General features: G+C 41.8%; 1 protein-coding gene across 3 annotated transcripts; it reads right to left on the reverse strand.

Annotated features, from left to right (window-relative positions):
- Positions 1-7,468: 7,468 nt before the first annotated feature.
- On the reverse strand, positions 7,469-59,097 carry TDRD5 (tudor domain containing 5). 3 transcript variants are annotated; one of them, XM_036273209.1, is made up of 17 exons: positions 58,866-59,097; positions 57,595-58,002; positions 55,676-55,872; positions 44,737-44,820; positions 41,906-41,962; positions 36,627-36,780; positions 33,115-33,287; positions 31,571-31,791; positions 30,071-30,283; positions 29,207-29,273; positions 22,738-22,938; positions 22,090-22,248; positions 18,635-18,793; positions 16,620-16,778; positions 15,504-15,644; positions 13,683-13,893; positions 7,469-7,716 (listed from the first exon to the last, which is right to left on the reverse strand). In XM_036273209.1, exons 1-17 carry the CDS (start codon positions 59,095-59,097, stop codon positions 7,469-7,471), a joined length of 3,084 nt encoding a protein of 1,027 aa, XP_036129102.1. The 3 variants fall into 3 exon arrangements, with proteins under 3 accessions (XP_036129102.1, XP_036129104.1, XP_036129103.1); XM_036273211.1 differs by lacking the exon at positions 18,635-18,793; XM_036273210.1 differs by lacking the exon at positions 18,635-18,793 and having other exon boundaries at positions 57,577-58,002.
- Between the last annotated feature and the right edge of the window lie 1,851 nt (positions 59,098-60,948).

The following is a 60,948-nucleotide window of genomic DNA, read 5'->3' on the forward strand; positions in this document are numbered from 1 at the left end:
GGGTCATTTTTACAAGAAGAAAGAACAAGTTCTTGTTTAGTTGATCCCAAGGGATACTTTGTATCCCCTCTATGCCTGGTCAGTTGCAATAGCCGCTGTCTTCTGTTAGTAAAGGATGAGCTCTTTTAGTAAATTTACTGCCATGGAAACAGGAAGTTACACAGCCTGCGTCAAACAGGTCCATAGAAAATGTTCATTGAATTAGAAGATGACAGCCCTCTCACTTAGCGACTCGTACATGCTCAAGGACCACGTAGAGGGAAGGGGGAAAGGGAGAAGAGAAAGCCATCTGCCGCCAGACACTTCTCTCCGCCTTCGTTTCTGCAGTTTAGCCATGTTACTGCACTTCTGCAAACTACCCTAGATTCTTCCACTTAGCAATTGCTTATGGAGATGGGGATTTCTTCCATCAGTAATTCAGGAACACAGTAGTGCAGAAATAAGGTGGGTCGAAAATGTATACAAAGCTATTCAGTAAACGTTATCCCAGGAATAAGGACTTTTTTCCTCCTAAGTCGTGGGGGGAAATGATCTCCAGCAGCAAATCTGCTTCTCGGTGCCCATGTGTGCGCGCGCCCTCCCTCTCCCGCTCCACCTTCCTGTTGTCGTCATTGGAGACTGACGCCAACAGGCCTCCTGCGCTCGCTTTAATTGATCTCTGCTGAGCACTGCACTGGGGTCACGGGGAGGTTAGAGCAGATGTTCCTCTCACTGCTGCTCGATAGCCACTTCTTCTTTCTCCTGGGGGTCACCGGAACAGGAGAACCTAGGGGAGATGACAAGATACAAAGGGGACTTGGACTCTGTGGTGCTTTCTTTGGAAAGGGCAAATGTGACTAATGAGGTCCAATTCCCTCTCATTTTATCAGAGAGGCAGGAACCTCCACCTCATTGTAAAGTCTTTCCAGGTGGGAATGATCTTATTCTTGCAGCTCTGGAGTTTCGCAAAGGCCTGGCATACAGAAAATACACTAGTTTTTGTGAGAGGGCGATGCTGAGAGTGTGGGGACAGGAGGCGAAGACAGTCCTGTGCCTTGACCCGAATGTCCCAGCAGAAGGACCATAACAGCTGGATATAAATGCACTCCCACCGCAGCCGATAACCGCCTCTCCTGGCTGTCCACGCTAAGGTCCTTCAGTATCTGTCATACGACAAGTCGAAACGGAGGGGACATAATGCAGTGGGAAGAAGCACAGGCTTTTGAAATCATTCATTCACTCAAATACTCATCAGGTACCTATGTGCTGTTGTTTTAGCCTGTCAGGATACAATAATGAATAAAACGGACAAAAATACTGGCCTTGTGGAATTTGTATTCTGTTGCGGAGACAGACAATAAGCAGTAAAAAGTTTTATCTGTAATAAAAGTAGGTGCCGTGGAAAAAAGGGTAAGAAGTTAATTTTCAAAATGGTGTCTTTGAGAAGATGCAGACAGTGGAGGGAGAGTGGCCAAGGCCAAGCCCCAAGTGGGAGCTGCCTGCATGGACCCCAGGAAAGCAAGTTCAGTCGGGGGGGGGGGATTGAGCAAGGGGCAGATTGCAGGTGAGGTCAGAAAGAGAATGAGGGGCACTCATCCTATAGGGCCTTGGGTAGGGTTGGCAGATTTAGCAAATAAAAAGAGGTATTCCCAGTTAAATGTGAATTTCAAATAATGAATATTTTAAAAGTATAACTATGCCTCATATATTGCGTGAGACATACTCAAAAACTATTTCCTGTCTACCTGAAATTCGTATTTAACTGACCATCTTGCATTCTATCTGGCAACACCACCTGAGGGCCACTGTATGGACTCTGAGTATAACCAGGGGCCCCTTTGGAGGGTCTCGAGCAGAGGAGGGATTACATTCGACATGTGATTGAAAGATTCTGGGTGCATTGTGGAAGAGTGGAAAAGCAATGTAGGAGGCAGGGACCCCAGGGAAGGGGGTTGAAGTAACTCAGGCTAAACAGTGTGATTCGGACCAGCTGGCAGGTGTGGGGTGCTGAGCAGGGATCAGATTCCAGATACATTTTGAAGGTCCAGCCATCAGGGTGACTGGATGTGGGGTGGGAGAGACAGAGGAGTCGGTGATAGCTCTGCGGATTCTGGCTGTGTAGTTAGATGCAGTGGCTGTCTCAGTAAGTGGTGTGGTCTGGGATGCAGATGGGACAAGGGTAATGAGTTAGGTTTTGGATCTGCTTAGTGTGAAATGTTAATTGGACATGTGAGTGAAGAGGTCGAATAAGCATTAGAGTTCAAGAGAGAGGTCCGTGCAGGAAACATAAATGTGGGAATCAGCAGACAGATGGCAATAAACCACCAGACTGGAGACACTCGGTAAGGAGACCCGCTGTCCTCCAGCACTGCGAGGTCAGGGAAGGGGGAGGAGCCGGAAGAGGAGATGCGGAGGGTGGACCAGCAAGTAGGAGGACCCTGGAGAAGGTGATGTCCCTGAGGGGGAGAAAAGGCATCAAAGGCTGATAGGCCAGGTGTGAGCTGAGGGCTGACTACTAGATTAGCAACAGGGAGGTTACGGGAGACTCAACGGGAGCGCTTTTGGCAGAGCAGAGCTGGAGTTGGAGTGGTTTCAAAGAGAGAACAGAAGAAGCATAACGGGAGACAACGTAGACAACCCTTTGGAGGAATCAGACACATGAGCTCCTGCCACTTACTAGATGTGACTGGGTAAATAATCACTTAATTTTCTCAACCTCATGTTTCTCCTCTTGTGAAAAAAGGATAGTAATAGGGATGTGGTGAGGATTAAATAAAACATGTAAATAAAACATATACTGTTAACGACATTATGACATAATATGAATTTGTCACGTGTGGGCAAGATACTTAACCTCTCTGTACAATTTCCTTACCTGTAAAATGGGAGTAATAATAGTACCTACCCCATGACGTTGTTGTAATGATGAAATGAGATCATCTACATAAAGCACTTGGAACAAGCCACTTGCGGCACATGATATGAAGTCAATGAAGCTCTTAACATCCAGGCAATTCTCCTGTAAATGGCGGTCCCCCCCTTTTGTAAATGCATTGCTGCCCCACAGTGAAGGGTGTGCTGAACTTAGAAAATGACCTCCTGTCTTTGATACTATCCTCGAGTTACTGCGATCTACACTCATTAAGTTTTGATGGCGGTGTCTCTGCTGCTTTGTGATGTGTAAAGCCCTGCACAAGTGATGGTTATGACAACTGACTCCACATCTGGTTGTGAGCTCCGCCGCTCTCTGAGCCACAGAAGTTGCTTGTCTTCACTTGAAAGTGAGTCACACAGGTTAGCAGTTGTTTTCCATCTCTCCGGAGAACCTGGGGAGCACGTAGTTTTATTGACCCAGGATGCAGGATTTCTGAAGGCAGTCCTCATCATTTTTGAGAATCTGAGGGGGCTAAGGACCTTCCTCCAGAAAACATACAACCATACAAAATGTAACACCCTGGAATTAGAAAGTCCTCCTAAGGATTCAAGATGAGTGGAAATTGTAAGAATTTTGCTTGTTTTTTTCTACAACAGAAATTTATAAAGGAGGTAAAAACAACTACCTGTGAAGTCTAAAAGAAAGATGGAAAGGTGATTTCCCCCCCTTTGAATGTCTTTAGTGGAGCAAGATAGAATTAGTCCTTGAAGCTTCTGACTATGATTAGGGGCCGGTGGGTGTTTCCGCCACCTTAGGTACACACAGCGTTCAAGTCTACAGTTCTGTAAAAACAGAGAGCTCTGGGCAGCTGCCTGCAGGGTCAGGTTAGGGGAAACTTTAAATTCTCATCTTATGATAATTATTCCAAGGCCCTTACTTCCCAAAGGATTCAATAATGTCACTTAACTTGTTTTATCAAGTCAAGAGAGTTTAGATGAAGTGAGTTCCAGGCTGCATTTCCAACTCTCAGACTACAGGGCCACGAAACCACGTATTTCAGGGAAAGGAATTTAGCGCAGGGCTGGACACCAGAACTCCTGGCCTAGAGCGCCACCTAGCAGTGAGGAGAGAACAAAACCGAGTCTCCAAAGAAAAACGATTTCACTTGACTTTTAGAACAAAACAATTGTTTAAAAATCCGGCTCTGGTGAACTAGTCCCTTCACCAAATCGATTCTAAGGAGTAATTCAGGTAGAGAAATCCTGGGTTTATAATCCCCAAGTTAAAATCAGATTTTCACACACCACTTTCGCTCATGCTGTCCTGTTGGTGGCTTCTGAAGGCTCAGCTGTCTGGTGTTGCAGAAAAACCTGGGCAGGGTTACCAACAGACCCTCGGCCCATGACCTCTGTGACACCGGACCACATTCCTACAGACGCCCTCCAAAGACTACAGAGGTTCAATTTTCTCCAAGCTTCCTATCCAGGTTCCAAATGTATATCGTGCCAAGTCAGATAAATGGGTTACCGTTTGGGTTCGAACAGTGAAGAGTGGCGAGCTGGCTAGCACCGGCTCCTCTGCGGGCATGTTCCGACACTCTCATGGTGTAGTGGTGTGTGGTCACTGCTGTTGAGAGGCGGAAACGCCACCATTCAAGCACACAGTATCACCCACATCAAATCTGTACGGTATTTAGTGGGAAAATGCCACCACGGGAGGAGATACAAGAACATGGAATTTAGGTATTAGAAAACCACGTTAAAATCATTGGGGGGGGGGGGTGCTAACCAACCAGTGAGGTTAAAGCTGGAATAAGTAAGTTCTAGAGATCTGCTGTACAAATTACCTCTGTAGTTAGCAACACTGTATCGTGTACTTGGGAATCTGTTTAGAGGGTAGATCTCACATTAAATTTTAGTACTACAATTAAACAAAAATTAAAAAAATCTGTTGTAGTAGTCTATCATTACCCTGTTTTTTATATAAAATAAAAATGACTTGCCCTGACTGGTTTGGCTCAGCGGTTAAGAGTGTCAGCCTGCAAACCGAAAGGTCTCAGGTTCGATTCCAGATCAAGAGCATGTACCTGGGTTGCAGGTTTGATCCCCACCCCGGTTGGGGTCATGCAGGAGGCAATCAATCAATATCACCCCACCCCATCCATTCTATCTAAAAAACAATGGAAAAATATCCTTGGGTGAGGATTAACAACAACAAAAAGAATTTCTAACACAATAGTTTTAACTTCTTATTCCATGCCAGTGTCTCTGCGGGATGAAAAGCCCCCATTTGCCGCAGGGGCCCAGGGTGTCAGAGCTGCGTGGTAGGGTGGGAGGTGGGCTCTATCAGAATGGGCAGGCAGGAGGGGTCAGCATGAGCACGTTGAAAAGGTTCTCCCCTCACCTGGGCAATGTGTGGTCCCCTAAGCCAGCGGTTCTCAACCTGTGTGGGGTCGAACGACCCTTTCACAGGGGTTGCCCCAGACCATCGGAAACTACATATTTCCAGTGGTCTTAGGAACCGAGACACCGCTCCTCTATGCGTCTCCAGGCGGGTCCACCCACATACAACATGAGGAACTGTCTTAAAGGGTCACGGCACCAGGAAGGTTGAGAACCACTGCCTAAGCCCTCCCTTGAGAATCCCCACTCTGAAGTTTGAAGTTTATAGTGAGAAAGGTCTACACGTGAGTGGGGTGTGGGGTTCTTGTGTTGGGACGACTCCCCTTCGCTGTAGTCCTCAGCCCTTGCTGCTCATTGAAACACACGGACTGATCACACCAGAGCCTTTGGGGGAGAATGTGGCCCAGCTGCAGAGCTTGCGCAGCTCCCAGCTGATGCGAAGGCCAGGCCAGGCCTGCAAACGGCGCCTGCAGCCTCCAGGGCGCTGGGCGCCAGTCGGCCACCGGCACTTCCTCTTTCAGCTGCGCCCATCCCTCACCCTTTGCCATCTAGCGAATTTAAAGCTGGGGTAATTTCCCTGCTCATTTCTTCAGTTACACTAGTAATTTTTAAAAAAATAAAAAACTACATTCTCTCACACCTCACTGAATTCAAAACAGAACAAAAATGTCACAATATGAATTTTCAACGTAAATGTATTGTTTACAGGTATAAAGGGCAGAGAAGTCACCAAAAATAGAAAGGAGTTGCTTGGTAAGGAAAGCAGATTCCTTGGTTTCTGTTATCTGACCTTTGCCCTGGAGTCAGGTTTAGGCACAAGCCTGTCCCTCAGTTAAGCCCCAGACTGAGAGGCCACCAAAACAGTACACATCCAAAACCACTACATTAACCCTAAAGAGCACTTTTTGAAACAGAAATAAAGAAAATACAACAGAATAGAGAATCCAAAATAAAGCCCCGTCTACATGACCAATGAGTCTATGACAAAGGAGGCGAGAACATGCAATAGGGCAGAGACAGTCTCTTTAATAAACGGTGTTGGGAAAACTGGACAGACATGCGCAAAAGAATGAAACTGGCCTCCTATCTGACACCATCCACAAGAATAAACTCAAAATGGATTAAGCCCTTAGATGTAAGACCTGAAACCGTGAAACTCCTAGAAGAAAGCGTAGGCAGTGAACTCTTTGCCATCGCTCTTAGCGATCTTTTTATGGGTATGTCTCCTCGAGCAAGGGAAACAGAAACAAACACATGGGACCACACCAAACTAGAGCTGTGCACAGTGAAGGAACCACCAATACGACGAAAAGACAACCTACCGAACGAGAGAAGGTCTTCTCCTGAAAGGATTTTTTCTGGAAAACAAACTAGAACGTCAGAGGTGTGCCTCCCAGAATAAAGAATGATAAACTGAAAGGAGCCAATCTGGTAACTCATACTTTTCAAAATATTTCACACAGTTAGACTTTAGAGAACATCACGTATGTAAATGCTCAAACACCTGTTGGACCATGGCCACCTGAAGGCTCCCGGGGACTGTGATGAGAGACGGCTCGGCTAAGCCTCGACCTCAGCCTCACGTTGCCGTCTGTCTCCATGGAATGCCTGCACGCAGACGCAGCTTCCTTTTCTTTTTAATGTAAAAGTATTTATGTGACCAAAGCTTCAGGTGTGGATTTTCTTACGGATCCTATGCTTCAAAGAAATAAGGATGGTAAGAATTCACACCCTGAATTATTCTCTGATACAGAAGATTTCAAATGAAATAGAAAAAGCAGCTTTCAGATTCACACATCCATTTTCTGGAGATAGGAACGTGAGATAGTTTTTGTCTTACTAAATATGGAGCACAAAACATTCAGTTTTCAGTTTTCATTTATCAGTCATGATATGTACAAGAAAAACATTTATACATAGCAACATAAAAAAATAAAATAAAAACTCCATTAAACTACTACATTAAACAAAGGTGAACAAAACTATATAGAAAAAAAGTCATCAATAAAAATTATCAAGTTAACAATAAATACCAATACTTACACAACGTGGACTGTTAGCACAATAAAGGCGACACACAGTCACACAGAGAGACAAAGGCCCCAACTACCAACATAGGATTTTGTCCTAATGCGCCCTCCTCAGTTTGGCCTGGGAAGTCACCAAGCCTAAGCGGTGGGTCTGTCCTCCCTCGCTCCCCCCTCCCTCCCCCTCAGGCCTCCATCCTCTTCACACTGGGGTACCAGTGCAGGAAGCTCCTGGACGTGGCTAACCGGGCAGCAGCTCCCAAGGCAGCAGTGGCAGTACTCCGAGGAATGTAGAATTTCTGAGAAACCTGGTGCTCGGGAGACAAAATCAGAGAGAGCTGCTCCATGGCTCCATGGCTCCTGTCTTTGAACACGGTAAGAGCATGGCTACTAGAAAAATCTTCCTGCTTTAGGCTCTCTGGAGAGCTTTCCACTGCAAAAGAAAGAAAGCACACGTCTTTTTAAGGGGTTCTCACACTCGCTGCCTTCTCTCTCCTGTTCCAGATCTCTGCAACTGTTACAGTCACCTTCCGTGAGGTGTGACGATCACCAATGGCAATCGGGAGGCTGAGATTTAGAAACCAATCAACAAATGGAAAGGAAATGAGGGTGGGGAATCATGCCCTGAGATGAAATAAACTCCTGTCTGGACGAAGGCAAAGAGAGAGAGAGAAATGCTCTCCGAACGAGGAAGGGAAACGTTCTTTCTAGGACATCATCAAACGGGCTGGACACGGTTCCAAGTCCAGCGCAGAGCTCCTAAACTCCCCTGTGCCTCCCTGGGCGCTCTCTACTTCCGGGTGGCCCCAGTCCCAAGTCTGTGCCAGTGTAAACACACAACTGGCCAAGACTGTGGTTGCTATGAAGTTCTAAAAACCAGTTATCAGCCATACGTGATTCTTTAGGGATTAGTTTCGGCTAAGATGAGAGAACCTTTTAGGAATTAAGCAGTACAAACTGGTAGTTGCGGACTAGCCCAGGGATCTGGACTGCACGCGGAGAACAGTCTGATGCTGAGATGTTGGGGTAGGCCAGGTGGTGCTTGGGGCAGGGGCCACTCTGCAGAGTGCATGGCTTGCCGGCCACTTGCCTGCACACCCGACACTGGTGTGGAACAGTACTGAGTGTAAACTGTGGCTGAAAAGCAATGAAAATAAAGAAATAAAAAAGAAGTTAAAAAAACAAGAAAACCTTTGACAACAAAATGAATTGCTGGGAACACAGGTCTCCGAGTTCCGAACGTCCCAGGGGATGCCGGGCGGGCCCACGTGTGCACTCTGGACCGTTCTGCCGAAAGCAGCTGGTCTGCGAGGTGTCTCTTACTGGCCTACAATCAGAGGAGCTGTTGCCAGCATACGGCTTCCTTTAAAAAGCCCTGCCGTAGACAAAGAGAACCCAGGCACACTAAACAACACGCATCGTGTAGTCCACCATAAACGCTCCACAGACGCGTCAGTGTGCTGACTGCATTTTGAAGGCACTGCTCTATACCTTAAAAACACAGATTTTTTAAAAATTCAGAAACAAAGCAGGCATAATCCAACATTTTACTCCCCTCTGCATCTTTAGCAGTAGCTACTACAGTAGCATGTGGTGTAAGTTTCAGACGTTTGTGATGAATTATGTTCAAGGAGGATTTGACAGGTTAGTTTAAAAAGTAAAACTCCAATCATAAAACTAACTGATGCCCGCTGAGGAAAAGAGACAGTGAGTTCTAATGCAATAATGTGGTTTAGCAGGAAGTCTTCCGTGAGCTTAGATATTTAAAGGTATAAAAATATGAAAGCAGGGTCACATGATCAGAAAATTTAAAAGAGCAACAAAACTTCTGCCTCTAGATATGATGTTAATTTAACAAGGACTGAAAACAACAATCACTCCTGCTTTAAGCAGCTGGAGAGCTGGACAAATATAGGAGACAACAGCTTTCAGACCTGAACACCAGGTTTGCAGGACAGAGACCCGGCAGGGAGGGGAACCAAGAGAGCCCTGCCAGTGCCCAGCTCACTGGAAACAGTTTCCAGGCGCAGCACAGGAGGGAGAATCCAAACTGTGTGTGGTCTTCCGGGGCTCAGAAGACAAGAGTCTGAATCGTAGGGAAGGTACCAGTGAGGCAGCTGCAGAAGGAGAAGCAGCTGGAGGTCTACAAGGAGGTCCCTGCAGTCTCGGGCCGAGCAGTGTAAACTTCATAGTGTCTGCCATCCAGTAAAAAATGACCAGTTACGCAAAGACATGGCCTATTATCAGGAGAAAAATCAATCAATCACTAGAGGCTGATTCCAAAAATGATACAGATGACAGAATGCAGAAATGATACATATGCTAGAATCACAAGAAGGGTGTGATAATTGCTGTTATAAGAAGACGCCCGGTTTCCAAGAAGGCAGAGAAAAAAGATGACCATGATGAGGAGAGAAGTGGAAGATATAAAAAAGATCCACACCAAACCTCTAGAAATGAAGAATACAGTTTCTGAGATGAAAAATATATACTAGAAGGGAAAAGAATATATTACACACCGAACAAGGAAAGATTAGTAAGTACCCTTGGAGACACAGTAATAGAAACTATCCAAAATGAAACACGGACAGCAAAGAATGGGAAAAGGAGTGTATTAGTGAGCTGTGGGACAGCATCAAGCGGTCTATCACATGTGTAACATGGAACGGGAGTAAAAGAAGGGGGGAGAGGAGCTGAAAAAACATTTAAAGAAATAATGATTGAAATTCTTCCAGATGAAAACTATAAACTCACAGACCCAAGAAGCTCAACAAACCCCAGGCAGAAGAAATGGGAAGAGAACCACACCAAGGCAACTTATAATCAGACTACTGCAAACTAGTCATATGTCAGAAAATCTCAAAGCATCCAGAAAAAAATACCACATTACAGCAGTTCCCCTCCCCCCTTATCCACAAAGATATATCCCAAGAGCCCCAGTGGATGCCTGAAACCACAAATATTACCGAACATTATATATGCTATTGTTTCCTATACATACATAAGCACCCCTGATAAAGTTTGATTTATAAATTGGGCACAGTAAGAGATTAACAACAATAAGTAATAATAAAATAGAACAATCATAACAACATACTATAATAAAGGTTATGTGAACATGGTGCATATGTGTCTCCTTCTCTCTCATAACTGAGCTAATAACCTGGTGGCTACTAAGTGACTAATGGATGGTTAATGTATACAGTGTGGATATGCTGGGCAGAGATCATTCATTTCTTGGCATGGCAAAGCAGGATGGCATGAGATTTCATTATGCTACTCAGAACAGCATGCAATTTTTTTTTTATCCTCACCTGAGGACATTTTTTCATTTTTTGTTCAGATAGAGTGGGAGGGAGGGAGAAGAAGAGAGAGAGAGAGAGAAACATCGACGTGAAAGGGACATATTGAGTGGTTGCCACCTGCACGACCCAACCAGGGCCAGAGACAAACTGCAACCGAGGTACGCGCCCTTAGTGGGAACCGAACCCGGGTCTCTCTGGACCACAGGCCGACGCTCTAACCGTTGAGCCAAACCAGCCAGGGAACAGCATGCAATTTAAAACTTATTAATTATCTCTGGAACTTTCCATTTAATATTTTCAGGCACAGCTGACCACCGGTAACCGAAATCATGGAAAGAAAACCATGAAAAAGGGAGGACTACTGTAGAGAGGAACAAAAATAAGAATGACAAGACTGTGTTAAAAACAGTGACAAGCAGAGTGACACCTTTTAATGCAATGAAAAATCTGTCCACCTATAACTTAATATCCAAAAATAATAATCTTAAAGAAATGAAGGGAAAAATAAAGACTTTTTGTGATGTACGAAAGCTGAGAGAATACACCAGTAACTGATCAGCACTACAAGAAAATTTAAAGTTCTTCAAGCAAAAAGAAAATAATACCAGATGGAAAGTTGGATTTACAACAGGTATTGGCAAACTACAGCTTGTGGAGCAACTCCAGCCTATCATGTGTTTTTTACATAAAAAACAAGTGTTTACTGGAACATAGCTATGCTCATTCATTTGTGTATTGTCTGTGGCTACTTTGGGGCTATATGACAGGTGAGTATTTGCAACATAGACCATATGGACTGCAAAGCTGAAAATATTTTCTTTCTGGCTCTATACAGAATAGTTTTGTTGTAAAAATCAGGTTTCCTAATTTACACAATAAAATAGAGAACACTGGACATGACAAACAAATGAATAGACAAACAAAAAATTTTCTCATTTTTATTTTTTTAAAGAAAATTGACCATGTAGTAAAAATAGTAAGAATGAATTTTGAGATTTACAACATATGAAGAAGTAAAATATATAACAATAGCTCAAGGTTGGGATGGGAAAAATGGAAGTATGCTATTATAAGGTTTTCATACTACACACCTGATAATTTGAAGGTAATTTAAATATGTAGACTAAATCCTAAAGCAACCATTCAAAAAACAAAACCTACAACAAAGCAAAGAGATGTAACTATTAAGTCAATAAAGAAAAAAATGGAATTATAAAAATATTAAAAAGCAAAGAAAAATAATAAAAGGCATAAGAATAGGAAATATTAGAAATAAAGAAATGGTAGATTTAAATCCAAACATTTTGATTACCACACTAAATTATCTAGCCATTCCAATGAAAAAGATTACTGAATTGGATAAAAAGAAAGACCACATTATACTGCCTATAAGAATTCCACTTTAAATATAAAGAAACAGATAAGTTAAAAGTAAAAAGATAAAAAATAATATACCATGCTAATATGAATCAAAAGAAAGCTAGAGTGACTATATTAATATCACAGGATAGGTTTCAAAGCAAAAAATATTATCATGCATAAAGAGTGAAATTTAATAGCAATAAGTGGATTGATTCATTAATAGGGCATAATAATCCTAATATGTGAGTGTCAAAGTGCCTGAAGCAAAACTTGATAGAACTTAAATGTAAAAAGACAAATCAACAATTATAAATGTAGAGTTCAACAATTCTTACTTAATTGATTAAGCAAAGACAGAAAATATACAAGGCTATAAAAGACTTAAACACTATCCATCAATTTGATGTAATAGGTATCTATAAAATACTTAAGCCAATATCAGACTATACATTGTTCTCAAGTATACATGAAACATTTAAAAAGATAGACCAGCCCTGGTCAGTTTAGCTCTGTGGTTAGAGCTTTGGCCTGAGGACCAAGAGTTTCGGGTTTGGTTCTGATCAAGGGCACAGATCTTGGTTGTGGTTTGGTCCCTGGCCCTGGTCAGGGTCATGCAGGAGGCAACCAATTGGTGTGTCCCTCTCACGTTGATGTTTCTCTCTCTCTCCCTTGCTCTCCCTCTCTCCCCTCCCTCCCACTCTATCTGAAGATAAATGGAAAAATGTCCTCAGGTGAAGATTTAAAAAATAAAAAATATTTTATAAATCAATAAAAAGGAGACAATCCAGTAAAAACTAGCCAATACCCGAACAGGTAATTACTAAAGGAGATATACAGATGGCACATAAGCGCATGAAAAAATGGTCAACATCATTGGAAAATAGGGAAATGTAAATTAAAGCCACAATAAGATACCACAGCACACCCACTAGAATGGCGAAATTAGAAAGGACTGACGATATCATGTATTGGCAAGGATGTGGAGCAATCACAACTTTCATGTGTTGCTAGTATACATACATAATGGTACAGCCACTTTGGAAAACACTTCAGCAGTTCTTAAAAAGTTAAACATGCAGCCACCATGACCCAGCAATTCCACTCCTAAATATGTACTGGAAAGAAATAAAAAACATATGTCTACACAAAGAGCTGTATGTGAACGCTGACAGCATTTTTATTCATAACACCTGGGGAACAGCTCAACAAAGCGTGGTACATTCATACAACGCTACCACTTGCGATAAATAGGAGTACGTTTTTGACACTGGCAACAACTTGAATGAATGTCTGAAACATTTTGCTAAGTGAAAGAAGTCACTTTCTTCTTCACACATAAAATCTACATACTTTATGACTCCCTTAACATGCAATTCTAGAAAAGGGAAAGTAACATGCCAGAAGCCAGCAAGCAGGGGGAGGGAATGACCGCACAGGGACAGGACAAACTTGCAGATGGATGAAAACGTCCCGTATCACGATTGTGGGAGTAGTTATCAAACTGTATACATTTGTCAAAACTCACAGAACTGTATACTGAAAACTGGCAAATTTAACTGTCCGTACACCTGACATCTCCCAAACTGCAGAAGTGTGGCAAAGTGAAAGGGAACCACTGAGCCCAAGACTTGAGACAAATGCTAAAATCAGCAACTTTTCAAATTATGTTCTGAAAAAAATAAGGTTTTTAGCAGTGTGGCGAGCCACTGTTGTCAATTTTATGCACACCTACCTGAACCAGAGTGCCCTTCTGGGGAATCGAGCGCTGCCGGGGTGGACCTGAGAGCTGCTGCCGAGGGCGCCGCCTGCTGTGGCGGAGTCTGGCCGTCCTGAGGCTGCCGCTGGCCCCCTTCGGCCGACTGCTGAGACTGGACGAGAGAGATGTAGAACTCTTCCAGTCTGGGCAAGGTGGGAGAGTCGGAAGGACCGTCTAAGTTTAGTTGCTGCAAAATAAAAAAATGAGACAAAAGCATGAAAAGTAAGTGTTAGTATAATGGAAGAATTAATTAAACCTGTTTTATTTCCTTATTTATAAACAGAAGACAACGATTTTTTAGGTCATAAATAAGTAAAACTAATTTTTAAGAACCTAGATACTCTCTAGAAAAACAAGTCCACTAAGTTAGTGACCATCAATTCAATGCATAAAACACTCACTGGACACACTACGAGCAAACGCAGCACTTACCAAGGGCTGCCGCGCACAGCTGAGGAAGAGGGGCAGGACCTGAGAGCACTCACCAAGTGGTCAGCCAGGCACAGTGCTCAATTATTTGCATATTTCCTCATTTCAACATCAGAATGACCGCTTTGTGGTTAGGTGTTACGTGTTTGTATTACAGACAGCTGGAGTAAGTGATCCAGTGTCAATCAATAAATGACAAGGCAGAGATTTGAACTCGGTCCAGTCTATGTTCTCTGTGCTCAACCACACCAGCTCCCAGGAAGATGTGATCCCTGTCCCCAATGAGCTCATGGTGCTCAGTCAGGGCACAGTGTATGTGCTGCAGCTAGCCATGAAGACAGCTATACCTGCAGCACAGAGCAGTTGAAGAGGCCTCCTAGCAAGAGGTGACACATAATATTAAGGAACCACGGTTTGAGAAAAAAAGATGAACTCCCAAACAGACTGAATTTGGGCTAAGTGAATGGAGTGTCGAATTTTAACACATGAAAGTACAAATTTCGTGATTCACACAAATTGTCCTGCTGTTTTCGGGATGCTTGTAACATAGTTGAGAAACAAGAAACAAATTTGTTGCAGGGTTAGTGTGTCTGCCGAAGCAACATGAAAGAAGGAAACAGGCCTACATGATAGGCCAAATATAGAGCTTATAATCTGTAGCTAAATTATACAAAGATACCTATTCTCTACCTCTAACATAGACATTTAATCAATCTTTCAATTTTAGGCTCAGGATCTTCTTCTGAAGAGATAACTATATTAAGTTCACTGAAATTTTAAAATCAACATACAGTGTATGTACAGTGATACCTCGGTTCTCGAACATAATTCGTTCCAGGAGGACGGTCGAGAACCAAATTGTTCGAGAACCGAAGCAATGAAACCCAATAGGAAATAATGGAAACTGGATTAATTCGTTCCAAGCCCCAGAAAATGCCTATTTACTGGCCTAATTTGTATATAATATGTAGAAAAACATAAGTCTCAACAAGAAATAAAAGTGTACAGTATGTCTAAGGGTTAAATTCAGTGTAAAGCGTGACTCTCTCCACAAAGCATGACTCTCTCTCTGCACTCACACTGATGACGCAAGCAAGGCGCGCTGGGCCGAATGAATGCCATTCGGCTCAACTCGGCTCATCTCGGAAGTTCGAGTTCCAAATATTTGTTCGGATTCCAAGACAAAAGTTTCTCGAATCTCCTGGTCGAATACCGATTTGGTCGAAATCCGAGGCGTTCGAGAACCGAGGTATCACTGTATATGTATTTTACAAAATGTTGAGGGAGGGATCATTAACCAGAATTTTCCTTTCTAAAAATGAAAGCACTTCCTCATGCCTGTGAAAACAACATTCATTTGACATTCACCTTTTGAATGCTGGTTGTTCCAGTATTTTTTTCCTGAGCACCCAGTCCTTCTGGTGTTTGAACTTCTCCTTGCATTCCATTCACAAGGCCTAGAGGCTGACACGAATCGTCCTGTGTATCTCGTGTAGAAAAACACCAATCCTACAGAGAAGAAATTGCAACAGTAAACTGAGCTATAGTGCCTGCCACATGATCCAAACTGGGGATAACTTGGGCAAGGTAAAGGAAAGGAGGCAATGTACATTAAACAAGAAAGGGTACTTAATAGCTTTCCTCCCTGTGTTTTTGATCTATACCCAGTATCCTGAATTCCTCTGCACACACAAATCTCATAAAAACAAATATGACTTATTTGTAGTATTTTCTTCAAAACTGGTTTAATGGCTAGCTATTTTCATGATCATATGGTATTTAAATGCCATAAATTATAAGAAGCACCCTAATTGCAGATATTTCTTTTTTTTCATAACTAGTGGGAAATAAATTAAAATTTAAATATATAGCTTTGGCCGGTTTGGCTCAACGGTTAGAGAGTTGGCCTGTGGTCCAGAGAGACCCGGGTTCGGCTCCCGCTAAGGGCATGTACCTCAGTTGCAGTTTGTCCCCGGCCCTGGATGGGTCGTGTGGGTGGCAGCCACTCGATGTGTCCCATTCATGTCGATGTTTCTCTCTTCCTCTCTCTCCTTCCTACTCTATCTGAACAAAAAATGGAAAAATGTCCTCAGGTGAGGATAAAAAAAAAAAATTAAATATATAGTTTGGACCTCTCAATGCAGACATCCACAAGTATCTTACAAGACTAATGCAACAAAAATAAAATTAGGGAAAGCAGTGTATTTATAAACTCTAAGGTCCTGACCAGATGCTAGTGATGAAACAAAAATCATAATGATTGAAAGGGTAGACGGACACAATAACTTCATGGTTCATTCGTCCCTGCTTCATCCACTCCCCCTCCCTACCACTACTATCCCTGGAAGAGTGCATTTTTCTGAATTATCTTCTGATAAATCATTTTGAATCACAGAATGTACAGCTTTCTTGAGGTGAGGACAACTGCATTTACATTTCCTGTCTTCAGTAGTGATTCACTTTCTGTTTTCTCAAGGATCTAACCTTCTCTGGCATTTCTTTATATGACAGGTAAGGCTTTCCGTGGGAGGCAGCATCGCCTCCTTTTCCCATTTTAGCTCGCAAAGGTAACCAGTTCTCATCCCAAATATCATCACCTATGGTCACTGACTCCAGGCATGGCATTCCAGTGGGGATCTCATCCTAGAACATATCAGAAGACAAAGAAAAGCTTTAATTTAGGTTTCGGTATGAGCACATTTTAAAATTTAGGTTTATAATATTTTCCTGACTCCAGGTAAAGATGGCAGTTTGAATACACAGTTTATTATTCCCTCCCTCCTGGAACATCACCAAATAAAATAAAAATATTTAAGGCATAAATTGATGGTCAAAGAGAACAGAAGAGCAGAAAACACCATCCACATTCTGGATGCGGGCAGGCACACACATGACAGCTGATTAAGCAGTCCTGAGAAAAGCTACCTTAGAGTGGGAAAAACTGAGAAGAAACCCAAATTTACACCGCTGATACCACAGGAGTGCAGGACCTGGCACACAAGATGGTTGGAAGTGAGGGGGAAAGTGGAAATGAAAACAAAAGCACTGCTGGAAGTCTGAGTGAGAAGCAGTTAGAGCCTGGCGGGTGTGGCTCAGTGGACTGAGCATCGCCCCAAGGCCTGAGAGGTCCTGGTTTGATTCCTGGTCAGGGCACATGCCCGGGTTGTGGCTTGATCTCCAGTAGGGGGCGTGCAGGAGGCAGCCGATCGATGTTTCTCTCTCTCAATCAATGTTTCTATCTCTCTCTAAAAAAATCAATAAAAACATTTACACACAAAAAAAGAGGTCGTTACAAAATTGATACAGAGAGAAGACTAATGGTTGCCAGAAGGGAGAGGGTTGGGGGACTGGGTAAAAAAGATGAAGGGATTAAGATGTACAAATTGGTAGTTACAAACAGTCATGGGGATGTAAAGTATGGGAATATGGTCAATATTATTGTAATAACTGTGTATGGTGCCAGGTGGGTACTGGAACTATCAGGGGGAACACTTTGCAAAATGTATGATTGTCTAACCACTAGGCTGTACACCTGAAACCAATACAAAACAATACTGATAGTAAAATGAAATTGAAAAAATAAAAAACAAACAAAAAAATAGCAGCAGCAGTCAGATCACGAAATTCTGCCCACCCCAGCTCAAGGAGCCAGGAAACAAGTCTTCCTCCTTCCAGAACACCAGAGGGTCTTCTGAGAGTAAACTGAGGGTGGAGCACAAAACTCCATGTGTTAAAATCGACAGGACGTACATCAAAAGAAAGTCAATTTTACTGTATGCTGAAAGAAACATTAACACGAAAGAAAAGAGAAGTGATGCAGGGAAGGAAAAATCACCGTAACATACTACTTCGCTGTGAATAGCATTTACAGAGTCGTAACAGTATAAACACTGAATGGTGAGCTCGCAGTTTGATGACCATATTAGTGGGATGGTAGGCAAAAAAGTATGTTTGTGTGTGGTGGGGGGAGTCCATACATACATCCTTAAAACTGAAAAGTCAAGAAATAACAACATAAGCACATTATTTAAAGAAAGAAATAGAGGTAAATTCCAAAAGCAGCAGCTAAAAGAGATGGAAATGATTACTCTGTGAAACAGGAAATGTAGGGGGAAGAGTTATGTGTACATAAACATTTGACTAAACTAAAAATATGTCCCCCAAAAGAGTTGTCAGCATTTTTCCTGATGGGTTTTCCTAATACTGTTTCTCAAGACTAGTTTCTAATCACTGCACAATCCTTGAAGGCTGCTCAGAGCTGCGGGACAGTGGGACAGGAGCTGATACACCAACCCAGATAAGGCCCTCTCCTGTGACCAAGGCCACGCGGCTTCCACTTGGGTCCTGGTGACTGCTGAGGGGAGCCTGTAACTGGTCTGTGGGAGACGTTCTGACCGCACAGAAAGCAGCAGTTCGGCTTCAAGAGATGTGTCATTCCAGCCCCCTTCACTCGCGGATTATCTGTGTTACTACATTTTCAAAAACTATCCTCCTCCTACCTCATTTTCCTCCTTCAGGTCCTTTAGCTCTGGGACGGAGCACTTTGCCTCTTCTTCACAGCTCTTGTCTTGGGTTTTCGAAGAGCTGAATTCAGAATCCTTCAATGGCTTCGACTCATATTTGAGGTCAATGACAGCCTTTTCATCATTAATATCTTGCTAGTAGATATGAAAGATAAATTATTTTATTTTTTATACTAATGCTGTTTCCAAAATCTACATGTCTATATTTGGGGGCAAGGGAAGGGGTTTGCTACAATTCACACAAATACTACATTATTTTCTGACTTTGTTCATGATCCCCCAACTTGCCATCCTGCCAGGCTGGTTCAGGCCAAAGGACATTTATTTAGCACATATTATGAAATGTGAACAGCATGGCTCTGTGGGTTTAAAGATGAACGCAACTGGTCCCAGCTCCGAAAGAACTCAAATATAGCAGGAAGACACGCAGTCAGATAATCACAGTACAACCATGGGTGCAGAGCCCTCACAGAGACAGGACCAAAATATTATCAGGGAAGGAGGATCTTCTGAGAAGATGTAATGAAGGATTTATCACAAACTGTCAGATGCTTGAAAGAAGAGAAGGAATTATAGGGTACTAGGTGTATAGAGGTTGGTGTATGTGTATGTGTCTGTGTGTAGTATATGGAAGTATTGATAAAATATAGGCCGGATGGAATAGGGGACTTTTAAAACTTCTCTCTTCTGCAGAAAAGTTGGCTTTATTTCATTTTTAGGACTGAACTATGATTATTTGAAGACATCAATAGAGTGATGATAGGATATTCTAGAAATTTTAAAGGTTAAATTCAATTCACTATTTAAGAATCAGGAAATAAAATTGTTCTAATCAAGTAATAATGACTAAGAAAAATTCAGGCTTCAGAAAGACGAACAAGCCCAGTTAATTTTAATGTGAACTAGAAATAGAAAATCCTGATACTGCTTTAAACATGGGGCAGTAGACGTTCACACATATTCTCGAAGCCAGGCTCCCAGCCGCCAGATGGCCTTTCCTTCCTCTCTTCTAATAACTAGTGTCTACTAGAAAATACAATCATATCAATAATTTAAAGTCACCTATTTAAAACATACACAAAATAGTATTTTCATATTTTATTCAAAGAAAATAAGCCTTGTTGTGTAAAAACAACACACCCCTTTTTGGCACTCCAGCTGAACAAACCCTCTGTTCTTAGCCCAGTACTTGCTGGCGTAAGGACTGTAAGACTCAAAGGACATGTTTACCTGTTCACCGGTGGAAAATCTTTTAAATTCTTACTGTGTGTGTCACTTATATGTAAGGTGGGGGGTATGAAAGTACTAACCTGGTGAAGTGGTTGTGAAGATAAATTAACTAGTATGTGAGCACTTTCCACAGCGCCTGCCACACAGAGTGCGTTCAATACATGTTGCCAGTACTATTTTATTTTTATTACTGCTACTGGAATAGTAACATGTTTACTGCTGTGGGGGGAGCTGCTGGAAGCTGCTGAAAGGTTCACAGAGGGAGTTAAGATGAGAACACGGGAGAAGCATCTGAGCAGTGCCAGCACCGGCGGGTGCAGGTGGAGGCAGGTGGAGGCCAATCCCCCCAGGGCAGACTGGAAGTGAGTGTGTGAGAATTCGGGGGCAGGTGGAGGCTAATCCCCCAGGACAGACTGGAAGTGAGTGTGTGAGAATTCGGGGGCAGGTGGAGGCTAATCCCCCAGGACAGACTGGAAGTGAGTGTGTGAGAATTCGGGGGCAGGTGGAGGCCAATCCCCCCAGGGCAGACTGGAAGTGAGTGTGTGAGAATTCGGGGGCAGGTGGAGGCTAATCCCCCAGGACAGACTGGAAGTGAGTGTGTGAGAATTCGGGGGCAGGTGGAGGCCAATCCCCCCAGGGCAGACTGGAAGTGAGTGTGTGAGAATTCGGGGGCAGGTGGAGGCTAATCCCCCAGGACAGACTGGAAGTGAGTGTGTGAGAATTCGGGGGCAGGTGGAGCCCAATCCCCCCAGGGCAGACTGGAAGTGAGTGTGTGAGAATTCGGGGGCAGGTGGAGGCTAATCCCCCAGGACAGACTGGAAGTGAGTGTGTGAGAATTCGGGGGCAGGTGGAGGCCAATCCCCCCAGGGCAGACTGGAAGTGAGTGTGTGAGAATTCGGGGGCAGGTGGAGGCTAATCCCCCAGGACAGACTGGAAGTGAGTGTGTGAGAATTCGGGGGCAGGTGGAGGCCAATCCCCCCAGGGCAGACTGGAAGTGAGTGTGTGAGAATTCGGGGGCAGGTGGAGCCCAATCCCCCCAGGGCAGACTGGAAGTGAGTGTGTGAGAATTCGGGGGCAGGTGGAGGCCAATCCCCCAGGGCAGACTGGAAGTGAGTGTGTGAGAATTCGGGGGGGCAGGTGGAGCCCAATCCCCCCAGGGCAGACTGGAAGTGAGTGTGTGAGAATTCGGGGGGGCAGGTGGAGCCCAATCCCCCCAGGGCAGACTGGAAGTGAGTGTGTGAGAATTCGGGGGCAGGTGGAGGCCAATCCCCCCAGGGCAGACTGGAAGTGAGTGTGTGAGAATTCGGGGGCAGGTGGAGGCCAATCCCCCCAGGGCAGACTGGAAGTGAGTGTGTGAGAATTCGGGGGCAGGTGGAGGCCAATCCCCCAGGGCAGACTGGAAGTGAGTGTGTGAGAATTCGGGGGCAGGTGGAGGCCAATCCCCCCAGGACAGACTGGAAGTGAGTGTGTGAGAATTCGGGGGCAGGTGGAGGCCAATCCCCCCAGGGCAGACTGGAAGTGAGTGTGTGAGAATTCGGGGGCAGGTGGAGCCCAATCCCCCCAGGGCAGACTGGAAGTGAGTGTGTGAGAATTCGGGGGGGCAGGTGGAGCCCAATCCCCCCAGGGCAGACTGGAAGTGAGTGTGTGAGAATTTGGGGGCAGGTGGAGGCCAATCCCCCCAGGGCAGACTGGAAGTGAGTGTGTGAGAATTCGGGGGCAGGTGGAGGCTAATCCCCCAGGACAGACTGGAAGTGAGTGTGTGAGAATTCGGGGGCAGGTGGAGCCCAATCCCCCAGGGCAGACTGGAAGTGAGTGTGTGAGAATTCGGGGGCAGGTGGAGGCTAATCCCCCAGGACAGACTGGAAGTGAGTGTGTGAGAATTCGGGGGCAGGTGGAGCCCAATCCCCCAGGGCAGACTGGAAGTGAGTGTGTGAGAATTCCTACAGGAGGAAACACGACTGAGGCGCAGGGTTAAACCAGCAATTAGTGAGAGACATAGGTGACTGTGAAGACCGTTTCCTAGGTTTGGAAAGCCTCATCTATAAAATAAAGATTGTTACAGTAATTATGTCACAGGGATTTTATGAAGATTAAATAATATATCGTCCTTCAAGTTCTATTTATGATATTTAGCATATAGTAAGTTCTAATTAATGTTGACAATAAAAAGAATTATAATCATATTTGCAAAAACCTATTACCGGGGTATATAAATCACTTTCTTTTGACTGTGGACTTATCTCTTGGTCTTCATTAAAATAGTGGCGCTGGGAAGGACAACCCAGTTCTGTCAAGACAGCGTCCTCTGGTCCCGTGCTGGATTTAGTGTATAAAGCTAAGGGGTTGAGTTCACTAAAACCCTAGGATTAAATAAAGAAGAAAAGGTTTAGTTACTCAGAGAAAAGAGGAAAAGTTTGCACTTCATAATTTTCAAATGTTGTGGAAATGTATTCTCTTCTAAAATTTAATGGTTAAAACAATTTCTATGTTGAAAGTTTTTCCTAGTCATAAAAATTATCAACATCAATATAAATGGTGATGCAGACATTGTTATCAATAACTGCAAAAGAAGAGAGTGCTGTTCTTCTCCAAGAACACCTGAGAGAATTATACTTCAGGGTACATTCCTAACCAATTACTTAAAATATAAGTATTTGCAGTCTAAAAGGCAGTAAGCAAATGCAGTTTTGTGGTCATCTGAAAACAGAGAGACTGTTCCGCATTAAGAAGGCAGGAACCTGCCACGTATCTCTAAGACTAAAGAATATATCAAATAACCTTCTGTGTTCAATTCTCTTTATCCTGAAGTGTTGAGATTAAATAAAACATATTATAAAATACTGCTCCACCTTAGAAGGGACATTTTCTCGGCATACAATAGCATGGCCCTCTGTTCTCAAGACATGATGGAAATAGACGTCTTCATTTGAGGATGTGTCACACAGAAAAAGGTTAAGGATTCCATCTATGTATTCATCCACTACCCCCACTAATGGCTTCAAACCACACAACTTCTGGAACTGCAAAATAGCTCTGGATGTCCAGTATTCCTGAAAGATAATCAAGATAGGAGATTCACATGATAAATTCAAACATGAATTACAGTAACCATAGGCAAAAATGAATTCCTGATGAACTAAAGATTTTAGTGGAAAAATAAAACTACAAAAGTACTTGAACAACACATTGGAGGATATTTATGATTTGTGGATGAGAAATGTCAGAATAAAGGAAAAATAATAAAAAACGTGATTGTAGAAAAAAAATTTTATTTGGTGAAAAACTTTCATTTTCAGACATAATTCAAAAGGGGGAGGGGGTGGGAAGAGATAAATCAAAGAACTTATATGCATAACCAATGGACACAGACAATAGTGTGGGTAAGGCAGGAGGGGGGCGGGAGCAGGGAGGAAGGGGTCAATGAGGAGAAAAAAGAGGAGACATCTGTAATACATTCAACAGTAAAGATAAGTTTAAAAAGATAAAAAAAAGCCCTGGCCAGTTTGGCTCAGCGGTTAGAGCATCGGCTCGAGCATCGGCTCGTGGACCAAAGAGTTGCAGGTTCAATTCTGGTCAAGGGCATGTACCCCGGTTGTGGTTTGCTCCCTGGTCCGTAGTGCGGAGTCAGCCAGTCTATGTGTTTCCTTCACAGTGATGTTTCACCCCCCCCCCCCCTTATCTGAAGATAAATGGAAAAATATCCTTGGGTAAGGATTTAAAAAAATAAAAAAGGAAAAGAAATGCTGTAGGACAATGAAATGCTAGGAAAATTCTGGGACATGTGGAATAGGGAAACTGAAGCAGGAAGGTTAAAGCCAAAAAGCTTTGCAGGGCCTATCTATCTTGAGAACAAAGGATTAAAACCTCTCCTCACAGAAGAATGCAGGAGAGGAGGGGAAAAGGGAGGGGGAGAAGGGGGGGGGGGGAGGAGGAGGAGGAGGAGGAGGAAGAGGAGGAGGAGGAGGAGGAGGAGGAGGAGGAGGAGGAATCAGAGACCACTTAGCACAAATCATCCTGAAGTTGTGAGAACAGCAGGGAGGAGGAGAAAAGAGGAGTATAAACAACAAAAGCCAGGTACTTCCCATAAATTGTGGCAAAGCCGTGGCAAAGCCATAACAAAGCGAAGGGGAGACCTATAGAGTTCATCTGTGCCAGGATATTTAGCAGAGGAATTTTTAAAAAACTTATAGACAGAAGATATATAAGGCAGAAACCCCTCACCTCACTGGCTCTTCAGATTAGCTGAGAGCCTGGCTATGCTTCACAAAGCAGATGTATAGGTTTTTTGCTTTGCTTAACAAATGTGCATGCTTTCATTTTTTAATAAATTCACTTGCTTTAGTGTTTTAATAAATATACTTCGTAATGCAATCAAGGTCTCTCCTATAAATTCATTTATATGAGAAGATGAGGATTGAGGTTGGGGACAGTCCACTCCCTCTGACTCAGGGGGCTGTCCAATAAACACCTCTCTGGTGTCTGTGAGAGGTGCCTGTCACAGTAAGATTACTGGATCTGTCCTCTTACAGAAATAACTAAAAATTCTAGATAAAATATTTTTTAAATGTGTCCAAAAAGTTCAAAAAATGATAACAGAGGAACAAATTATTAAACCAAAATTAAAGAGAAAGTGGGAACTAGTTTTGCCTTAAGGGTATCTGCTAATCCAGGCAAATCTCAATTTTGGTTCTGATGCTCTCACAGGTCAAAGGGAACAGAAACCAAAAACCCATGGTGGGGAGTGGAGAGAACTCTCCTTCATTCAGCTGAGCCCCTGTAGGGGTACACATTCAGGATAAGAGGAAAAAGAAACTAATCGTCTTCACATGGATCTACAGCTCGATTTTCACATCACCTGGGGGGTACACAAATCCTCAATTAACAAGGTTCCCTACTGGTACTATTCCTAGGTGCCTGGCAGAGTGAATAAATCTCTCCGGAGGTAGGCAATATCAGCCTGTATTATTCAACCATTCTGAATTAATTTTTCAAAGACAATGAGCAGTACATAGGCAAAGATAAAAAACATACAAAGAGCCCTGGCTGGTCTGGCTCAGCAGTTGGAGCGTCGGCCTGCGGTCCAGGGAGACCTGGGTTTGGTTCCCGCTAGGGGCATGTGCCTCAGTTGTGGTTAGTCCCCGGCCCTGGTTGGTCGTGCGGGTGGCAGCCACTCGATGTGTCCCTTTCACGTCAATGTTTCTCTCTCTCTCTCTCTCTGTTCCTCTCTCTCCCTCCCACTCAACCTGAAAAAAAAAAAAGGAAAAATGTCCTCGGGTGAGGATAAAAAAACAAACAAACATACAAAGAAACAACAAATCACAAGAACAAGAAGAAACAACAGCCCTGGCCGGTTTGGCTCAGCGGTTAGAGCATCGGCCTGCGGTCCAGAGAGACCCAGGTTCGGTTCCCGCTAAGGGCATGTACCTCAGTTGCAGTTTGTCCCCGGCCCTGGTTGGTCGTGCGGGTGGCAGCCACTCAATGTGTCCCTTTCATGTCGATGTTTCTCTCTCTCTCTTCCTCTCTCTCCCTCCCACTCTATCTGTGCAAAAAATGGAAAAAAAATGTCCTCGGGTGAGGATAAAAAAAAAAAAAAGAAGAAACAACAATCCTCAAAAACTTTAGATATTTGAATTTTTTTTTTTTTTTATCCTCATCCGAGGACATTTTTGCATTTTTTGTACAGACAGAGTGGGAGGGAGAGAGAGGAAGAGAGAGAGAGGGAAACATCGATGTGAAAGGGACACATCGAGTGGCCGCCACCCGCACGACCAACCAGGGCCGGGGACAAACTGCAACCGAGGCACATGCCCTTAGCGGGAACCAAACCCGGGTCTCTCCGGACCGCAGGCGGACGCTCTAACCGCTGAGCCAAACCGGCCAGGGCAGATATTTGAATTTTTAGATGAATTATAAAACAACTAAATTTACTCTACTTAAAAGTAAAACAAACCAAAAAAACATTAATTTGAGCCCGGCCGGTGTGGCTTAGTTGATTGAGCGCTGTCCCATGGACTGAGAGGTCCTGGTTTGATTCCCAGTCAGGGCACATGCCTGGGTTGTGGGCCCAATCCCCAGTGGGGGGCATACAGGAGGCAGCAAATCGATGTTCTCTCTCATGGGTGTTTCTATCCCTCTCTCCCTCTCCATTCCTCTCTAAAAATCAATTAAAGAAAAAAAAAAAAAAGAGCTAAGAAACTTAGAAATGTCTAACTAAATCTATATGGATGTCATAATTTTATGAAGTCACTTTCTTGAGGGGTTAAAAAGTGTAACATTAATTACACAACAAAAATAGATCAGAAAATAAGATTAAAGAAGTTAAAGTGTTCTAATGTCCTTGCATTATTACACACATATATGTTGCCTTTCCTACACTGATCACTAAAATAAGATAGTGTTAATGAGGAAAATAATTTTTAAAATCTTGTCAAAATAAGGCAGGCAAGGTGAGAAGAAGAAAGTCTAGGTAAGCTAGTGAGTTTTCACTAGGGCCTGGGTTCCGCCCAGTGCTTGCCAAGTTTAGTCATCACCTACCGCTCTGGGCAGACTGTGTATCCTAATTCTGGAATTCCCCGTCTGTGGCTCCCTCCCTGCATGTATTTCCCCCTAACTTCTGGCTGTTCTGCCAGTCCCAAGCAATGTCCTCTAACTCTTCAAACCAACAAGGCTTTCGACTGGGGAGTGACCTCAGGAAAGAAACTAAAAGATTCCTCATCTTACCTACCACAGTTTGACTTCCAAGGGCAGACTTCTGCTTTTCTGCCTCCTTTGGATTTTGTCTACAAGAGGTAAGTCACCATGCTACTCCTCTATTGCTACTCTGCCATTATCAATTGCATTAACTTTTTTCAAAACCATAAAAAAGAAATAAAGTAAGATGCATTCATTTAACTGAAAACATTTACTGAGTGCCTGGCCATTGTGGCTCAGTGGAATGAGCATCATCCCATGGACTGAGATGTCTCCTTTGATTCCTGGTCAGGGCACATGCCCAGGTTGTAGGCTTGATCTCCAGTAGGGGGCGTGCAGGAGGCAGCCAATGGATGTTTCTCTTTCAATCTATGTTTCTCTCTCTCCCTACCTCTCTCTCTAAAAAAAATCGGTAAAAACACACACACACACAAAATAAAAACATTTACTGAGCACCTACCATGTACCAAGCACTGACTTATGTACTAGTGATCTAGTGAAGAAGATAATGTCCCTGATCTCAGAAGCTAACACTTTTGTATGTGAACAAGTAATTAAGATAATACCAGATAGTGTTATGAAGATAAAATAAAGTGACAAATGATGGAAGTGGAAGGATACACTTTAAATTGGCTGGTCAAGGAAGTCCTTTTTGGAGAAATAACATTTGGGCTTAAAACTGAATGACAAGAAGGAGTCAACCTTGGAATTCTTTGCATAAAACTATTCCATTGATCAGAAGGGGCAAAGCCCTAAGGCCAGAAGCAGTTTAGGAAGGAAATAAGAAAACAAAACAAAAAGAACCAATTAATGGTAGCAATCTGGCTCAGGTGAGAGTAATGAACATTGGCTACAAGTGGGTTACAAATTTAGCCCTGAGCTTCCTGATGTAACTAGTAAAAAAAGAAATCTAGCCAGGGCTAAAATGCACCCTAGAAAACAATCCTGAATACTGACTTTCACAAAAACCATACTCTGCATACAATATTTATAATACTAAAAAATCAGAAGGATACTGAATGTCTAACAAAAAAGGAATAAACAGGTTATAATGCACATTTACCTAATATATTACTGTGAATCTATTAAAATGGAAAACTGTCCGGCCGGTGTGGCTCAGTGGTTGAGCGTCAACCCATGCACCAAGAGTCTGCTGGTGCGATTCCTGGTTAGGGCACATGCCCAGGTTGTGGGCCCAATCCCCAGTGAGGGGCATGCAGGAGGTGGCCAACTGATGTTCTCTCTCATCGATGTTTTCATCTCTCTCTCCCTTCTTCTCTAAAATCAATAAAGAAAAAAGAATTTTAATAAAATAAAATGGAAAACTATAACATAAACATGTTTATACTATACTGCTGAGTGAAAACATGAACTATGTAATAATGGGATTACATTTTTTATGTAATTACTATTTTATGTAACTCTCAAAAGTCAACAAAAATCCTCACCCCCAACAACCAATAAGCTAAACTGAAAGAAACATATATCAAATTTCTAAATTTAATGTTTGAGAGGTAGAATTATAGGTAATGTTTTTTCTTTTTCTTTCCTCTTTCCTGTGTTTTTTAGGATTAAAAGGAATGTTTAAGGATAAACAAATCCATGTGTATGTAAGCAACTGATAAGTTATTTAGACAAATATGGTATAATATGTATGGCATGCATAATGAAGAGTTCTGAGGGAAAAACAGAGTTAGGTACATAATTGTAACTATGTAAACAAATATTAACTACATGGATGAAAACACCTCCTACTTCATCCCACTACAATCATCTCCCACAAAGATATGACTAGCGAATTCTTTAAAAAACACAGTTCCCTATGTATACCCTTTAGTTGCTCCCCAGCATCTAAAGGATAACAATCAGCCCTGACTGGCTTGGCTCAGTGGTTAAGAGTGTTGGCCTGCACACCAAAGGGTCACAGGTTCGATTCCCATCAAGGGCATGTACCTGGGTTACAGACTTAATCCCTGGCCCCGGTCTGGGTCCTTTGGGAGGCAACCAATCGATGTGTCTCTCTCACATGGATGTCTCTCCCTCTCGCTCTCTCCCCCCCTTACTCCCTCCCTTCCACTCCATCTAAAAAAATCAATGGAAAAATATCTTTAGGTAAGGATTACAAAAAATAAATAAAAACAAAAGTAAAGGACAACATCCAGATTCCTGAACATGAATACAGATCTCCACCTTAGGTTCCTGTCTATTTCTCTGACATCATTTGTCATGCACCAACTCCAGCTCATCCTGTATTATATAGCCAAACAGAGCCACTTCAGTCTTCTCAAATTTGAGATATTTTACGCTACTCTAATTTTGCCTGAAATGTCTTCTCTTTTTTGTCCAGTTATAGTCTTAATCTTCCTTCATAGTTCCACTTGAATGCCACCTGTATTATGGGGCCTTCCCTGATTACCCTGAACAGAGATGTACACCCTTCCATGTACACCTCTACCATATACAGCAAAAACCTCTATAGCAAATATGACACAGTACAATTATTTTTACCTACATGTATGTCTTCTGATTTCTTTGACGGCTCATTCCATGTTTTACTTTGTATCCTGAGAACCTAAAACTGTTCTTGGCATTACATTTTCTGATTAAGGGGAAAACAAGCAAACATACCTCCACTGGTCTCACCCAAGCCAAAGAACAAGGGATGGCCTGAGCTGGAAGCTTTGTGTAGCAGCACCTGCAATAGATAATCAAATATATGAATATTTAATCATATATATATTTTTTTATCCTTACCCAAGGACATTTTTCCAATTTTTTTCAGATAGAGTGTGAGGAGGAGAGAGGGAGAAGGGGGGGAGAGAGAGAGAGAGAGAGAGAGAGAGAGAGAGAGAGAGAGAGAGGGAGAGAAACATCCATGTGAAAGGGACACATCGAGTGGTTGCCACCCACATGACCCAACCAGGGCCGGGGACAAAGTACAACTGAGGTACGTGCCCCTAGCAGGAACCGAACCTGGGTCTCTCTGGACCGCAGGCCAATGCTCTAACCACTGAGCAAAACAGGCCAGGGCTTTAATCATGTTTTAAAGCGGCATGTTATAAACTTTCTTATCAATTTCTCGATTTTAGCTATTCACTCCATTTCAGCATTTTTAAATGTCTTACACTTTAAAGCAATCTAAGAAATAAAATTATAAAATATAGTTTTAAAAACCATGCAATTAAAATATAGGTAGGAATAGTGTAAGCTTCATGCTATGTAAATGCCATTCTTAGAATAACCCAAAGACTCTTAATAAGAGGTTGAAATTTAGTCTTACTCAGTGTCACAGTCATGTGAAAGAAGACACAAGAGATTATAATCCAACTGTAAAAGTAAATGGCCATCAGCCAAATCTGCACTCAGGAGAAAGAGGGATGGTAAGCAGGGAAGGACAGAGGGAGAAGGCAAGAGAGAACAAAGAGCAATCCTAACCCGCAGAGCTTCGTCACTATGACTCAAACATAATCACCCTTATTAAATCTAACTCACTTGAGGAATCGCAGGGAGGACTTCTGAACAGTTCCAATATTCCCAAAGTCTGGGTAGAACACTTCAACTTCCTGTTTCCCGAGGACTCGATGGATAATTACTCGATACCACCACTTATCCTCAGAAATCCTTACACAACAGAGATGTCCCGGCTGGATAAAATATTCAGGCATGGCGTATCGATCAGAAACCAGTTGGTTAGAATAACAGCGCCTGTTGAATTCCGTAATACGGAAACCCACAGGGGAAGAACAATTAACGATCAATTATATTAGTGTATCAAGAGCAAGAAAGTCTGGGCAAAAAGCAAAGAAAAAAACCCTCCCTTTTTCTGATTTATTAATACCGATTAGTTTAATTTTCCTTTTTCTTATCTAAATCCCTTCTCTTCATCAACAAACATCTTTACATAGAAAATGTATACACTCATTTTATCTCACATTCTCTGCTGAAGAATGCAATCGAACTTCATTCCCCAAACTTCCTAAAATGGCATGTTAATTCCCAAGTCCAAGAGCCTTTCTCCTCAGCTCTCAGTATACTTATTCTCTCTGCAGAATCTGATCCTGTCCAACTTAGCCAAGACACTCTTTTCTCCTACTACTTCCTTGTCCATAGTTATTCCTTTATTGGCTCTTAATCGCCTTAAAAGTTTGGGTTCTCTGGGGGCTTATCTCTAGGGAGTGTAACATCTGAAGAGCTCAGGCTTTGAAACCAGTAATCTCAGTCCACATCCTGACTCCATCATTTACTAGCTGTGTGATTGATCTTTCTGTGCTTCAGCTGACTTGTTGAAAACAGGGATGGTGATGAGCTTTACTTACAATATGTGAATGTTTAGCACAGAGTTCAAATATAGCAAACACCCAGATATCAACTACTTATTATCCTTGCTGTATAACGTGTTACATCCATTTTCATATCTTATACTACTATTGATAAATTGATGACTCCCATCTGTCTTTAGACCCTGTATCCCTTTTCAAGATTAGTAAAGACAGAAGCAGATATTTTAAAAATCCAACGTCCTTCTATTAAGCGAGATATTAGAGACCTGCAAAATGTAAAATAATGCCACTCTTGTGTGAGGAGACGTAATGAAGGAGGAAAAGTAAAAGCCCCAAAAGATAATTTACCAAAAAATCATTATTTTCATAAAAATGTTATTTATATTCACACAAATGAATTTACCATTATTTTTAAACAAAAGATATTTTTAGCCCTGGCCAGTTTTGCTCAGTGGTTGGAGCATAGGCTTGTGGACCAGAGAGTCCCGGGTTCAGTTCCCACTAAGGGCATGCACCATAAAAACAAAAAACAAAACAAAAAAACCAAAAGATATTTTTAAAATTTTGCAGTTTTAATTTCTCTATGCTAAATATCAATAAACAAAAGCTCTCTTGGGTCCTTAATTTTTAAGAGTCCTGAGGCCAAAATGTGTGAGGACTGCTGATTTAGAATGAGATGTATAAAAACACAGTGAAAACAACAGACTCCTACCGCATTTCAATCATCATGTCTTCAAGTAACTCTGATGAATCCCTGCTATAGATCTGGATGTAGAATTGACTAGGAGAGATGATATACTCCACAAAAACTCCCACGAGGGTACTGGTATCCAACGGTGGCAGCCGGCATAATTTCTTGTCCCAGACAGCATCTGGTGGGATATCATGATTTGCCATTGCCAGGTTGAGCTGTGATTTGTCAATTTCTAACTGCTACAAGTCAAAAAAGAAATCAAAGAAGCCACCATAAATCTTTGGGTGACATTTCAAACTCCATGACATTTCTCAAAGTATATTCCATGAGTCACCTTTATCAGAATACCTAGGAAATTATAAAAATGAAGATTCTTAGCTTTAGCCCACACTTACTAATTCAGAAAACCTAGAAGTGGGGCCCACAAGTATGCATTTTAAAAAGTCCCTAGGTAATCCTTACCTGTTAAAATATGAAACCACTGCCATATGATAACAGGTGGAGTTAAGAGTGCTGCTCAACTGGAAACATGGTACTTCAAACATTCGGGCTGAACTAAGACGGAGCCTCATCCTACCCAACCTTACCAACAAAGATAACTTGAAAGAATGGATTAAATGTCAGACTAGTCTTGTAATAAAAAATAGGGTTTCTCAAACACTCATTCTAAAATACATTATTTTCCTTTAGGCCTTCCTATTGTCCTCTAGAAGATATAGCAGGCTCTCCTAACAAAACGTTTTTCTTCCATGAAGAAAGCAGGTATACAAGGAAGAGGGAAGGAGAGAAAGCAATTAGTTCCTAATAAAAACAGAGTAAGTAGCAGAGATAACACAAAAAGGTAAAATGTGTGAGGAGACGTAATGAAGGAGGAAAAGTAAAAGCCCCCTATGGCCCTGGCCAGTTTGGCTCAGCGGTCAGAGCGTCAGCCCGGGGACCAAAGAGTCTTGGGTTTGATTCTGGCCAAGGGCACGTACCTTGGTTGCAGTTTGGTCCCTCAGGGCCTTGTGGGAGGCAACCAATCGATGTGTATCTCTCTCACATCAATGTTTCTCTCTCTATCTCTCCCCCTCCCTCTCACTCTGTCTGAAGAAAAATGGAAAAATATCCTTGGGTGAGGATTTTAAAAAAAAAGCTCCTTTGGCTGAGCGGGGTAATGTGCCGCAGCTGTTGAAGCATATAGCTAACAGCATACAGCTAACATGGGCTCAAGTCTTCCCTCCAAAGCGGTCTGGTTTTCAAGCCTACATTTTGAAAAACATGGACAGAGAATCAGTGATGTCATCTTGAGAGAACTGTCAAATCTTCAAAGCCATCTGAAAACTTTAAAATGAGACTGGAGGGAAAGTTAGTTGTAAAAAAGATAGAAAACCAGAATAAATGCTGTATAAGATGACTTCACACCAAAGCTCTGGTCTCTTTGAAGATATCAATTAAATACCCAGAAATAAGACTTTTCTAAAGCAGAATTTTGGTTTAAGGAAACAGTTATCCAGTTACCCCCCACCCTGCCCCGTACACGTAAAGCTGAATCTCAGTGCCCGTCTGTAACCCTTACTCACCAGCTGTAAAGGCTTCACCACCAGATTAGGCTTCTTGTAAATCTTCTGTTCTGGCTCTTTATGATTTTTAAAAGACCAAACCCATGGGGTCTCCTTAACAGCAGCAGTAGACAATGTATTTCTAGGAGGACTGGAGACATAAGTTTTGGCTTCTGTTTTCTTATCTGATTGAACTAAATATTTACTTCTGATTGATGAAACAGCTCCATCTGAAATGACCAATAGAGTAGCCTAAGTATACATGTTAAAATATTTTTATAACTGTAACTAAGCACATTCTATGTGCCAGGCACTGGGCTGACAATGATAAATACTCACCTGTCTCTGCAGAGCCTTTCAGTGTGGAGACATATAAGGGAAGCTCTAGATGGGAACACATCTTAATCATGTTGGGGGACAGGGTAATTCTGGTAAGGCTTCTTAAACTTTGTTGAAAGGTTTTTTTATTTTTCAACATTATGATTTCAATTTATTTCTTCTTCAACTTTAGTAGTGAACATTCATTGTTGCCTAATATATCATGTATGTGACTACTTAGTAGTACATAATACGATGACTTTATTTTTAGGGGATTCCCAAATCAATCACATATTTTGTTCAAATTTACATGTGTATGATGATTCTTTAAGAATTTGGCACATTAAAACAGACCACAGATACATCTAAAACCATAGTGGTTCCTAATGAATAAACTAGTAAGTACATAAGTAGATACAGTATTTACCACTGTATTTTTTTCATAATGATGAAAAATGTATACAATCTACATATCCATCAATAGGAGATTAGTTAAGCAAATTATAATACAGTCTCAGAAAAGAATTATATGTAGTTAAAAAGAATGAAATCAACCTGTATATGCTGATATGGGAAAACACCCACAATGTATGAAATATAAAAAGTAAGGACTTAGCCCTGGCTTGTTTGGCTCAGTGGTTAGGGTGTTGGCCTGTGGACCGAAGGGTCGTGGGTTTGATTCCTGGTCAAGGGCCCTGGCTGGGGTCGTGAGGGAGGTAACCAGTGGATGTGTCTCTCTCACATCAATGTTTCTCTTTCTCTTTCTCCCCCACCCATCCTTTCACTCTGTCTAAAAATCAATGGAAAAATATCCTCGGGTAAGGATTAACAACAAAAGCGAAGGATACAATATTTATATATATTGTTTTGTGTAAGACAAGTTTATGGATGTCATGTAACCATGTTATACAGAAGAGGTCCATAAGACCCCCCAAAACCACTAACACTAGTTACCACCTCTGCATTGTTGGAATTGTTTAAACAAGCAAATATAACTTTTGTAACCTTTTAAAAATCTAGCTCTGCTTACACATACATTGAAAATAGTCTGGAAGGCTATATAAAACTTCTAACAGCATTTAGGGGAAATTTTTTCTTTTTTTTTATCCTCACCCAAGGACATTCCTCCATTTTCTGTTCAGATAGAGTGGGAGGGAGAGAGAGGGAGAGAGGGGGGGAGAGAGAGAGAGAGAGAGAGAGAGAGAGAGAGAGAGAGAGAGAGAAACATCGACGTGAAAGGGACACATCGAGTGGCTGCCACCCACACGACCAACCAGAGCCGGGGACAAACGCGCCCTTAGCGGGAACCAAACCCGGGTCTCTCTGGACCGCAGGCCGACGCTCTAACCGCTGAGCCAAACCAGCCAGGGCTAGGGGAAATTTTAACAGAATTTGGGGGGGGTATAAAATGATGAGAAATGTTCACTTTAAACTCTCTACTCATCTGTGCTGTTTGAATTTTTTAGAATGAACATGGGTTATTTTAATCAGAAAAATCAACAAAGATATGTTTATACTTTGGAAAAAAATAGCTGTCCCTTATAACCACTTGCAGAAACTTATAAAAATATAAGTATGCTACTGCACTATTGGTTGGCAAGACTACCAATGAGGGAACTGAGGAAAGAGGACATGGAAGCAGTCTGTAATAGTTATTAATAAATGTATGTGAATCTATAATAAGGTCAATAAAAAAATTCAAAAGAAAAAAATTAAGCCACATTAAAAACAAAAATAAATCAAGTACCCTAATTGCAATGAGGTATCCTGAAGAGGATCGAGAAACACAAAAGAAACAATTTTTGAAAAACTGGTACAATCAGAATAAAATCTGGGCCCGGCCACTGTGGCTAAGTGGATTGAGTGTCGTCCCATGGACTGAGAGGTCCTGGTTCAATGCCCAGTCAGGGCACACGCCTGGGTTATGGGCTTGGTCCCCAGTAGGGGGCGCACAGGAGGCAGCTGATTCGTGTCTCTCTCCCACATTGAAGTTTCTATCTCTCTCCCTTCTTCTCTCTAAAAAGAAAAACAATAAAATATATACTTTTAAAAAAGGAATAAAATCTGGAGTTTAGTTAATATAATGAACCAATGCTAATTTCTTAGTTTTAATAAATGTATCATGGTGCCCTGGCCGGTTTGGCTCAGCGGTTAGAGCGTCCGCCTGCGGTCCGGAGAGACCCAGGTTCAGTTCCCGCTAAGGGCACGTACCTCGGTTGCAGTTTGTCCCCAGCCCTGGTTGGTCGTGAGGGTGGCAGCCACTCGATGTGTCCCTTTCACGTCGATGTTTCCCTCTCTCTCTCTTCCTCTTTCTCCCTCCCTCCCACTCTGTCTGTGCAAAAAAAAAAAAATGGAAAAATGTCCTCGGATGAGGATAAAAAAAAATATATATATATATAAAAAAAAATGTATCATGGTAATGTAAAATGTTACTACTAGGAGACACTGGATGAAGGGCATAAGGGAACTCTGTACTATCTTTGCAACTTTTCTGTAAAACTAAAATATCCCAAAATAAAAAGTTTATTTAAAAAAAATCACAAGTGCTGTATCCCAATGCACACCCATTTATTCTGAATCTCCATATATTTCTGAACAGCTTCTGACACACAGCCAGAGTTAAGAACTACCTAGTGCTTCCCTATCAGATCACTGTTTCAGAAAACTAGTGTCTTCAGAATTATAAAAAAAATCTGGAATATGAAGAAAGAAAATTAGAAAAAATTCAGATGATCTTTAATAATACCGGTTAGCCTATTACAACAAATATCACCAGAAATGAGGTAATCATGACATACAAAACATTTTTTTTAAGTCATTGATGGGATATTTGAGGGAATCTGACTTATTTGTAATCTGACTTACATTTATTTTGTTTTGTAAATGTTTTTATTGATTTTTTTTTTTAGGGAGAGAGAGATAGAAACATAGATGTGAGAAAAACATCTATCAGCTGCCTCCTGCACGCCCCCTATTGGGGAACAAGCCCGCAACCCGGGCTCGTGCCCTGACTGAGAATCCAACCAGGACCTCTCAGTTCATGGGATGACGCTCAATCCACTGGGCCACACCAGCTGGGCTATACAAAACATTTTCAAGGCTAATGTGTGATGTGTTTGGTTATAACAAAGAATCTTACACAAACAATGCTCTTTCCCTTGTCCTCACAGGGACAACTAAAAAGCAGGTTTGCTTCATATCGTAATTCAACTCACCACGTGGCAGAGGCTTCACATCAGCATCAAACACCAGTAAGTCTTGCTCTCCTTCCCTGAACTCCACATGGAGAATGTCACTAAGAGCGCCAACGAGTTCTATCACATTTAAAAAGCCCAATTTTTTTGGTGAAAGCTGCTCTTTAAAAATTAACTGTCACAAAAAACCAAACAGCAATAACGTGAAACAGCAACATCAGATGACAGGAGTGTAACATCTACAGGCATCGTGACAGTGCTTTACTCTGGACTTAGCCAAGCTAAATTTATAAGATCAGCGAACACAGTACTACAGTAAAGGCCTGCTTCCATCTAAGTATAATACAAACCAAGAGACCTGTAAATCCCTCACTATGACACCTGCAGGCCTACTTCGAGTTGCTTTCAGAGCACATGGTAAATTGAAGTGAAAATTAGACCTTTTAACCTCTCCTTTTTAACATTGTTTGATTATAAAGCATGTCTTTTTGTAAATAAGGGGGATGCACAAAATACAAAAATCATAATCTGTTAAAAGTTCTCTATTTGCAGAGAAAGAGTATTCACTACTACTTTCAACGTGCAATAAGGTATTTAAAAAATATTTCCTTAAAATTCTGTTTCTCTCACCCTGGAAGTTGGGATAAACAAGCAGGTATCAGTGTATTTCCTACAGTATACTGTTTGATTTTCTTGCCTTGGAAAATAAGAAAAATTATAACAAATATAAACAGAAGAGAATATACATAGGATACTAAATATATATTTTTTCCTCCATGATATAGACACTGCCTGTACTTATTATTTAAAATAAGAACCAACTTTTAACTATACAAACTGGGCAATCGGGGGAAAGATGCCTTCCTGATACACGTGTTCCTAGGCAAAGGCAAGAGGAGTGGCTGAGTGGGAGGGAGGCAGAGGTTTGCTCACAGCAATGATTCTGCATGTTGAGTGCTGCAGGCTAAGGAGAGGGGCGGCGAGCCTGGGGCGAGCTGGGGTGATGGGAGGTGACCTGGTGGTCCCCGACTCATTCAAGGAAAGAGCAGGGCTCACCAGGGTAAAAGAACTGTGGGTCTGAGTCCCAGGAGGTGGTGATGGCAGGGCCTTGACTAATAGGACACAGTGGTGACCTCAATCAAGCTCCCAGTTCTCCAGCTGAGGCTATGATTGTGACCTGGGCTGGTGGTATCCTTGCAAGAGGGTGGGTGGCAGAGAGGGAGGGTGGGCAGTGTCCTCCTCTCCACACTGTTGCACCAGGAGCAGAGGCCCAGGCCTGGGCACAAAGGGAAGATCACTCCATTCCTCCCTAGGGGCTTGAAGGCAGAACACCTGGACTCCGGGTTCTCCCTCCTTCTCTTGGTGTCCAGGATCTCAAACCAGAGTGGTCTGTCCAACTTCCTTCTTCCTTTCTTGAACTGGTAGAGCGCCTTCAGCACAGTCTCCTTGGCACAGGGGTCAGGGGGACCTTTGGTGGGTGGGTACATGTAGATCTCCCTGCTCCCAGGAGGAGCAATTTTTATAACCACCAGGCTCCAGATGCGTCGGGGGTAGTGGGGATACCAAAGCCACTTCTTCTTTTTTTTTTATCCTCACCCGAGGACATTTTTCCATTTTTTGTACAGATAGAGTGGGAGGGAGAGAGAGGAAGAGATAGAGAGAGAGAAACATCAATGTGAAAGGGACACATCGAGTGGCTGCCACCGCACAACCAACCAGGGCCAGGGACAAACTGCAACCGAAGAACATGCCCTTAGCGGGAACCGAACCCGGGTCTCTCCGGACCACAGGCCGACGCTCTAACCGCTGAGCCAAACCGGCCAGGGCCAAAGCCACTTCTTTGGAGTACCGTAAATACCCAGCCCCAAGGGCTTTGGACCAGGTGGCTGGCAAAGAAAACACCTCCAAGCTTCGGGCATCATTGCCCTCCAGGCTCTGGCATAGTCCAGGCCTGGGCAGTATGGTGTAAAGGGAACCCAGCTCTTCAGGTGGGCGCAGGGGTCTGGGATCTGTTCCCTGTGCCACGGGAGAAGGGCGGACATGGCCTATGGGATCCAGAGTGTCCAGGTGGGCCTGTAGCATGCTTCAGTACCTGTCCAGGTAGCTACTGTGATCATGTTGCGGCGGAGTCGGTTTGTCCAGGGGCAGCTTGGCTCCCAGACTTTCCCGCTGTTTGGAGATTTCAAGCTAGAGCACCTTGGGTATGTTACTTAACCTCTCTGTGCCTCAGTTTCCTCCTCTTTAAATATAAGAGTGCCTGGCTGGTGTGACTCAGTGGACTGAGCACTGTCCTATGGACTGAGAGGTCCCGGTCCAATTCCTGGTCAGGGCACATGCCCGGGTTGCAGGCTTGACTTCCGGTGGGGGGCGTGTCTGAGGCAGCCAATTGATGTTTCTCTCTCACATCAATGTTTCTATCTCTCTCTTCCTTCCTCTCTCTCTAAAAAGGTCAATAAAAAAATATTTTTTTAAAGTTAAATTAAATCTATACTTACTATATATTTATAATCATAAAGTTGAATTTTTGCCTAAGTCTGTTTACTAAGAAAGGCAAAGAACTTCCCTGTAACATCAAAAGATTTGTTTTGCCCTGGCCAGTTTGGCTCAGCGGTTAGAGCGTTGGCCTGCAGTCCGGAGAGATCCGGGTTCGGTTCCCGCTAAGGGCACGTACTTCGGTTGCAGTTTGTCCCCGGCCCTGGTTGGTCGTGCGGGTGGCAGCCACTCGATGTGTCCCTTCACGTCGATGTTTCTCTCTCTCTCTCCCTTCCTCTCTCTCCCTCCCACTCTATCTGTACAAAAAATGGAAAAATATCCTTGGGTGAGGATAAAAAAAAAAAAAAAAAAAAGATTTGTTTTAATTTCTCCAAGACTGTTTTTTTATTTGTTTTTGTTACAGATGTTTCTCATTTTTCCCCCATTGATACCCTCCCTCCCTTTTCCCCCTGCCCCATCCCTAGCTTTGTTGTCTATGTTCACTGGTCATGCATACATGCATGTAAGTTCTGTGGTTTATCTCTTCCCCTTCCAACACCCCCTCCTCTGAGGCTTGTCAGTCTGTACCCCACCTCTATGTTTCTGGGTTAATTTTGTTCAGCAGTTTGTTTAGTTCATTATATTCCACAAATAAGTGAGATCATGTGATATTTGTCTTTCTCTGCTTGGCTTGTTTTGCTTAGCATAATCCTCTCCAGGTCCTTCCATGCCATCTCAAAGGATAAGAGATCTTTCTTTCTTACAGCTGCATAGTATTCCATTGTGTACATGTACCACAGCTTTTTAATCCACTCATCTACTGATGGACACTTGGGTTGTTTCCAGATCTTTGCTATTGTAAATAGTGCTGCTATGAACATAGGGGTACATATATTCTTTCTGACTGGTATTTCAGGTTTCTTAGGGTATATTCCTAGAAGTGGGATCACTGGGTCAAATGGCAGTTCAATTTTTAACTTTTTGAGGTAACACCATAATGTTTTCCATAGTGGCTGCACCAGTCTGCATTCCCACCAGCAGTGTACTAGAGTCCCCTTTTCTCCATACCCTTGCCAACACTTGTTTGATGATTTGTTGATGGTGGCCTCTCCAAGACTATTGACTTGTAACCTTAATACCCTGAATTTTTATTAGAGGAAGCTACATTTGCTAAAATGCTTGTGGTAGAAAACTGCGCACTCCAAGCTGTGAGTCTGGCATAGGAGGTTGATTTTACCCATAAACTTTGTGATAATTAAATCATATTCTATTACTTGCGAACTTTATTTTGTAATTTTATCAGATAAGTGACTTTATTTGTTAATCCAAAATACATCAGGAGCCCTTGTTTTAGCTTCTCCCATGGGCCTACTTGAAACACACTTCTGACTCTAAAACATACTTTTCTTTAAAACAAGGTGAATTTACATTTTCTCTATCACTATCCGAGAGATGATGTGTATTTTTCCTAAGTTTTCTTCTTTTAATATTTAGTAGACAATTACTATGTGGCAGGCACCGTTCTAAGTACTTTATTTTTAAGTCATTTAAACTTCACAAAATGCTATAAAATTAGATAATATTATCCTGACTTCACATATCATCCATAAAATAGCACAGAAGCAATGTATCTTAACCATTATGCTATAGTGTCTCTTAATATCTGTTCATATCTGTAAATAAGTGACAGTTTTTATGGCAGGGTAGTTAAGAGGTAGGATCCTGACTCCACCCCTACTCACTATCTGACCCTTAGGCAAGTAACTTCTCTGTTCCTCAGTTTGTTGTGAAAATCTAATGAATTACTAAATGAAAGACATTCAGAACAGTAGCACACAGCTAACATATGTATATGTAACATATGTATATGTTTAAATTTTAACATATTTAAAAATTGGATATGTGGCAGTATCTGAGTTATCATTCTCCAACTTGATTTTTTTCACTAAACATGATGGTTCCAAAAATGTCCCACGTTTCAGAATAAATCTGGCTCATTTATTTTACCTACCACATACTATTCCATTGTATAAATGCCAATCCTAATTTATTTATCCATTCTTGGATTGATGGCCATGTACTTTGTTTTGTTTTTTACTATACTGCAATGTGCACGTCTTAGGTATGTGTCTCCATGCACACATGTAGAAGCGGAGCTGCTGGATCAGTGGGGTGTGCATCTTCAGCTGTACCTGGTACTGCCAAAACACTTGTGGGTTTTGTCCCACAAATAGTATAGAGGTGTTGTGTTTCTCCACATCCCCTCTGCTACTTGGTATTATCAGACATTAAAAATAACATTTTTGCCCTGGCCAGTTTGGCTCAGCAGTTAGAGCATTGGCCCGCAGATCAGAGAGTCCCGGGTTGATTCCGGCCAAGGGCACACACCTTGGTTGTGGTTTGTCCTCAGCCCTGGTTGGGGTTGTGCAGGAGGCAACCAATTGATGTGTCTCTCTCACATTGATGTTTCTCTCTCTCTCTCTCTTCCTCTCTCCCTCCCTCTCTAACAGAAGATAAATGGAAAACTATCCTCGGGTAAGGATTAAAAACATAATAAAAATTAAATAAAATACATTAATAAAATAACATTTTTTTCTAATAATATTATAAAAAATAAGTGGTAAAAATATCCTTCCTATGCATCATGAAGTACTTATTAAGGACAATATTCTTAACTCTTTTAGTAAAGAAAAAGACATCACAATGCAAAACAAGATGTTTAAGTTCTAGAGCACAGACTTGGAGGGTCCAAGAAGTAGCAACAAAATTTCTATCACCAAAAACATAAGCCATAAAAAACCATGGTTGGTGAAAAAGGAAACACTCACCTCAAACTCCCTAAGCAGTTTAGAAATAAGCAAGCCCTCTGGAAACTTAGACACAACCTAACAAACAGAAAATGAAATAGAATATAAATACATACCATTGGAATGCTGGGTGAAAAAATATCAAAATAAGATAGTATAAAGTTAAATAGTACCAAAGATAAAAATAGCATGTTATTAAGTGAATGAAATTAAGTCACAATATTTTTCTGTCAGTTTCCAGCTTAAAATAACATTACCACAACAAAACAAGTAGTGACTCCCAACATTCCAGAGCCCAGAAGTCTTTGCACAACACTGCAATGCCATAGTTCTGCAGGAATTTCTACGGTTCTTTAGCTCAGCTAACATATTTACCTTTAGCGCACATTAAAAAATCTTTAAAAAAAATTCTATGGCATAATTTTAAGCATTTTAAGTGGTAGCAAAGAAATACAATGACCATTATAGAAAACTTTGGAAAATACAGTTAAGCAAAGAGAAAATATCTAGTTAGTAGCCACTGTTGTCCATGTGTACATAAAAATACTTATATTTAATATAAAAAATAGGTCATTATTTCTATAACCAGTTTTTAAATATCAAACCACACACATTTTACCATGTCATTAAATATGGATCACATGTTTACTGGCTAGAGTCCTCAAAATATTCAAAAATATACTTAAATCTGTTTACTCAATCCCCTCGGGTTGTTTCCTAATTTTCATCAAAACAAACATTGCATTGGTTATTCTCATACCTGCATCTTGCACACCTGTCCAATTACTTTTTTTTAGGCTCAATTCCCAGAAATGGATTCTGTCTATCCCAATAAAATATAAAAAACTTTGTCCGGCTGATGTGGCTTCAGTGGCTGAGCATCAACCCATGCACCATGAGGTTGCCGGTTCTATTCCGGGTCAGGACAAATGCCCAGGCTGTGGGTCTGGTCCCCAGTGGGGGGCATGCAGGAGGCAGCCAATCAATGTTCTCTCATTGATGTTTCCATCTTTCTCTCCCTCTCACGTCCTCTCTCTCTAAAATCAACAAAGGGGAAAAAAAATATAAAAAGCTTTGCACTGGCCATGGCCAGATAGCTCAGTTGGTTAGAGTATCGCCCTGATACCTCAAGGCTGCAGGTTCGATTCCCAGTCAGGGCACATACAAGAATCAACCAACGAATGCGTAGATAAGTGAGACAACAAATTAATGATTCTCTCTCTCTCCATATATGTATCTCCTTTCCTCTCTTTTTAAAAATCAATAAAAAATTTTTTGAAAGCTTGGCATTTTCCTAGATTTTTCAAGATACTATGTATTTTATTTAAAATTCTAATACAAGCCTGGCCAGTGTAGCTTGGTGGTTGAGTGTTGTCCAAAGCACCAAGAGGTCACTGGTTTGATTCCTGGTCAGGGCACATAGCCAGTTTCAGGGCTTGATCCCCAGCAGGGGATATGCAAGAGGCAGCTGATCCATGTTTCTCTCTCAACAATGTTTCTATCTCTGTCTCCCTCTCCCTCTAAAAATCAGTAAAAATATAATTAAAAAATAAATAAAATTCTAATTCAAGTTTCAGAAAAATATAAAGTAAAAATTATTCCAAAATCCTATGATCCAGAGACAGTTGCTGCTGCATTTCAGAAAACATCCTTTTTCAGAGACCAATTTAGGCACAAAACATATTCACATTATTCATGATTTTACATTAAAGGACAACACTGAACATGCCACTCTATAAAATCTGTTTTTAAAGTCCAACAATATGTCAAGGAGATACTTCCATGTAAATTAATTGAGATATACAAAACATTTCTTATGAGCCACATGATATTTCCTAGTTTAGGTGGATAATTTAACCAATGAATGCTTAATATTTCTCTAATATTTTGCTACCATAAAAAGTCATATTGAACAAATGTCCAAACAAGAAGACAGGGCTGAAAGCATGAAAGTTTCTGCATTTTCTCCCAGTAAAACCACATAGCTCAAATGGAAGTAAGGCAGTAAGAGTCACAATGGCACTCTGATTATTCAAATTACAATTAACAGCTGCCATCAAAACTTTAAGTGTACATATCCTTTGGCCCTATATATAAGAGCCAAAGAGTTTTTACAAATTAATAAGGAGAAACAATAAATTAAGCGAAAGACATAAGAAATATAACAATAAACTAGGCCAAAGACATAAGAAATATAAATGGCTACTAAGCATACGAAAAGAGGCTCAATATAAAAATCAAGAGGTATAAGTTAAAACAACATAATTGGATAGTAACACTTCACTGTCAATGGGAGTGAAAATCTGTTCAAACCTTTTAGAGGGCAATGTAGTAATATTTATCAAAACCCAATCAATACCTCTATCAATTCTACTTCTAGATAAATGTTCAAACTCATTAACTACAGCAATTTTTAATAGCAAAGGCTAGAAATAACCCAAATGTTAATCAATAATAAATCTCATAAGTGAAATATTGTACAGCAAAACAATGGGGGACCATATACAAGTTAGAATAATATTTAACATAAATATATATAAAACTGGTACTGGAAAGACCTTGACAATAATTTATTGGGGTAAGGGAAAGAAAAACAGAAAGAGAACACATTTATGAAGGAACTTTCATTTTCTAATTTTAAAAAAAATTTTAAGAGTATGTAATTTATTTACTGTTTTTTTTACAATCTTAAAGGAATAGCCACTCTATTTGCAATATATTTGAAGAGATCAGGCACAAATATAAATATAAAACTAATAAATACTCATAAGCAAATTAAACTTAACCACAAATGATATCTAAAGGTATAATCAATTATTCTTATCCATTTCCCAGAAACAGAAAATACTTACAAATTTTATCTTATGTTTTAGTTCTGGATTGATAGTCCCACCAGGTCCAATCTGTGCAATAACTGATTTGAAGGTGTGCTCTAACTATGAAAAATAAAATAAAGTTCAAGTTCCAGTCCAAAAAAAACCTCAAAGATAAATCTGAATAGCATGCAAAGGAAATATCTATCAAAGGGAACGTATTTCAATCAAATGCATAAAAAAGCTTCTTAAGAGTCACTGTAACATTTCATACATATAAAATACATTTAGCTCTGGCCAGTACAGTTCAGTGGTTATAGCTTCAGCCCCTGGACTGAAGGGTCTTGGGTTCGATTTCTGGTCAAGGGCATGTACCTGGGTTGCAGGTTAGATCCCTGGCCCCAGGTGGGATCGTACGGGAGGCAACCAGTCAATGTGTCTCTCGCTCTCTCTCCCTTCCTCCCTCCTACTCTATCTAAAAATCAATGGAAAAATATCCTCAGCTGAGAATTAAAAAAAAAAGTAAAATACATTTACAGATGAAATTTTTACAAAATTGAACACTGAAATTGTCCAGGATAATTATTACCATTTTCTATAACAATTAGATTCTAGAATCTTCAATTACTCAATCCCATACTCTTACCGAGAAAAAAATGTTAGATTTTCTTCTCTTTACAAAGAGTATTTGATGTTGATCAAACACATACTCAGTGTGCGCCAAGCAGGAAGAGATGGGGTGGCGGAAGGCCCTGGGAGGCAGGGTTCAGTGTGAGCAGGGTGCTGGTGGCTGGACCCAAAGGGCAGAAGAAAGCTCTTCTGTCGAAGTGGAAATGGAGGAAAGAACCAGCAGGGACACAGAAAGGCTCTGTGATCTGGGGTCTGAGGTGGAGAGAGTTACTATCTGCTGTTCTCCAAGTTCAGAAATAAGGCCCACTCCTAAGAATAGAGGGGAAAGGGAGGGAGCTCACACAGTTGAGAAAGTGGGAAAATAAAGTCAAGGAAGTAACCGATGATTATCTGAACTCAACTGACAGGGTGTAAAGACAGGAGAGGCCCAAGTTCAGGTAGCAGGGGTCTGAAGATTTCAGTAGCGAGAAGCCAATGGCACAGGGAAACCCCACTAAGGTAAAAAGATGGGCATGGGGCTCACTGAACAAAGCAAGCTGGCAGCACAGGGCTGTGGTCTGAGAGATGGAGCACGGGCAGAGCGCCAAGGTCCAGTGAACAGCCACAGGAGGGAAACCTGAAGTGGAATGGAAGACCATGGAGTGATGTTTAAAGAAGCAACTAGGTATAAAATATATATAATAGAAAAGACACAAAGATATAAAAAAACACACACAAATTACCTAAAAACCTATCACAAAAACAAAATCACTATCAGTATTTTTTCCTTCTAAACGGTTTTAAAATCCTCATCCGAGGACATTTTTCCATTTATCTTCAGTTAGAGTGGGAAGGAGGGAGGGAGGGGGAGAGAGAAACATCGACGTGAGAGAGACACATCAATTGGTTGCCTCTTGCACGACCCAACCAGGGCCAGGGACTGAACCACAACCGAGGCACGTGCCCTTGAATGGAATTGAACCCACAACTCTTTGGTCTGCACGCTGATGTTCCAACCACTGAGCCAAACCAGCCAGGGCTCCTTCTAAACTTTTTATTTTGTAATCTTTCTTACTGTCACTTGGCCTGTCATTGCTCATAGACTGTGACCTTTTGGGTCTGTTTCTTCATCTGAAAAATGAAGATAACCTCAAGATATTGATCTTATAAAGTTGACAGGAAAATGGGATCTGGGAGGGGTTTTAAATTCCTATGATTATATCACTAGCTTTCACAAAAGGGTTCAGCCTTGTGTTCGTTTGTTTGTTTGTTTGTTTGTTTGTTTATTTATTTATTTATTTATTTATATATTTTTAATCCTCACCTGAGGACATTTTTCCATTCTTTATTCAGACAGAGCGGGAGGGAGAGAGAGGAAGAGAGAGAGAGAAACATCAACATGAAAGGGACACTTCGAGTAGCTGCCACCCACATGACCTAACCAGGGCCGGGGACAAACTGCAACCGAGGTACATGCCCTTAGTGGGATCCGAACCCAGGTCTCTCTGGACCGCAGGCTGACACTTTAACTGCTGAGCCAAACCGGCCAGGGCCAGCCTTGTGTTCTTTATCTTTATATTTCTCTGTATCTGCCATGAGACGATTCCCTAAAGCTCTCCCAGTGAACAGTAAAAGCATCTAAAGATAACTGACTTTTCACACCCTAACAAGCTCTGACTGACGACTCAATACAACAATTTATTAAATTATCACTGTGCTAGGTGTTTCAGGGGATAAAAAAAGGTTACTTTTGACAGTGTCATTCCTCTCAACCCACATATAATTAAGTAGGAAAATGAGATAAATGTATGAACAGCTATAACCGAAGGCTGGGGTACACAAGTGCAGAAGGACACAACTCATTTCGTTACATACACACGGAAGGCTTCCTTCTAGAAGGGCCTTGAAGCATGGGGAGAACACTGCAGAGAGGGTGGTAGAGAGGGCAATGAAGGAAGAAGAAACTTCACGAACAAAGGAAAAATGAATAGTTTGCCTGAAGGCGTTAGGAAAGTAGTAGAGAAAACTGAAAAAGGTAGACTGAAGTCATATTACAGGACACCTTAAATACCAAACTAAGGAGTTTTTCTTGGTTACATGAAGAAAAACTGATACTAGAGACTTTTAGCAAGGGAGAGACATTATCAGAATTTTAATCTGGCAGAAAATTAGATTTGAAGGGATGGACAACCAGTTAGGAGACCTCTGCAACTCTGGGCAATAGTTTTAAACTAGAGTACTAAGAGAGTAAGAATAGAAACAGGAGATAATACAAAGGTGGAATCCACAGAAATTAGGAAAGAATACAGTGGAGAAGGAATTGCTGATTCTACAGAGATGCATACATAATAAGAGACCAAGGAAACAGACTCAGAGATCTCAAGTTTTATGCAGAAAGCTAAAGAACCTTGGACACAGAGGTAGGTTTGAGCTGGTTTTTACTCAATTCCAAGAGTTTGGGAAACTAAGGTAAACGGCAGAATGGTGAATACAAACATGATTCGTTTCTATGAACAGCTTCTAACAGGGTCAGCAAACTATGGCCCCTGGGTCAAATCTGGCCCACCATCTGTCTTTGCACAGCCCATGAACTAAGAACGGTTTTGACATTTTAAATGGTTGGGAGAAAAATAAAAATAATTTCTGTGACACATGAAAATGATGCAAAATTCAAATTTCAGTATCCATCAATAAAGCTTTATTGGAACACAGCAACACTCACTCATTTACATCTTGTCCAAGGTTATTTTAGCACTGCAAGGGCAAAGCTGGGTAATCACAACAGAGACCATTTGGCCCTCAAAGCCTTAACTATGTACTATGTGGCCTTTTAAAAAAAATATTTGCCAATACTGGGCTCAAGATTTCAAAATGATGAGCTCTTACCAGGAAAGGAATGCTTCTCAAGAAAATGAGAAAAAAAGGTTTTTTCTTCAAGATGACTAAATTAAGTGGACAGCTTCAGACCACAGTGAAGCACCACCACCCAACCACCTCCACGAGTGACACAGTCAAGGAGTGGACTTAGTGGGTACCAGAGCCCTGCTGAAGTAAGTCTTGCTGTGTGGTGGGTCCCTGCACAGCTGGTCCTCCAAGGTAATCAGAGGTTAGTGGTCAGTGGGTATAGCCAATCCTTGCTGCTGATCCCTCCCATGCCAATAGCAATAAGCCTCAATTACAACAGGAGGGTGTCCAGTCCACACGAGGGGATGCACCTCGAGGGCACAGCTGGGGTTATCAGGGAGGCTGTGCCACTGGACCCTACAGGACATCTACTCTAATAGGCCACCCTAGGAAGCCTAGGAGACATAGCAATTCTACCTAATACATAGAAACAACAAAGGGAAGCACCCAAAATCAGGAGACAAAGAAACATATCTCAAATGAAAGAACAGAACAAAACTCCAAGAAAAGAACTAAACAAAACAGAGATAAGCAATGTAACAGATGCAGAGTTCAAAACACTGGTTATAAGAATGCTCAATGAACTTAATGAGGGCCGTAAGAGCATAAAAAAGGACCAGTCAGAAATGAAGGATGCACAGTCAGAAATGAAGGAGGCAGTAACTAAAATAAAGAATTTACAGGGAATCAATAGTAGAGTAGATAAAGCCAAGAAGCAAACCATCAATTTGGAACATAGGAAGCAAAAAACACCCAATCAGAACTGCAAAAAGAAAAAAGAATCCAATATGGAAAACAATATGGTGTTTCCTCAAAAAATTAAAAATGGAATTGCCATTTGACCCAGTGATCTCACTTCTAGGTCTATCCTAAGAAGCTTGAAATGCCAATCAGAAAGAATATATGCAGCCCTATGTTCATAGCAGCACTATTCACAATAGCTATGATCTGGAAACAGCCCAAGTGCCCATCAGTGGATAAAAAAGCTGTGGTACATTTACACAATGGAATACTATGCAGCTGTAAGAAAGAGCAATCTCTTACCCTTTGAAATGACATGTGGGGAGCTGCAGAGTATTATGCTAAGCAAAATAAGCCAGTCAGAGAAAGACAAGTACCACATGATCTCACTTATTTGTACAACATAATGAACAAAATAAACTGTCAACTAAAAGAGATCCAGAATCATGGAAGTAGGGAACAGACTGACAAACCTCAAGGGAATGGGAGGTGGGAGGAGAGGGAAGAGATAAACCAAAGAACTTATATGCACAACCAATCAACAAAGACACTAGGCTGAAGAAAGCAGGAGGGGAGTGGGAGCGGGGAGGAGGTCAATGGGGAAAAAAGAGGGACATCTGTAATACTTTCAACAATAAAAAAGAAAGAATCCAAAAAAAATGAGGATACTGTAAGGAGCCTCTGGGACAACTTTAAGCATTATCAACATTCACATCATGGGAATGCCAGAAGAAGAGAGAGAGCAAGAAACTGAAAACCTATTTGAAAAAATAATGACAGAAAAACTTCCCTAACTTGGTGAAGGAAACAGACATACAAGTCCAGGAAGCACAGAGTTCCAAACAAGATGAACCCCAAGAGGTCTATACCAAGATACGTCATAATCAAAATGCAAAAGGTTAAAGACAAAGAGAGAATCTTAAAAGCAGCAAGAGAAAAGCAGTTCGTTACCTACATGGGAGCTCCCATAAGACTGTCAGCTGATTTCTCAAAAGAAACTTTGCAGGCCAGAAGGGAGAGGCAAGAAATATTCAAAGGGATGAAAAGCAAGAACCTATAACCAAAATTACTCTATCCTGCAAAGCTATCATTTAGAATCAATAGACATATAAAGAGTTTCCCAGACAAGAAAAAGCTAAAGGAGTTCATCACCACCAAACCAGTATTACATAAAATGCTGAAGGGGCTTCTTGGAAAAAAAAAAAAAAAGATAAAAAAATAAGAACAACAAAATGGCAATAAATACATATCTATCAACAATTGAATCTACAAACAAAGTGAACAAGCAGAGCCCTGGCTGGTTTGGCTCAGTGGTTAGAGTGTTGGCCCTCGGACCACAGTTGTGGGTTTGATTCTGGTCAAGGGCACGTACCTCGGTTGCAGTTCAATCCCCAGACCTGGTCAGAGTCATGCGGGAGGCAGACAACTGATGTGTCTGTTTCATATCAATGTTTCTCTTTCTCTCTCTCTCTCTCTCCCACTTTATCTGAAGATAAATGGGGGGCAAAAATGAACAAGCAGAATAGAAACAGACTCACAGATATAGAGAACTTTTTGTTGATTGCCAGATGGGAGGGGGAATAAGGGAAGAGGTGAAAAAGGTGAAGGAATTAAGAAGTACAAATTGATTGTTAGACTGACAAACCTCAAAGGGAAGGGGCGGGTTGGGAAGGGAGAAACCAAAGGCCTTATATGCATATATGCCTAATCAATGTACACAAACAATAGTGTGAGGAAGGCAGGAGTGGGGCGGAAGTGAGCAGGAGGGTGTCAATAGGGGAAAAAGGAGGGACATCTGTAATACATTCAACAATAAAGATAAGTTTTTGTTTTGTTTTGTTTTGTTTTTTATCCTCACCCGAGGACATTTTTCCATTTTTTGTTCAGGTAGAGTGGGAGGGAGAGAGAGGAACAGAGAGAGAGAAACATCGATGTGAAAGGAACACATCAAGTGGCTGCCACCCGCACAACCGACCAGGGCCGGGGACAAACTGCAACCGAGGTACGCGCCCTTAGCGGGAACCGAACCCGGGTCTCTCAGGACCGCAGGCCGACGCTCTAACCGCTGAGCCAAACTGGCCAGGGCTAAAGATAAGTTTTAAAAAAATAAAAATAAATACAGACACACAGCACCTGGCCAGTGTGGTTCAGTGGATTGAGTGTCCTCCCATGGACTGAGAGGTCCCGGTTTGATTCCCGGTCAGGGCACATGGCCAGGCTTGATCCCCGGTAGGGGGCGTGCAGGAGGCAGCTGATCAATGTTTCTCACATTGATATTTCTCTCTCTCTCTCCCTTCCTCTCTCTAAAAAATCAATAAAACATATTTTAAAAAAACACACACACAGCTAGGTGTTGTTTAGAAACATGAGGGTGACCGCATTTTGGAAAGAAGATGCATGAGGCTAAAAGCAGGAAGGAGCAGAATTACATCTTGGAGCACTATCGTACAGACCTTCGGCCATATGATAAAACATTAATAGGTTCCTGGTAGAGATCATAAGACTGGCACAGACACACATGCAGAAGTAATATTTGTTAGGTATGTCATTTGACTAAAAGCTAGGCAATTATGGAATCTGACTTGCCATACTAAAAAATTTATTGAAACTCAAGGGAAAATAGGTAGGGAACAGCTACTCTAAGTTGGCTAGAGAACAATGAACCCACTGATTGCTCCTCCTGACAGTCATTGTTTAACATATCCAGCTATTTATCCAGAATACTCTTAAAAGATAGCTGAGCCAAGTCATCAGGTGAAATATAAAAGCTTCTTTTCTTATATGCAATAACAAGCAAAGCATCTAGTTCATGTAAAAACCTAATTGTTTGAGTGTAAATTAAAAGTTAGGTGCAAACTAAAAGAAACCCTGATTTTTAATTCATTTTATTAGCAGATTTTCTTTCATAATTCCAGGTCTACCTACTTTAAATCTCATGCCAAATGTTGCATCAAGTTTTCTAATGTGTAAGACTGGGGTAGGACTGGATGAGGTACCAGATAGAATTAGGGCTAGAGACCCTAGAAATGCCAGATTCCCATTCCTCAACCAAACTCTCCTAGAGCCAATGACCTCTTAACAGGAAGCACAGTAACACCATTGTAGCTGTGCTCTATCTAGGACTATACAGGAACGCAGAGAATTCTGACAGAGCATCTGAAGCTTCCTCACTAGAAAACAGAGCTGATCTATAGTCACCCCATTCACATTTTCATTCCTCATCTAAACTTCCTCTCAAGAGGTCAAAATAAGGGAAACTGAATAGAATGTGGTCAAAAGATTATTCATTCATGGCTCAGTGGTTGAGGGTCGACCCTGCACCAAGTGGTCGCTGGTTCGATTCCCGGTCAGGACACAAGCCCAGGTTGTGGGCCAAATCCTTAGTAGGGGCATGCAGGAGGCAGCCAGTCGATGTTCTCTCTCATCGATGTTTCTATCTCTCTCGCCCTTTCACTTTCTCTCTGTAAATCAATAAAGGAAAAATAAAAAGATTATTTATGTCTTGTGAAACAGGCTTTAAATTGTTCTAAGCCATTTGCTTTGAGAAAGAAAGCCTGGCATTTGGCAGGGGTAGGAAACTAACGACCAACCCTGACTGTTCCTCTTGCAAGTAAAAATGAATTAACACTCCTCACTTTACAAAGGAGAGATTCCCTCCCTCCCTTCCTCCTTTTCTTTCCTTTCCTTCCTTTTCTTTTTTTTTAATCCTCACTAGAGGATATTTTTCCGCTGATTTTTAGATAGAGAGGGAGAGAGAGAGAGAAACATCAATGTGAGATAGACACATCAATTGGCTGCCTCCCGAACAGCCCTAGGGGTCGGGGATAGAACCTGCAACCCAGGTATGTGCCCTTGACCAGAATTGAAGCCCAGAACCTTTGGTCCACAGGCCGATGCTCTAACTGGTGAGCCGAACCGGCCAGGGCTGATTTTTTCTTTTTAATGACATGTTTTTCTAATGACAAATAATGTAGGCTCACTGCAGAAAAACAAAACATAGATCAAAAAGGAAATAAAAATTGTCTGTAAATGTACAATTTAAGTCTAATGCTGTTATATATTTATTTTTCTCCTGTACACAAAAAAACACATATACTCGCAGTGTTTTGAAGAAACACCTAGCAAATGTACAGAGCTATACTTTCAAAGATATGGAAGGTTGTACTTTTTTATAAATATGGTTGTGTAGGGTCTGCTGATTATATAGAGTCTGTCCTGCTAGGAAATTAAAATATATAGCTTAGGAATTAGAGCCCACTCTTTAGAACAAGATTTAAATAGTTCTGAAGGCAAAAATCTCAAAACTGGAAGTGCAATGTAGGTATTAGGTTGCGTCTGTAAGGAATTCTTGGAGCTGTAAACACAGGATGAAGCTCAGAGAAAAATAAAGACATAGAAAAGGGGCACCTGCATCTCCCTGCTCCTGTGCCTGGAGCCAGGCATGTTGGAGCCAGGCATGTGTTACTGCCTGGCTCCTCCCACTCAACTCTGAGTGTACTCTGTACACTTTCACTCTTTAATATTTTTTTCTGGAATTTTCAGTCAGTACAATCAATTCAGATAATGGAAATAAGAACTTTACATTTGAAAAAGATAAACAAAAATTATTTATAAACATCATTATGGTGTATTTGGAAAGCCTATGAGAAACTATTAAACAAGTTCGAGTTCAGTAAGGTGGCCAGTTTCAAACTAATACTTAAAAACAAAACAAAACAATCTTTCCTCATAAGCCATAAGCAGTTAGAACCCCATTCTCAATAGCAACAAAAGTATCACACTATACAATACCTAAGAATACACTTACTAGAAATGTGCCAAACTCTAATAAAGAAAACTATACGTCTGCACTGAAGAACATAATACTGAATAGAAAAATGTATGTTATTTAAGAAATATATTTAATGTAATGTGTGAAGTCTTCAAATTTTTAAAAATTATTTTTAAGAGAAATCTCACTGAAATTTTAGAACTTACATAAACAATTCTAAACTTTCAGGAAAAAAAATATTAGAATAGAAAAATGTCTGAAAAGAGACTAATTAGGGGAGACTTGCCCTAACATTAAGGTGAATTTAAAAGTACCAAAATAGAACTGACACAGAAACACACACACCCAAAATTATAATCCAGCTAGATTAAAACTTGATCCATACCTTACACAAAAATTAACGTGAAATGGATAATAGATCTAAGAACTAAAATTTTAAAACTTCTCAAAGAAAACACTGGAGACATTTGTAACGTTGGATTAAACAAAGGTCTGTTATGGAGGCAAGAATCAAAAGGAATATATAAATTAGATTTCATCAAAAGTTTACTTCTGCTCCACAGAAATCAGATTAAAGAAATGAACAAACAAGTGTAGACAAGGAGAAAATATTTCTCTGATAAAGGACATGTGTCCAGACTACATGAATAATTCTTCCAACTCAATACAGACAACTCGATTTTTAAGAATGAGTGAAAGATATGAATAGACATTTCAAAGAAGATATATACAAATGGGAAATATGCCTATGAAAAGATGCCCAATATTATTCATCACTAGAGAAATTTCAATTAAAATCATGAGATACCAGTATTACACCCAGTAAAATGGCTAATCTTTTAAAAATTGATAATACCAAATGTTAACAAAGCTGCAACGTAGCTCATAAGAAAGTAAAATTGTATAGCTAATTTAGAAAACAATTAGGCAATTTCTTACAATGTTAAAAACACACTTAGTGTATAACCCAACAAGCCTACTCCTAGGTATTGACTCAAGAGAAATGACGTCCATCTTCATAGAAATTGTATGCAAATGTTCATAGCAGATTTATTTATAATACCACCAAACAGGAAATAACCCAAATATCATCTAATGGGGAATGGAAACAAAAATTAAGGTGTATCAATATAGTGGAATGATATTCAGCAAGAAAAAGGAACAAACTACTGATACATACTTGATGAATCTCCAAAGTATCATGCTGTTAAAGAAGCCAGACACAAAAGGCTAGATGTTATTTAATTCCATTTATGTGACACTCCTGGAAAGTCGAAAGTGTAGTTGTAGAAAGCAGTGGTTGTGTGTGGCTGCAGCGGGAGAAAGAGACAGACTACAAAGTGGAATGAAGGAATCCTTGGGGGATGATGGGAATGTTCTGTTTCCTGATTTTGATGATTATTACATGATTAGATATATTTGTCAAAACTCAAAGTGTCCATTTAAAATAGGTGAATTTTATTATATGTATATTATGTTACTAAAGCTCTTGAATTTTATTTCCATGTGCTTATTCTGAGCTCAACTTAAGTTACTATCTTGCTAACATAACCAGGCCTTTCTTGGTTATATTCTAGTAGTTTTTATTCAAAGTCCTTCAGCATTATAGTCACAGAAAAAATACCAGATTGCAGTGGTCAGGGCCAGCCATTCAGGTGAAGATACTGACGGAGTAAGTTGCAAATAGCTTCTCTAATTTTGTGAGAAGCTAGCACTAAAGATACAGCTTTGCAGAACAGCAGAAACCCTGGAGTTGACAGAACGCACTCTCTTCCCACGGCCACCTCCCATTCTTACTAATCTGCAGAACCACAGAAAATGCTTAAGTTACGTCTGAAATCAGTGAATGACTTGAATTTCAAAAGATCAGCTTTTCCATCAGATATACGTAATAACCACTGAATTTAAACACATTTTCAGTGTTTTGATTATCTCCAAACTCCGATCTCTCACCTGGTTTAATTTTTCAGTGTGATTCAGCCTTGAGGTCTCCACTACATTTATGGACTTAGAAGTCTTTTCCATGTTCAGTATTTGCTTCAGTGGTTCCATGTTTGAAGTGGGTCGTGAAAAGCGTGCCTTTGCTACTGGGAAGCTTGGGGGGTATGATCCTTCTTGTTTCATTCTAAAAGGTTGGGTAAAAATTTTACCTTTTGCGTATAAAAGGAGAGAGAGAAAATGTCACTAGAAATTTCTACTTTATTATCTCGTGGTTATATACAGAGGCTACTGAGAGCAAAACTGCCCTCTATTTAGAACTAAAAATTAAGGAAAGTAAGCTTACATTTTAAATATTAAGTCAATAAAATTTACATATAATGGAAGTGATTAGTCATCAATAGAAGAAAACCAAGAGATCCTAAGTGTGTTACTGAAAAAGTTGTGTCTATATAAAACTCCACTTAAGGTCATCTGAATATAATTACAGAGAAGCAGGATTCAATAAGTAAAAACCTAAAAAGCTGTATCATGTTTAGGAGACAAAAAGTCTCTAAGCAAGGAGTCTGCTTAGAACTATGCTTCTCAAATTCGATAACCACCTAGCAGTAAGTGGTAGGGAGGAGGGGATGGGAGGAATGAAAAGCTATAGAATAAAGGATATTATTCTAGAGTATAGATTGTTTTTCTTCTAGATTTGTAGAAAGAGGAATGACACTGGAGAGGTGTATTATACAACATAAAAGGTGTGTCACAGGACCTCACCTCTTTATCCTAAGATCAAGCTCACAAAACAATTACTTCCAAGATATCCTGATCATAGAAAGAAGGGCCATGGATTTGGGATGTGAACCTCTTGTAAATTTAACAGCATGAGTTAGTCTCCCTAAACTTTAGCACCTCACGGACACTGATACAGTTGAGGACTGGACTCCGAACACTCAGTGACCCCCACGGCCTTCCCTGACCAAAGCATGTAAAACCCCTGGCATATCCTCGTCCAACCACACTATCCATCACTGTTAAAATGTTGGTTTGTAAACTCATGACATTTTCATGGTTCACCTATATTAATCTAAATACAGATTGTGGAGAAAAAGTAAAACTACTGTAATAGGCATAGAACTGCCCCTTCCCTCAAAGTTCAAAAGGCTCAGTGTATAAAATCTAAACTGTCAAGGGTCTAGAGAAACACTACACACATGATCATATTGGTTTCTGAGCCTTTGAGAAGGACAGTGATTGGGAAGGTAGAGCACTGGATGAGCAGTAAGAAGAGCTGGTGTCTAATCCTGGCTGTATCACTTTTCCAACCATGTGACTTTTGAAAAGTCATTTAGCTTTACTGAGCTTAGGTATCCTTATCTATAACATAGGTTACTCAACCTACTTGTCTCTGGTATGGCAATGGGAACCCAAGGTAAAATACTATACAAATAAAGTGGTTATCATTACATTACATAAGTTAATGCAGTACCTGCTATGACGTCAAAGATCAGTGACAGCAAAGATCAGGTGGTAAATGCTACTAACTAGTATTATTTTTAAAATTTCATTTTCCATGTTTTACCTTCTTTACATGAACACACAGAACTACTGTTCACTTACAGTGCTCTAGAGAAAGCTGATCTTGTGTTTCTATAATAAGTATTACTTCTTATGAGCTTACTAAATGCCAAGCACTTTCCAGACCTCACCTCATTTCATCCTCAGCACAATTCCAAGAAGCAAAGTATTATTGCTTCTATTCTAGAGAGGAGAAAACTAATGGTTGGACAGTTTAAGTAACTTACCTGACCTCGCTCAGCTAGTGAGTAGTAGAGCCAACACTTAACTTCAACAAACTGGTGGAGCTTAGCCATTACTTACCTCTCTGTGTCACAGTGCTCCAAAATGTGCTCACCCACAATAGTTACCAATGCTAACATTCTTACCTGATGGCCATCCTCTCTGCTTTTCTTCTGATATGCTCTTCTTTAGCATCAACAAAGAACCTGCTCTGGTCTGTTCTACAGAAATGACATCTGAAGCGGCATTAAGCACTTCAAACATAGACAGGAACCCATACTGCATGTACTGGAATGATCGTCCAAATCGCTTGGCAAATGCCTTTTCAAAATCAGAGAGCAGCACAGGAGATAACGCCAGGAGGTCCTTTAACTCACTCTTCACAACAGCTGGAAGAATGGGGGGCACCCTTCCTCGGTAAGGCACTCGCCGATGAAAGCTTGGCCCAGGGCAAACACTGGCCCTTTCCTTCTGCATGGAGTTTCGAACCTTATGACTGCTCCTCTGTTTTGCAACTAAACTTGCTATTCCTTTGGTGGATTCATCTGGAATGGCTAAAGAGATGTGAAAAAAGAAGTCATATGTGGGTGAAAACTTACTCCCTTCCTTATCCTTTGTGGTTATATACACTTTTTTTATCCTCACCTGAGGACATTTTCCCATTTTTTGTTCAGACAGAGTGGGAGGGAGAGAGAGAAACATCGACGTGAAAGGGACACATCAAGTGGCTGCCACCCTGCCCTGGCCAGTTTGGCTCAGCGGTTAGAGCGTCGGCCTGCGGTACAGAAAGTGGCTGCCACCCGCACGACCAACCAAGGCCGGGGACAAATTGCAACCGAGGTACGTGCCCTTAGTGGGAACCAAACCCGGGTCTCTCTGGGCCGCAGGCCGTCGCTCTAACCGCTGACCCAAACTGGCCAGGGCTATATACACATTTTCAATGTAGCATGATAAACATGAACCCTAGTTTTTTGGGTTTTTTTTTTTTTTGCATTTTAGCTAACAGCTCATTAGCTCCTCTACCAGAGGATGAAGAAAGTTAAAATCCAATGTATCATCATTTCTGCTCAATGACTCCTTTGAAAGGTCTGAAAATCTTGAGATGAACAAAAACTTCCCTTTGATTTCTGTGTGTTTCAAGGTATTAAAAAAATGATTTTATAATTAAAAAGTCCCACTGTTATGTTTCTCCCAACTTAAGGTGCCATAATCCAAAATCGGATGTAAAAATGCAGTGTTTGTAAATGCACATTTTTTTCTAGGGAAAGTTTTCTTAATTTTGCTAAAGCTGTAACTTGGCCCGCAATCCCAAAGGTAGGTGCCTGTGATCACCTGCTCCCCCTCAAAAACTTAAAATCCCCTAAGATGCAGGATACTTGCGAAAACTTGACTAACGGATTACTGTTACAAAGTTTACCTTTCAGTATTATAGTACCATCCCCACAGGGGCAGACACTGACAACATCGGGCATGTCCAACACCAGCTCCATAGTGGACCGATAACCGAGGATTCGGAGTGGTAAATGGTTCCCAACCATCAGAAGGTACTCCTTTTCCAACTGCTGCGGGGTCAACCCATCTTTGGTGGAAATGAGAAGGGACCGTATTTCTTTCCGCAGGCATTCCAGTATGCGCTCTTGTTCAGACATTGCGGCCTACGGGATTTAAGACAGCTCATAAGGAGAAGCGGGCAAAGCCAAGACGGAAAAGAAAAAAAAAAAAAAAGTTTATAAAGACCAATTGTGAAATATAGACAACTGAGATGCCAGTTTTCAGTGTTAAGGCAGAAGCAATATCGTGAGAATCCTCTGAAACTCGCGTTTCACAAAGCGCCCCCCGCCCCCACCCGACCACTCGCTCCAAATCTCAACCTGTGTTGACGGACCAACTCGTGTCTCAAGAAACCACTGCCGCTGGCGAGCCCAAGGTGTGCAGCTGTAACTCGGGCGGTCTGGGGTCTGACTAGCCTACGAGGCAGAATGGACTCTGGGAACCAGGACTGGGGACGAGGCCAACGCCACCTGGCCTTCCCCCCGCGTACAGACGCTCACCCCAGCACACTTCTCCAGCCCAGACCCACGAGGGGCTTCCGACCGCGGTCCTCCTCGCCCGCCCCGTCCCACTCTGCCCGGGTGAGGCGTTCCCTCCCCGCCCCCAACGTCTCTCGTGGCCCCCGGCGGTGTGGGCTGTCTTCCTTCCACCCGCCCAGGGGGCTACGCACGACGGGGCGGCGGAGGGGCAGGTGGAGCGCCCCTCTGCCGCCCGGCCCGGCCCCGTGTCACCCTCACCGGTCTCGCCCTGCCGCCGGCGCTGCCGTTGTGGGCCCGGGAGAGCGGGGCGCTCTGGCCGACGAGCCACTGCGGAAGAGCGCGGGGGAGGCCGGCCGCGCGCCTCTGCGCCTGCGCACGGCTGCCTGCGGCGCGGCTTGCGCCCCGTGCCACGTGCCAGCCCGAGGGCGCGCTGCCCGTGGGACGGTTGGCCGGGCTGGCCGCTCGGGGGTCCAGTCTGGGGCCAACCCCGGTGGCGGGGCAGCTTGGACAGTCTCCCAGGCTGTCGTGGCTGCCTTCGGGGATCGCGGGGACCTGCCTCCTTCCCCGTGGTTGTTAGACGCCAGGTGGGGCCCAGAACCTCTCCAACCACCGCTTGTTCAGGGGTAGGTGGGCCGTCCTGCCCTAGGGCCGGGGCAGCGGGGAGAGGAAGGTTGAGAGGTTCTTCCTCCGGGGGTGCCTCAGAGTCACCCATGGAGATCATTTAAGAGGGGCGGGGAGCGCGCGTGGGGCGGGGGTGAACTTGGGCCAGAATTCGGTTCATATCACCCAACCCCCGTATCAGCTCAGAATGTTGATGGCAAACCATGACACTTTGGGGCCCAGGAATTCGTGACTGTCACTGAACAGTTTGGGTATTTTCTTTTCTTCAGAGCGGTTATCCATAAGGGATCCCAGGGCCTCTGGGCACAGGCTGGACGAAGGTTTGAGTGCTGGGGTGCAGTGTTTCAGCGGCATCCGTTAGGAATGTCTGGGCCATGCTCAGGAGGCTCTGGGTCGCGGATCTGATTTAGCTCTGGAGTGGGGTGACAGGTCATGTCTCTCACTCATGAGATGCCTCTGTGCCCCAGACCTAGAATTGTGTTTTCTTGGTTTTTTGCTTTTTGTTGTTAGATCAAAAAGACGTACCAGGCTGTTCGTTGAGTTCATTCTTCGGATCCTACAGTTAATTAATCACCACCAGAGAGTTCTCTGAGTCAAGACCGAGGTGTTTTCCAGGCTGCTGCCTATTATGATGACCAGAGCCCTTTTTCTTTTTTTTTTTTTTTGGTAATTAACTGGTCTCCTCCCATCCCTGCTTGCATCTGGGAGTGTATTTCTATTGCAGCTGCTCCTACCAGCATTCCTGCCTTAGAAAACAGCCAGTAAGGGTGGGGGGGGGGGGAATGTGTGTGTGTTTAAGTTCTGAAGCTTTAATTATGCTTCATGACAAGAATGAGAGAATTTTTAAAA

The sequence above is a fragment of the Molossus molossus genome, unplaced genomic scaffold (genome assembly GCF_014108415.1).
Source record: "Molossus molossus isolate mMolMol1 unplaced genomic scaffold, mMolMol1.p scaffold_m16_p_20, whole genome shotgun sequence".
NCBI classification, from domain to species: domain Eukaryota; kingdom Metazoa; phylum Chordata; class Mammalia; order Chiroptera; family Molossidae; genus Molossus; species Molossus molossus.

Excerpts from the sequence above, each read along its gene's own strand:
- TDRD5 (XM_036273209.1), bottom strand. The coding sequence starts at position 59,097 with ATGTCTGAACAAGAGCGCATACTGGAATGCCTGCGGAAAGAAATACGG. Across the intron at positions 33,288-36,626 it reads TGTGAAGCCTCTGCCACGTG|TTCAATCAGATAAGAAAACA; the intron begins GTGAGTTGAATT and ends GTAAATATTTAG. Across the intron at positions 7,717-13,682 it reads AGAAGGGCACTCTGGTTCAG|TGGAAAGCTCTCCAGAGAGC; the intron begins GTAGGTGTGCAT and ends TTTCTTTTGCAG.